General features: G+C 36.9%; 1 long non-coding RNA gene and 1 pseudogene across 1 annotated transcript; both read left to right on the forward strand.

Annotated features, from left to right (window-relative positions):
• The first annotated feature begins 10,141 nt into the window (after positions 1–10,141).
• Positions 10,142–23,773, forward strand: LOC144373359 (single-minded homolog 1-like; annotated as a pseudogene).
• Positions 23,774–23,779: 6 nt separating this feature from the next.
• LOC144373357 (uncharacterized) lies at positions 23,780–47,496 on the forward strand. The gene is made up of 4 exons (XR_013433069.1): positions 23,780–24,060; positions 40,607–40,693; positions 42,421–42,537; positions 46,998–47,496. It is a non-coding gene; the product is annotated as an uncharacterized LOC144373357 (long non-coding RNA).
• The last annotated feature ends 24,593 nt before the right edge of the window (positions 47,497–72,089 follow it).

Consider the following 72,089-nt stretch of genomic DNA (forward strand, 5'->3'; position numbering starts at 1 on the left):
CTCTCTCTCTCTCTCTCTCTCTCTCTCTCTCTCTCCTTTCTGATCATCACATGAGCTGCTTTCCTGCACCATACTCTTCTGCAAGGATGTTCAGCCTCACCTCAAAATCCCGAGGAATGGAGCCGGCTGTCTGTGGACTGAGACCTCTGAAACCATGAGCCCTCAAATAAACTCTTCCTCCTCTACATGTGTTCTGGTTGGAACTTTCAGTCACAGCAGTGAAAAAGCTGACTAAAATAGAAACAAAAGGAAAAAAGAAAAGAAATCTATGCTAACTATTAAGCTCCTTTCAGAAAGAGATGTTTCTGCTTCCTTCATTTCTATTGGGATGCTATTCCCTCCCAACCTTGGTTACTCTAATTTCAATATATTTAATTTCTTTTTACTTGGTCTTTTTTTTTTCTTTTCAGAGAATCCTTAACTGAGTGAAGATTATCCCACTATGGTTCTAAAAATGTTTCACAGCTCTCTGTTCTTCAGCCTTCCCTTTTGCCCACTTAGGAAGATATCCTATGTTCCTTTATTCACAGGAATGTGGTAGATTACAAATTCACAGAAGCTTTAATTAACTCCTTCCATGCAGAAATCACAGGACAACTGGGAACTGGGGTAAGCACTCTCTCCTAATGTGAGCACATACCACATTTAGGTTACTTCATAGACACTGAAGAACTAGTCTCACTGGTCAGGTTTCAGCTCATTCTAAAAAGTTGGAAAGGTTCTGTATAAACTACAGCATTTCTGAACATTGAAGAATGGATGGCTGGGGCTGGGGATGTGGCTCAAGCAGTAGCGCGCTCACCTGGTATGCGTGCGACCCGGGTTCGATCCTCAGCACCACATACCAACAAAGATGTTGTGTCCGCCGAGAACTGAAAAATAAATACTAAAAATTCTCTCTCTCTCTCCTCTCTCACTCTCTCTTTTAAAAAAAAGAATGGATGGCTTATAATATTATTAAATATTATGAGTCTACACTAGGTTCATACATCTCTTTATATTTTCAGTTAGTCAAAGCAGAGTGGTTTTTTAATGCACAAACTGATTGTTTAATATTTCAAAATAAACATATCCAGATATTTTAAAGCATTTTCCTCTAAACTTGATCAATTGAGTTTTAAACCATTTTGTACATGTTGATGTGAAGATTTTTGTAAAACTGGTTTCAATGCTTCCCACCTCCACATTTTCATCTCTTTCTCCCTCAAAGAAACATTCCTTTTTAATTCTTTCACTTTCTCTGGAATATGCCCTCACTAAGCAAATTTGCTATATACCTTCTGTTATTTCAGTCCCATGTTGGGGTAAAAATTTCATTTGCTGGTTATCCATCAGCCACCACACAGTTATTTCCAATGCACTATGGTAAATTCTCCTTGGCATTTTTCACACAAACTTTTAAAAAATCCTCAAAGGTAGCATCAGCAGAGCTGGAGCTAGATCGTATAGTGCTTTTGTACAAACAGGAAAATGTCACACTCTCTGCATGGGACACGGGACTGATCCAGGGCTGAATTCCAGTCTTTTTCTTTATAGTTGAGGCCCATGCTCCCTAAGTGGACCCAGAAACTATGGAAGTAGCTCAGGAATAAAAACTAGCTCAGCCTTACTTTTGTACCAAACTCCATCATAGACTTGGAGTGTTTCCAAGAGCAATCACTTGACTCACTAGTGACGATTTGCTTCTGGGTTACAGTGAAGAATTATAAAATAGTTAGATGTGAGGTTTTACAAATCTGTCCTGGTACAAATTTCTTTTGACTTTTGACAGTGGTGCCAATATGTCTTGGGAGGCCAGCAGATCATTCTTCATTAGGGCAAAACCAAATGATTTTGGATGATTTTTGTTTTTATTTAGTTTTCATCTTCCAGTTCAGTGGTCTGTGACTAGAAGCCCAACACTCACAACCTGCCATCAATGGCCTGATCCATGCTTGGTCTGGAGAGGAATGAGAACATTTGACTCTCCCTGTCAATTTGCAGTGGAACACACCTCCCAGATTTCTACATTATGTGCTACCAGCTCTGGACATTTCTCATTCAGTGTCCATCTCTATCAGGTAGTCTGAAAATCAGAAACAAAAATACTTGACAAATCACTAGCTCCATCATGCTTACAGGTGGTGACATATCTCTGCTGCTGCTGCTTATTCATAAAACTGGAGGTTAATACTTTATTTCTGAGATGTAAACTAGGGCAAACCCCACATAAAGCACCAGCATTGGACAGAATATCAGACAGACAATTTTTTTTAAGTGTTAATTTTAGTGATGAATAAAAAGTGCTAAGCATGTATGCCAGGCATTCTATAGCTTGTGTCTTTGCAGGCCTAGCCAGAATGGACTATTTTAACAGCTTCAGCTGCTTAATCTGCTGCTCACTTTCCCTGTTGGTAACGAAAGGATAATTGTAACCCTTATACTGGAAATAGCATTTTATTTAAATTATCTCACTTTCAGGCAGGTGACGGCATTGAGTGAGGGGTGGGTTGCTCACTGTTGAGTGATTGGGGCTTGAAGATTTGCTCTTTTTACTTGCTGTCTACTTGCCAACAGATCTAGACAAAGGAAGTACACATTGTCTTTTGGTTTTAAATACTATTTCTGGTTTAGATGTACAAAGAATTAGTAAAAGCCTTTTCAGAGCAGGAGGGTTTCTGAAGGGATTACTTGCTTTTGAACCTCTTTCTGCTTTTTTTTTAAATTTTTTATTTTTTTATTGGTTGTTCACAACATTACAAAGCTCTTGACATATCATATTTCATACATTAGATTGAAGTGGGTTATGAACTCCCAATTTTACCCCAAATGCGGATTGCAGAATCACGTCGGTTACACATCCACAATTTTACATAATGCCCAATTAGTAATTGTCAGACAGACAATTTTTAACTGAAATGTTGGTTATTAGGAGTCATGTGGAATCAGGAGTTGCCATGAAATCTATTGGTTTCTAAAGCAGCTCCTTCTCTGGAATAATTTCTCATTATCATGTCTTTCTGATGGGAGGAAGGCGGGAGTCAGGAGAAAGAGAAAGAGAGGGGATGCTATCTGATATCGAACTGGGTTATACTCCCAATGCTGCCAGGCTCTTAAATAAATTAGGTCTTTAAAAATTAAGAAGAGTTAATATAAAATTATAAGTGTTGGAGTAAAATACATTGTCATCAAGGTTTCTTTTTTGTGACTTTTGATTATTCAGAGAGAATACATGATGGCTTATGGTATGACATTTATCATTGAAAACAGATTATTGGCTCTCCAGGATGAAAATAAATATCAGATAAGATCTAAACTGCCATAGCTGCACATTTGCAGTACACTTGTTTTCCTCTGTTTTCTCCTATGCATCATTTTTTTAGATCCTTAACCAAAACATTATGGCTTTCCCTCCTGTGAAACTGATGCTGAGCTGAATCTATCCCCTTGTTTTATCCAAGTTATTTGTTCAAATCATGAAAAGTGATTGGCTAGCATATGTCACTACTTGAGCTGTTGTTGTGGTAAAATCCCTGTGTGTTTGTAGGTAAAACTACAGAAAAAGGTTTATCAAATGTCAATTTGGGGTGACTGAATTTCAAAGCAATCAGAATCCAGAAATTAACCACAATTTTAAAATATGTACACATAATAGAATTTATTATAATTAGTCATGAAGTCTGTTGGATAAAGACACGCTGGAACTATATTTGCATATTTTTATTCTGTGTTTTGCCTTAGAGAGTGCTAAATATTTTATATGAATAAAAGTGTTGGTAGATGACTTCTGAACTTTGAACCTGTGTTCCTAATTATCTCCATTTGTCAGGTTGATTAGAGAGCTCTGCTCCCAGGGCTTCAAGAAGCCCTCATCTCTTTTTAAAAACCATGTTCTACCTCTTCTTCCTTTTCAAGGGGCTTTAACCAATTTAGAGCCAGAGAAAGCCCCACCTTCAAATGTTCTTGCATTGACAGTTCACAAATGAGAAATTAAAATGGCTTTTAGGCTGAATCTCCCTAATAAAAGAAAAAAAATTAAAATAAACTGATGACTTTCACCCATCAAAGTAAGGGGTGGGGAGTGATAAGATGCTTCAGTCATAGAGCAAACAGTTGTCCTTCCACATTGTTGGTGGGAATGTCAGTTGGCACAATTCTCATGAAGGACAATTTAGCAATGTATATCAGAAGTACAAATCCATGTAAACTTTGGCCCAGCAACTCCCCTTTTGAGAACTCTTCTGTGGGTACATTTGTACACAGGTGAATGGCATGTATAAAGTGTTATTCATTGCAGTATTGCTTGTGATATCAATAACAGAAAACAAAACTGATGCCTTCAGTTGTAAATAGCACCACTATATCCTTAAAACAGAATGCTACATGGTGTTTAGGAAAGAAAGGATAAAGAAGATCCGTGCATATTGTCATGAGAAGTAAAAAAATAAAAACAAAAAAATAGGTGCAGAAGAGGGTATAAAATATTAATCATAGTGTTTGCTTTAAAGAAATTCTAGAAAGATATTAGGAACTTAAGTCATTGTATAGCAGCAGAGAAGAATAGTCCAAATATATATTTTATTGGTTTACATCAATTGGATTTCATGGAATAATTTGGATTTTCAGATAAAGAAAATAAATTACACAGGCCAGCTGATAAGATTATGCTGGTAACCTAATTGTCTGAATTTTTCTACCCGGTTTTTGGGTGGACAGACTTTTTAGTAGATGTACTAAGGGGCCAACCAGTTTCACACCAGATGTGGAACTTGACTCAGAGATAAATATCACAGCTTAAAAGAGGCATGAGCAGCTTCCATACCCTTTCAGGAGTAGTGCTGACTTAACCATTTTGCACTTAGCCATATTCCCTGATCCCATATAATTTTATGGGTTATGAGAATGTTTTAACTCTAATTTCTTTTATAATCAGAATAAAAATAAACATAATAATAAGTATATGATAATAAATCCAGCATGAATTGCATCCATCTTTATACCAATAGTTATAAAATATAATTTAAAATATCTTCTTATGGAGGAAGGAGCACATAAAAACATGACAGAAATTCCTAATTGCCAACAAAATTATAATGTTAAGATGTGATCTGAAGAGGAGGGAGCAGGCCTAGACCTCCCCAGCCCAATGTCAGGGCCTCTTTCTCTATGGACTATTCCCCTGCCACAATACCACACATACCTTGGACCCTTTATCCATACATATTCTTTTAAAATTAGGAAAACAAATTGGGACCAACAGAAGAACCAGTGCCTAGTTTTGTCCTGAATTCTCTGGACTTCTTTCTTGCAAAAGCCAAAACCCCCAAACCCTGGAACATTCTAATGGTGGAAAGCACTTCTCTATCATTCTGAGGCCAAACTCCCCATAGAAGTGTGGTCTGGCTGGAGTCATGGCCTACTCTCCCTGATCTTGAGGCCATGCTCTTTCCTTAGAAAACAGAAAGGAGCCACCTTCAGAGATCCCGTCACTTTTCTAGAGGAGATTTTCACTCCTGGGCCTCAATCTGTCAGCCATATCATCCCATGTCACATGCCCTAGACACTACAATATTTTTCCCTCCTAATCAAAGCAAGACTGAAATCATGTACAAGAATAGGATCCTAATTAGAATAAGTTACACTCCATGCATATATAATATGTCAAAATACACTCTACTGTTATGTATATCTAAAAAGAAAAAAAAGAAAAAATAAAATAAAATAAATAGACTTAGAAAAAGCAGACTAAAGCAATAGTTCTCTAAGTGTGCAGCAGCAGCACCTGAAAAGTCAATCACTGGGTCCCACTCTAGTTCTACTGATCTTGAACTCTATAATGGGACCCAGAAATCTATATTTTAACCAACACAACAGGAGATTTCTGTGCATACTCAAGTTTCAAATACACCACGCTAAGCACCCAGCATTTCAAGGGCAGATAATGGGTATCCTTGGCCCAGAGATAAAGATGGACATAGGGATGTGCTACCTAGACTTGAAGCACTTGATCTCTGGCCCAGGGTCCTGAGGCAACACCACAAAAGCAATTGCAGGCAGCAGCTACTTTTGGCTCTGTGCCAGGAGATTCAAACCCCTTAGTCCTGCAGTGTGGTAGTCTTGCTAAATTGCTGCAGATCCCTGCCCCCTTACTGAGCTGCAGGAGATGCACTCATGCCTCTGGATCAGTGGACCCTTACTCCCGCTCCCACCCACGTTTGTGGCTGCCTGGTGATCAGATTCGCCTTGCCTCTCATCTTACAGAATGCCAATTTGGGAGTTCAAAAGGAATTTCTGATTCCTAAATCAGATAGGCCCCCCACAGCCCATATTTAAAAGATGCCTTCCTTTCTCACCTCTGTACTAGGTAACCCTGAGGATCAGCCAGGTCTGGAAGTATATAATCTGTTTATGGATTTAAAGAATTCACCTCACCAGAATCCCTTACTCACCCTGCCTCAAGAGTGCAGGGCTAGGTGTTTGTAACATAATTTGGGGTGCACTGCCACCTGGGTCCTGAGAAGGGGACTCAGAGGTAGAAATTCTCTAGAAACCTAGTCCAAAAGGTCTCAAAGGTTGTGAAGAGTTTGTGTTAAAGACCTGAAGTTACATAGGCACCTGCCCTCTGAATCCAGCCCATTCTCAGGGATTTCAGCCTTTCCCAGGCCAATGACATTACCCAGTCCCTCTTGGCTATTAGCAGGGTCCCCCCCCATAGGCAGTTTTACCAAGATTGTAGTTTCCTCTGAAATACAGAAACAATTTAGGAATCAAAGTATCTTTCAACCTGAAGTTGTTAGTCCATGTTCATCATCAGGTTTGAATATCTCTGTTGTGTTCCTAGGTCCACAATTGCTGGCTTATGTGCACGCATCATTCTTAGTTGGTTTCTGGAAGGGGAAAAAACTGTAAAAATGGCCCTCTCTGGGAACAGAAGGCAACCCACCTGACTCTCTCTTCAGAATAAACAGTTTCAGACTTTCCTTTGTAGCTATTGCAACTTCTAATAAATGTTTTAAAGCACTCATTTTTTCAGTAACCAATTAAAGGTTATATTTTAGAATGTGGTTTGAAAATCTGGATGGATAACATTATTCAGAATATTTAGAGAAACTGTGCAGAATCCTTTCTTATATTCACCACTCTTATCTTTCAAGTTGCTTTATTTTCTCTGTGTGTGGGTGTGTGTGTGTGTGTATATTTGTGTGTGTGTGTGGTTTCTTTCTTTCTTTGGCAGAAAATATACTTTTCAAAACTTCCTGATCAAAGAAGTAATATTTCCTGTAATTTTAAGGCATTAAGAATGGCTACTTCCCCTTTATTTTGTTTCCTCTTTTCCTTTCTTTTCTGGTAGGCTTATCCCTTCTTTCTGCTTCAATATCACAACTTCACAGAGTTGTCAACATCTAAATATGGTAATAAAATGGGTCAAGGATGAGATTAACATTAACTTGTTTAGTCCCATCCCCAGTACCACAAAAACAAACCAAACCAAAGCAAACCAAAAAACCCACCTTGTATACATGGAAGAAACATGTGAGTATTTATTTCTAAAGACCTTAACGTTTTCTGGATAAAATTTCCTTTTTCCATGGTAAAGAGTGAACATTTGGATATATCATACGGAGATGTTTAAGTGGACACCTTTGAATTTTTCATCTTGATTATAAATATATCCCTCATTCTGACCTTGCTCATTGAGTAAAATCCATGTCTGTGTTTTTTGTGCATCTGTGCACATGTGATATGAGAAGATGACACTGTGTGTCTTTCTGGCAGTTTTAAAAAGAAAAGCATCAGAAATCACTCTTATTTTGATTAAAATGTTCAGATAGCTGGGAACAGAGAGTAATTACAGGAAGACAGGACGGAGGTCTATACTGGAGCAGGATCGGAATGGCAATGGGCCCAGGTCTGTGCTGCAGTGCTACAATCCAGTTTGGCAGTTTGTTTTGGGAATTCCTCTTGGCATTGACCTTTTGTTTTATAATACAAGCTACAGCATCTCTAGTCAGAGTTGGCCTGATGTCGAAAAGGTCAGGCGGCTCTTGGGGGCCCCCCTCTTTTTCTTTCTGAACACATGCAGTGCAGGAGACTTCGCAGGCACAGGCATGATTCCCAATCCGCCACAGCGAGCTCACAGCTCACCCCACCAGAGCCCTGGGCTTATGCATGTCCAGGTGTCTGGGCCACAGCTGCTAGCAGGTTCCATGAAGGCAGCATTCTAGGGAGTCCCAAAGGTGGAAGGGGCTCAGGAAACAATGTGCTGCCTTTCATCTGTTTGCCCTTCTTGGTTGGGGGAGATGTCTGTATAGATCAGGATCAGTTTCCTCACTTAATTGGGTCTCCTCCAGGGGCAGTGTAGACCACCTCTGGACCACAGGGCTAAGTTTTAATACAAAGGAGGCTACAGCCTAGATTCTGTATGATCCCTGTTGGGTGTGGGTGGCTCGCTGTGCCCATCTCTTTGCTTTCGTCTTATATTGGAAAAGAGATTGGTAGGATTAGCCTCTTAGTCTCAAGAAACTTATTTAAAATTTCCCATGCTGGAGGCAAAGGCAAACTCACAGAACACGTGGGAGGCACCTGAAGTTCTGGTTCAGGGTTCACGTCCCAGGCTGGCAAGGCGCAGATGCGTGCGGGGCTGGTGGGAGGGATTGCCAAGAGGGTGCCAAGTTGGGTCCTTGGGTCGGGTGGGGAAGTGAAAGAGTCCTTGCTCCAAACTGAGTTCAGAGATTAGAAAAGCAGGTGTTATGTCGCTGTGCTGATTCACTCTCTGGGTAAACACGGCTCACACAGTTGTATGCCAAGGATTTAGTGAGGGGCTGTTACCTCAGGGCCCTATGTTCACTTTGTTTATTAAATGACCTTTACTGGGTTCATCAACAAAAGAAATACCTTGGGGCCTTGGAGTAACCCGCTAGGCAGCCCACAACATCCGCCTTTGGTGTAAAAACTTCAAAACTGATTTTTCCCCTTTTGCTTCTGAGGAAAAAATACTACATTTCTTCCGTTTAAAACTCACCCTGCATGAAAAGGGGGGAAATGCAGGCTCTCCACACGCCCCCGCCCACCAGAGTCCCTACAGAGTACAGGTTTCAGACTCCAGAAAAGCACTTCCACACCTGCACGCTATTTGCAAAAGAGATAGGGTTTAGAGCAGCTGCAGACTTCACTGGAATCCTGTCTAGAACAATAGAAAACTGCTTCTTAACCCTAAAGTGGCTTTGCGCCCGGTGGCTCCATCTTATCCTGATATCTGTCCACACTGGCAGAAAGAGGAGAGCTAGGAAAGGTTCTTTCACGCCCTCCGAATCTCTCCCACTGGTTCCAATTGCTACCGCTACTGTAGTAGCTGACTTGACCTTATCTGATCTTTCTGGAATTTTGTGTAAAAGCGACCAGACAACATAACATCTCAATCTTCCTAACCATCTCTTGCTACTGTACACCATTTGGTGATGCGTACTGCCCAGAGTAGGTCTCCAAGTGGCTACACCCACTGGAGAAATGACTCCTCCTTCTAGATTACAGCCCACTAGCTGGTTCCAGTTTTGAAACACCCACAAAATCTGTTTGGTTCTTTCCCCCTTTTCTGACTATCCCAACCTTTGACCCCTTCTTGCCAGGTGTTGCCCAGATGTGAAAATAACACCAGAAAGCTGACATCAACTTAGAGCTTATGCCATTGAGCAGCAAGGAGATAGCAGATGTCTGTATTTTTAAACAAACACTCTTAAAGGTGTTCTGAACATCAGTAGAATGGCACACACCCCTCTCTAGAGTATTTTTTTTTTCAGCAGCAATCAGCGCCATAAATGGGAGGATAAAGATTGTCCAAGGAATGGGGTTCACAGCACTGAATACAAGAAAAGGTTGGTTCCTCGGTTGCCCTGACAGCATATGAGACTAGAAACCTCAGGATTGCCCAAATTGCCGTGGATCAGCAACTTTCCTATTGTACACTTTTTCAAAGAAGATATTTTCTGTTCTCTGTGCTGTCCTTTTACTACCAGCACTGCATTCCCTGGTGCAGACTTCAGCCTCTTCATTTAAAGTATGTCTTATGTTTTTGCCAAGTATGATATCTAATTGAAAATTGATTTTTGGTTTTGGATGAATCTGTGGAGCTCACGTTGTAAGAAGAAGGGGGGAACGAGACACAATGAAAGAGAAGTCCAAAAATGCTGCCCAGACTAGGAGGGAGAAGGAAAACAGTGAGTTTTATGAACTTGCTGAATTACTGCCTTTGCCCTCAGCTATCACCTCTCAGCTGGACAAAGCTTCCATAATCAGACTCACTCATGACCAGCTATCTCAAAATGAGAGGGGTGTTCACACAAGGTAAGTGACTTTACTGGAAGGAATTTCAAAGCAAAGGGGGTAGGAACTTGCCAGAAAATGAGCCTACCCCAATGAGGAAGATGCACCCATATTTACTACATTTGTATTCTATACAAAGGGAATTTTAGCCTACCTACTTGATTCAGTCCTCGATAAACTCAAGGTTGCTTTTCCTTTTCCTAGCTCCCTCTACTGCCCTGTTAATACTTTCTGTTCAGTCCCTCTGATGTGTCTGGTTGGGAAGCAGCCCAACAGTGCTTTTGTCAACACATCAGATACTGGGCTCAATTGAAAGTACTACTAATACAAACATGACTTTCTTTTTTATTCCACTTGTTTGAATTGTATCCAGTAGAAAGCAGGAACACTGCTAGATTCTGCATTTTTGTTAGATATGGATAGATCTACGTACATCTAACTAAATCAGATAATAATTCCTCTATATGTCTATGGTTCTGCAAGTGAGGAGGTATATTCATACAAATACATCCTGAATTGACCCAGTCTCTTGGCTTCCTATAGGAAATTTATTCTGCATTTTCAAGATATTCTCAAATTAGGAAACCAATTCTGGGACTTGCTATCTGTTGTCTTTTCTCAGATGACAGAAAGAAAGGGCAATCCAAATTAAAGGATCTCTAAACCATCATTTGTCAGCAACAACACTTGGGAGCGTTCGTTTAAAAAGCTCCTAGTGGGGGAATTGTAGACATTTTAAGTTCAATTTTGCAGACTGTATCCTTTCTGTAAAGAATATTCACGTTGGGCTTTTATTTTTTGAAACAAAACCCAACTAAAGAGTCGGCTGATATTTAAGATAATGGGTTGTTGTGAGATATCTGTCAATCACTTCTATTTGGACCTGAAATATAGCCTCTTTTCTCCTAGTGTCCATTTGCTGCTTGCCATAGGAAGAAACTCCCCCAACAGAGATTTCCACAGTGAGCAAATGAGCCACAAATCCGACGCCTTTCAAAAAAGACGCTCTTCTTTGGGAGTAAAGACAGGCATTGTATTTATTTCCTCTGGTGATGAATTCGGTGTCCTTCTGGTTTCAGAGAAATGGGAGAGAAAATAGCGTTTGGGCAGACTGCTCATTCCGGGAAGCAACGGTATTGCCTGCCAGCAGCCCCAGCCTCCAAGCCCGCCCTCTGCACCCTGGGGGTTGCAGCACACAACCTCTAAGTGCTCTCAGCACCATTACGCTGGTGCGTCAAGCTGAGTGCTCAGACACCCAACCAGGGGAGCAGGGATAGCACGGGGCGTGCACAACACCCAGCAGGCCCCAGAGGCCCGGAAAGACGGTGGCAGCTTGGCAACTGGACCCCTGCACCCTGGTCTCATTAGGTTTGCGGTGGCCCCGCGGGTGGTAGGACTGGGAGCCCAGACGGGGGCACTTGGGGGCAGTGGGGGCGTCCTGTCATCACTCAGCTCCATTAGCCAATGAACGCTGCCCCACAGGCGCATCCGGCCAATAGGAGGTGGGAAGACTGGTGAGTGGCATTGAGAAAGGGTGGGAGAAAGGGAGCCCGGGAGTGAAGTGGAAGCTAAGCGCCTTGAGCTGTAAAGAAGTTACTGAGGGGCGCTTTGGGCTTCCAATTAGGAATAATACTGGCAACAACCGAGGAGGAGGATTCTTAAACCACCTCTTTCGTCCCAAAGCCGGCATCCTCCTAGTTCCTTCACGTACCCCTCCCCCAATTAATGATCAAGGGACAGGAGCCAGGGAATGCTCTGCACCACTCTGCTAGCGGGAATCGGAGAGGCCGGCATAGTTGTTCAGTTGGACCATAGACATGAGTACAATTAAGAGGTGGGCGTCTTCGCACCCTTTGCAGCCCTTCAGGACTTAAGGTAGGTAAAGCAGAAGACACCCTAGGCCCGCCCAGCGTCGTCCCAGCTCTGAGGCTGGGGGTGCTAGGCTGGGAAGCTTCCCTCCCCTGGCGCCTGCGAAGCGGCTGCCGGTGAGTGTGCCACCTGTTAACCTGGCGCTGGGTACCCCGAGGGTTACCTCCCCTGCTGGGTCTCTTCCCTTCTGGAGCCCCGAGGGGCTTGATGAGTCAGTGCCACTTGTTGGGAAACCCTCAGACTTGAGACCCACGTTACAGAGACCCAGCTCCAGATCTGCCAAGGTCGGGCCTGAAAGGCATTGTCCGCAGAGCTGTGGAGAATTCTGATTGGCTGAAACTTACTTTCCTGGGACGTGTGCCTGGCCTGGGCGCCAGTGCAGAGACCCAAGGCTGAAGATCTTCTGAGGGTCTTCCAAAATATGTATTTTGTTTTTTGGGCAGGTTCCCAGTAGGCTGGAGAACGTGGCTGACATGGGTGAGGGAAGGCGAGCGTTATTTGCAGGGTGCTCAGTCCCGCTGCTCCTTTCTTTGTATCTTAAAAAACAAACAAAAATGACTGATCCTTGCTAGGAAAGCCGAGGGCGCCGAGGCCCCTTCACAGCAGTTTCTCGGAGTCGGGGCAAGGGTGTGATGGCGGAGCCACAGATCTCTTAGGCTCTGATGCTGTTGTCTTCACAGTGGGTGGTCGGAAAGAGTTACCTGGGATTCATGTTTTGCATAAAGGGACTCAGAGTCATCTCAGATGCAATAGGACTGAAGAGCAAACGTCGGGGATTATTATGGTAAATATTCCATTAAACAAAGATTCTTGTAAGACACTCTCAAATAATTATAAATCTGGTGACATAGCTATAGGCATAATGAGATTGTAAAATTTGTTTTTTTTTGTTCATATCAAATTCAACTATATAACCGTACAATGCAAAAAGCTATAAATTAAATGAACAAATAAAATTCCCCATACTTATTTTTAAAGGAGAAAAGTAATTAAAATATAGATCATTTCCTTTCCAATCTTCCTTGCTAAGTGTGGTTTTTCACTCAAGAGTCTATTAGCTTTTATTTGGTGGCCTGTTTCAGCTTTTAAACTTATTTTACCTGAGTAGAGAATAATAAACTAATAAAGGGGGGATGATAGAGAAAAGAGGATGGGATATGGATATTCCAAATAATTAAGAATAAAACATTAGATTTCTATGTTGAATTTGAGATTTAATAGTAAAAAAAGTAAAGTAAAAAAGAAATTCTGATAACATTATTGTGACATCATTAAAAGCACATATCTTCTGACTGATAATAGTCTTTTCTAAATAGTCTAGAAAAGGAAAGATTGAGGCATGTAGAAATATATAAATCTTACGTGCTATCAAAGCTGGAAAGACAGGATAAAAAAGAGATGTCTTGACCTTGTTTGTGTGCTAAATAGGACAAATTCAACTAAAAAGAAATACATATTAATTATCCATCTATAATACAATTTTACTGGGCATAGTGGCATGTGGAATGAACTTTGAAGGAATCAAATATGTTTTCAAGTCTATAGCTGTTCCGTCTTGGTAATATCTGCCATTTCATTGTCAAAACCTCTTTAGAAAATAAAAATAATCACAATTGAAATGAGTGAGTGTTCAGGAAAGAGAGTATGAATAAGCAAACCTCCACAGACCCTTTCTATAATATTCATCTCTAGATTGAAATCCCTAATTGTATTATATTTTTTGAAGCAGAGAACTTAAGAAAAGAAAGCGGCGCCCATTTCCCACGTGCATCGGTGATTCAAGACTGTTTTTCTTTCTGCTCAAGGAAATGATTGACCATTAAGTTTCCATGTTTATTTTCTTACAGAAGTTTTTCTCATTTAAAAGCCTTTAAGCACAGTTTATGCTCTACACTGATTTTCTCCGTTTGATTCTAGTTTTGATGTTGATTTAAAATGTGGAGTGAAGAACTAAATTTTGTGCAGATTATTTGCAAGGCAGATTTATTTGCTAGAAATTGTAGGTCTAGCCACTGGGGTGGGAGGAACACTTTTTTTCTTAAGGAGACAGATAACTACCAAAAAATAATAACCTGAAAAAATATTAAAAAAACAGGTATAAAAAGCTATGGTGATGATTTCAAATAAGGTATGATCATGTACTTGAAGCTAAAACAATACTAAGCTTACAGAGTAAAAAACCTGATTTCTACAAGAGTTGTTTTTCAGTTCTAGGGAATCCCAGTAGCTTGAAACTTTTCCTGACAAATGGTGACACAGAATACAAAGCCACGGATTGATGCTGCATTTCTCTATAGATCCAGGAATTTTTGTTTTTTAAAAAAGTTTCAGACTCTTATAATATTAATGATTTTAGTGGGTTATTCATTCCCAGTCTTTGATCCACAAAAATTTAAATTTTATGCTAGGAAGAGGAATCCCAATTATTTAGGAATGGTCCTGCTATTCTGAGGATGCTAAAAGAATGTCCACAATGAAACAAATTTTCCTCCTCAGGTCTCCCCACACAGTGGGCGACTACTGTGCCTTTGTGGCTCAGCCTAGGCTAGGGACAGCTACCATATCACAGTCTCAAGTTCATTTCACCTGTATCAAGGTCTGAAGGTCCAAGGCCAATTAAGTTGGCACAGTGAGTCCCATTCTCTCTGCAGTGGCCCAGTCACCCCATTCCCACATTTGCAGTAACATTAGTGGCTTCTCAGGCACAGCCACAGAGCGTCTCTGGCCCCTGAGCGGCAGGCAAAGGAAGGCAGGGCACACGCATTGCAGACAGAGGAGAGTCATACATTGTGGGGCCCCGAGGAGCTGGTGCAGGACAAGGCCTGGCAGGGCAGGGTCATGGATGCCCTAGGGAGCACTGTCACACAGGCCGGGTGGCTTAGAAGTGCCCCTGCACTAGAGGAGGGAGAGGGTGCATGTCCATTCCCCAGTCGACCTTTTGCCCAAGGACTGATCCAGGAGTCTATCTCAATGGGAAGTGTCCATCTCCATCTCTCTTCCCCAGAGAGTCCAGCTGCAGAGGCGCAGGAAACCCCAACACCAAGGTGGCGTGGTATCAAGGTGGCGGAGGAATTCTAGCATTTGTGTTCAGTGATGATGCCCAGGCTCTGCAGGGTACATAGGCTTTGGGATTTCCTTCCTGGTCCAGCCTTCTCCCCCTCACCCTTGGTCGCAGTTGACCCCAGGTAGCTTGGACAAATGACTTCGGACTAAACATTAGGAGTTGTGCCTTCCAGGGTCTTCCCAGCCCCAGTCTCTAGGTGGTCGTCCAAAGGAGGGACAGCTTCTGTAGTTTATGCATTTATCCCCTTCTTGCCTGAAAGGCATACCTTGATCCATCGAGTAGATAGTGGTCCCAGGAACAACTACAGGGAGCATGCATTTCTGAGGCAGTAGAGGGTGTACAGAATACAAGAAAGAACACGCTCTTTCCTTCCACCTCTTCCTGTCAGAGTGAACGCAGCAATGATGCAGGGTCTGTAATCTGTATTTTGTCAAGGGTATGAAATTCATTTGGAAGGAAAACTTCAATCCATTTATTTTTGCTGCTTGCAATAACACAGCTGGATGATGCTTTGGGCACAGCTAGACTGAGGCAGATTATTCATTCGGCAAGAATGGGCCTAAATGGTGCCTGTGGGATTAGGTCAATTTTAGTGGACCTACTTAGCCTCATTTGGTTACTAATTGGTTTCTTGTTTTATAAATCAAAATCTCATTTTCAGAAAATTACAAAACCCATGCAGTCAGTCCATCGAGGTAATCCTTGGGTCAGGGGGTATTTAAATGGAAATGGCACCTTGAACCAAGGGTAAAGCAACCTTGAAACTTACAGGGGTTTTCACGTGAAATGTGAGCTAGCCCTTTAGATCCATAATAGATACATCCCTTCTAATGCTACTTATGTAAATATGATAAACCAGACTTGAAGGAAAGAGGGGGGCCTGGGAGAAGCAAAATTTGTCTTCTAAGGTTAATGTGGCATATCTTGGAAATCTTCCAAAATAGATAATTTTTTTTTTTGTCTTCAGCCACTTTAGCTGGGGAAAATCTTTTTGTCTAAAAAAACGATTTAGTGATCACCTCCCTCACAGAGCTCCTTTTCTCCTTTGCAAAACCCTGTTCCCTCGGCCTCACCGAATTACAAGAGAATCTTTAGATCTTGTTCCCACTGTAATCCCACCGCCAAGGGAGCTGGTTTCCTCCTCATTTTAAACATACAATCAAAAGGATTTGCAAATTTTCTGCAGTAGGTCAAGTGCAGAAAGGAAATCTCAGCTTCCCCCCTCGCAACTGAAATTGGGTGCCAGAGCACGACACTGAACGCAAGAGGGAGGGGGTACATGGAGAGGGGTCTCTGGCCCACTTGGAGACTTTTGGAAAGGAGGACCCTTGATGCAGGCTTGGGGGAGTGTCCTCTGCACCCCAAAGGGCGAGTTCATCCTGGTATTATGTCAGGGAAGACGGACAGGTGAGGGTAGCCTGTTCCTTATAAAACCTTAAGCCAGACTCAACCGAGTGACGGAGATTTCCAAGGGAAACCAAAAGAGAAGGCAATGCTTTGTGAAAGCAAAAAGGTTCCTTAAAAAGGTGGTGGGGGTGGGTGGAGAGTGGATAAGTGAGGGGGAGGGAGGTCTCTGTTAACCCGTCCCTGATGGGCTGTTTATTGACCTTTAAAAGGTCTTATTTTCCCTCACAGGACATAATAATAAGGCCGTTACCCGATACCAGAAACAGTGGAGGGTGGCTGCAAGTCCTAGACCAGTGTCCCACCCCCACCCCTAACAGCCCAGCCCGGGAGATCTTCAGATCATTTGGTAGGGTAGGCGCTCCTGGAGACCAACAGAATTTCACATTGAAGACGTTTGTTGGCCATGCACAGGTTTCCAACACTTCTGGGGGCTTCAGTCGGTCTCCCCACACAAGGAAGACTTAGTGAAAAACCTGTCCAAGGAAGGGACATCATCTTTGTCCTTGGAAAAATCCACAGAGCTCTCCTAGGCACATTCCCACCCTGCTAAGTTGTTTATCTACAAATAACCGGAGAGATCTGCTGTGCCAGGTGTCCCTGACTCAGTCAGGCTAGGTGGGGATCCATAGCAACCCTAGCAGCCACCAATCAGCATGAAACAGGGAAATACCTGGGATGCCAGATGACCCTTCCAGTAGTTTATGGTGGTTGATAATATGTTGGCAAACCATGTAGTTCGGCACTCTCTGCAGGGTCCTTTTCCTTTACCCTGTTAGCCTCCACAGTCAGCTCTTTCTGACTCTTCTTCTGGGTAGCAATGTCTGAACAGAGACTTAAAAGAAAAGAAAATGTGGTGCCAGATATCAAGGAGAATAGATTGGTTTAATCATGAGGAGCAAAGTGGAAGGAGACAACACGAAAGGGGTGTTTACAGGTGACTGTGACAAGGACCTCCTGGAATGGTCCAGAGAAGGAAAGAAACCAGGGCAGTGGAGTCACTCTGGGGAGGGAAGTTGGGGTGGGCTAAAAAGACAGGAGGGGTCAGTCTGCACGGGGGATTGTCAGGAGTCCCTTTGCAGGCAGGGACCTCAGTGTTTACCAAGCGGTGGGGAAATCTTTAGATTTAGTTAGATGTTCAAACGCCCAGAAAGACCCTATTTGAGCTTAAGGGGCATTCAGTGTTACTCTTTGCCAGGATTTTGATTGCTTGCTTAGGAAGCAGCTCCTGGCCAACACCTTGAAAAAAACCTAACTCCTTGCTTTATTGTGAAAGGTTCTTCCCAGCGCCACATTTAGAGTGTTTTTGTCATCGTACATTTTAAGAATGTTCCCCTAATGAAGAAGGTCATCTAAAAAAATAAAAAGATGTCATGTTAAACCTTGTACAATGATGTAAGAATGGAAGGACTTCACTCTCTAGATGATATCATTCCACAAGCCCCGTTAGAGATATTATCTATAACAAATTCAACATAGCTCTGTCCAAGTTTCTTCTGCCTTTTTATTTCTTTATGTACACAGGTAATAGAGTAGACTATTAATTTTTAAAAAATCAACCATGAGAGTCTTGAAGGTTTGCTGTTTTAGGCATCACCATAAAAACTGGCAAAGCCTCAAAAGATCTTAACCTGGTAACAGAGGAGATAAATGGACTGTCCTTGTTAATAGGAGACGGTACCTGACAAGTAGAGAATGGAATTACTTTCTATGTCAAGAATGCAATGAAAATATTGCTAAGAAATTGTTAGCACCTCAGGGTAACCGACTTCAGGAAAGTCCCCCTGCCCCTTTTTGGAGGTGGAGGGGACAGGACTAGGGTGTGAAATGCTGGGGCTCACAAGGAAAAGGAAGATGAAGGATTAGGAAGGGATGCTGGTAAGCGTCAGACTGAAAGTCAACCGCAAGCTCAAGGATTTTTTCGAAGGTGATTAAAGTCAGATCCAGGAGAGGAGAATGTCTAGAAAGTCACGCAGCCAATCACAGAGGACGCCAGGGACCAGATGAACCTGGCCAGTTTTTTGGGGCCACTTTGCGGGCAGAGGTTCACTATGTGGGGGGACATCCTCTGCCTCTTGGTAAGGAAGATGATGAAAACTTTGGGCAATAAATGAGTGTCTCTCCTTTCCTTAAACAACCTAGTGAACCTACGCAAAAGTGATCGCTGTTGTGTAATGTTGGGGGCTTCTCTAGCGCAGAGGCCCCTTGAGGTACAGCCAGGAAAGCACTCCAGGAGAGCCTTCCTAGCTGAGACACCTGGTTCCCTCAGAGCCAGAGGTTGGCCTCTGTTCGGAACCCAGGGAGGGGACAAAATTTATTCTCTGGAATAACCTTTTCCCACTGTGCAGGTTGGGTGGAGGGTATGGGAAATATTATCAGGGGCTTCTTGCATTAATGGGTAACAAATCACAAAAAATGCAAATTGGTCCCCAACTGACACTCGGGCTGGGATTCTGATACTAAAGTTTGTTTCTATTTCTTCCCAGGGCTTGGTGAGGCAGGGGGCAACTCAAGTCGGACCAGCCCCCTGGACCACGTTGGCCACGAACTGGGCTCCCATATCCTCCAGGTAGGACACACGTCTCCCAGTGGCTCACATCCTTCCAGGTCCTGGTTTCCTGGATGGGCCTCTGCTTTCTTAAAAACTAACTAACTAAAAAGTAAAATGTAAAGATCTATTCTGGACATGGCTCTCTCAGCCTAACAGCATCTCAAAATTAGAACTAAAGCTTTTACCTAGGCGAGGATGGGCGGAGGGCGACTCTCCAGGCTGAGAGGGAGGCAAGTGGCAACCAAGGCTTGGGGTGTGGAAAACAGCCCAGCAAGGCTCCATCAGGGTGCTGAGACCAAGGCAGGGGGCATCTTTTGTCATCTCTCCGTCCACTGGCACTGGAAGCCCAGGGCCAAGCTGCCAAGATAGAGCCGCAGAACCATCTGAAATAAAGGATTTCCCAAGGAAATAACAGGAATCTGGTAGAAGTGCCCATCTGTGCTTTAACCTACATTTTGGGGTTCCAGCTGGGTCTGCAACTCATTTCATCTCTTCCTCATAGTTCCCAGACTCCCCCTGGCCCCAGGCCAGGCCAGGCTCTGGATTCCACACATACACACCCCCAGGTAATGAGTTGAACCCATGTGAGGTGCTGATTACATTGTTGTTTGCAGTGCACACGGTTTAAAATTGTCTGTTGCCGGCCTAAGTCACAGAACAAATATTTTAAATAATAAAACTCCCGATGGCATTTTTAGGTTTGACACTTGTCCCCTACCACACACCCTCTTTATTATTATTCAAGTCCACTGGAAGTGGTAGCTTGGAACCTAAGAAGTTTAAGGGAAGCCCTCAATTCTTCCTCCAGGACCCGAATGAACATAATCTCTCCGCAGGGTCCCACAGCCTTCATGTTCTACTAGTACCCATACTCTTTTCCCTCAAGAAACAAGAGATTTTAGTTGCACTGAACAAAGAAAAAAGGGTATGAGCTTTTTTTTGCTGGCCTGGCTTCCATACTTTTGAATTTATCTAGAAAAGGTGCTGTAATTCCCTTCATTTCAACACCTTTCATCAGATGTCTCTCAGCTGTCCCCCCATTTTACCATAATCCCAGCCAATCTCTTCTGGCAATATAAACAAGAAAATGAAACCCCTAGACAATCCCTCACCCCTCCTAGCTCTTACCCAATATCTCTTCTTTTTTTACCCCAAACTTCTGGTAGGATTGACTTCCATTCCTTATTTCAGTGGCTCACTCCCTTCCCCATTTGCTCCAACATCCCTGCAGTCTGTCAGCTCTTCTACCCATTAGGCTCTACAAAGGCCCCACCACATTTTGACATTAAGAATTAGATGCCCATTTTTTTATCCTCCCTCAACTTGTTCATCCTACAAAATAGGGGGCTCAGGGCTGGGGCTACAGCTCAGAGGCAAAGATTCTCATCTTTCTTCATCTCTTTTTTGATCACTCAGTTTCAGACTTGACCCATCTCCGCTGCAGCTATCTGTTCCGACCTCTTCACCCCCATTCCTTCCTTCCTTCTGTAGGTCATTTCCAAGATTAAAATAATATATCTAAGTATGTTATTTTCCTGCTTAGAAAACCTCTGTTGGAATCCTATATATCTATAAGAACAACTTCAGATTCCTCAAATTGACATTCCACATTTCAAAAATTCATTGTGGGTGTACTTTTTCAGCTCCACCTGTAGTACACCAAGCACATCACTTCAGAATACATCAGATTCATCCTCCCGCAAAGTCCCTGCCTTTGCCACATTATCCCTTCTGCCTAGGATGCTCTTCTTCCCTTCTCTAGCCCAACCTCCCTTTCCAAAGTTCTGCTCAAACATCAGCTCCTGTAAGGCATCTTTGACTCCCCTTCTCTCATCTCCTAAATCCCCCTTTCCTGTACACTTTCTAGTGCCATTGACCAGCTTAATTGTCTCTATAGATTTCAGACTCTAGGTTCGTCCATGTTGACCAGTGCAGTAGGGATCGGATCTTTCCCAAACACTGCTATTATTCTTTTCATGATCTAACAACATCCCTACAGAGCCCTTCAAGCCTGACACAGAAAACCTCTGGTTCTTTCAGTAGAACCTAATCTACTTCTGTGATTTATCTCCAGAATTTGTGCTCATGTCTATTACAAACATGTTTTCTTTGTCCCCTTTGGTAAATCCTGAGCCTATGCAACATGAGCATTGTCCACAACTTCCTCTGGATATCTTCTAGTGTGTTAAATGCTTCAGATGCTTACAAAATTGGAATGAATGAAAAAAAAAGGAGGGCCTCTTGTGACTGGTTCTATGTCCTGTTTCCCAACAGTCTCTCTCTTTTCTATCTCTCTGCATTTGTGTCTGAATGTTTCTAACTTTTGCCTTTCCCCACCCCTGCATTTCAACAGATGGCCCAGAAGCCTCTCCATTCACTCTATTTCTGCCTCCCAGACCCTGGACGGCTTCATCTTTGTGGGGGCCCCAGATGGGAAGATCATGTACATATCAGAGACAGCCTCAGTTCACCTGGGTCTTTCTCAGGTAGTGAATGGTCTACACTTCCATCCTGCAGTGTTTACAGCCAGAGTTGGAAGCAGGAGGGTGGGGCTTCCCCAATCCTTTGATGTCTGCATTTCTGGGCTAGAGACTTCTCAGCTGATGGAGGGATTCATTAAACAGATCTGGATCTTCTCATTCCTAGACTTCCCTTATCCATTAGCTTCCACCCAAAGCCCAGGCAATTGCTACTTTTTTGAGGCTTTACAATAAGCCAGATACTTATTTTTTTCTGGTAAGATACTCTTTACCAGAGCTGCTGCTACTACTACTACTACTACTACTATAAGGACTACTAGTTATTATCTCACAGATAAGGGAGCTGAGGTGTACATAGGATGCAATAGGTAGCAAGGGGAGAAATGAAATCAGAACTCAGGGCCAATTGCTGGCTCCTGTTTTCATGGCCCAACAGACCCCCCCACACACCAAGTTTTCAGCTTCTCCATGGGACATTCTATTACTGCACAGGTGATGATACTCTTGTCTTTACAAATAGAGCTGACCAGAAACAGCATTTTTGAATACATCCACCCTTCTGACCACGACAAGATGACCGCAGTGCCCACCGCCCACCCACCCTACCACCGTCACTTTGTACAGTGTAAGGCAGACACTTGTCTGCGATGCTTAAGCACATGGCGCTCAGTTTGTGGTTTTCCCCAAGTTTATCGTGGCTGGAGCCGCTCAGTCGCACGTCTCATGTCCTGATCTTCCCTCTGCTCCTCTCTCTCTCTCTCTCTCAGAGCACGAGATCGAGCGCTCCTTCTTCCTGAGGATGAAGTGTGTCTTAGCCAAGCGGAAGGCTGGCCTCACCTGCGGGACTACAAGGTAAGTGGCTGAGGTGAAAGATTGACACCCAGCAGTGGTTGGGTGTTTTGGACGGGGCGGGGACCCAAGGCATCTGCAGCGTCTGAGGGTCATTTTCACATCAGGGACAGTCCTGTGTGAGCCATATGTAGTACCTTTGTTTCAAAGAGCAGCGGGTCCAGATGCTCTATCGGTCCCCGAACTGTATGAACTACTGGAAATGAAGCTTAAAGACTGGGTCTGACTGGCCTAGTACTCCACAGCCATGGGCCTCTCAGAGATGGGTCTGAAGAATCCTGAAAACCTCTGAAGTGGTGAGGAACCCTTGGTGGATTCCTAGGAGTTTAAGCCGAGCGCCAGATTTGGACCTCCAAAGAAGTTAAGAATCAAAGCTTCAGCTCAAAGCTGTGGTTCTCAGGTTGAATGCGATTGAACATCCTAAGACCGTTAGGGTTGGTGGAGGTCTAGGCATCTTCATTTTTACAAGCTCCCAAGTGAGTTCAGTTGTACCTGCAGTCACTCTCTTGAGATACTTTAGAGTCCTCTCACTTTGGGCCCCTTCCCAGAAGGGCATGGCCCAGACAATATTTCTGGCTGAGTAGTTTCCACATGTTTCAAACCCCTCCTCATCTTTCTGGGGCTCTTCCTGAGTGGGGCTGAGTCCTTCGCCCTCCCACTCTGCCACAGGTCAGTCACTGCAGTGGCTCCCTGAAGATCGGCCAATACAGCTTGGACATGTCCCCCTTTGACGGCTGTTACCAGAATGTGGGCCTGGTGGCTGTGGGTCACTCGCTGCCTCCTAGCGCTGTCACGGAGATCAAGCTGCACAGTAACATGTTCATGTTTTGAGCCAGCCTGGACATGAAGCTCATCTTTCTGGACTCCGGGTGGGTGGGCAGGACCAAAAATGGCTGTTTCTAGTGTAATGCAACCCTTCTTAGTCAGGGACAGATTCCCCTTGATCTGAATGACCCATTCTGCAGATGAGGCAACAAACCAGGTTCTGCAACTGAGGGCGGGCACCCAGGTCTGGAACTGTGTTTGGTCGGGAGTTGAGGGCACTGGGGCACCCAGCCCACCCGAAATCCTCTCCACAGGGTGGCGGAGCTTATGGGGTATGAATCTCAGGACCTGATGGAGAAGACCTTGTGCCACCAGGTGCATGGCTGCGAAACTTTCCATCTGCGCTGCGCTTACCACCTGTGTAAGGAACACTGTGCTCTGCACCCAAACAACCTTGGTGGCTCCCCAGGGTGGTGGGGAGTGGGAACCTAAGCACATGCAAACCGACTGACGGAAACCCTCATCCTGGTAATGGCCCTGGTGGTGTGTGAGCCCCAGGGATGGCCAGCTGGCACACTGGGCCTCATCTTGTTTCTCTACCTTACACCCATCCTAGCACTGGTGAAAGGGGCGCTTCTAGTCGAAATATCTTCCATTGTTATGCTTCACCACCTGCAAACATCACTGAAGTTGTGAACAAAAACCGAGACTGACAAGAGAGCCAATCATAAGCTGTAACTCTTAGTGGGGCACCCCTCCTGGTCCTGACAACTTCACAGGTGAGGAGCTAAGCTCTGGGTGCCATCTGTGGGTGCAACCCATTGGGAAGCTGCAGCAGCATCTTTTCAATCTATTCTTATTAGAAACCATAATTCTTTCTGGTTGCTGGTGTGGCCCTTCAGTCTGATCACATGGTGGGGTGTGCACTTCCTGAGGAAAGTATGTTATGTTCTGTATAATGTTTGTGAAAGTGGAATTGCTTAGGGTTGAAGCCTTTATAAAGAGCCTTTTGTGTATGCAGTTTGGTTTTTTAGACATTGAAATTCTTGTGATTTTTAGGGGACCTCAGAATTTCTCTACTTGAGAGCGTTGACACCAGATAGTAAAAATGCTGTTTTGTCTTTGTGGTGGGTTAAGGGTGCTTTTTGGAATCCAATCAATGAGAATTGGATTCATTCCACATTGTTTTAGATTGCCAAATTAAAAATGTAGTAGTTGGAAATATTATGCTTGCATTAAAACTATTTGCTCGGTGCCCAGTTTAATAAGAAAAGTCAATTCAATAGACTTACAAAATGAATTTGGTGTAGGTGATGTTTCAGTATTCAAGAATAATAGCTTGTTATTAAGAAGACTCTCATTTTAGTAAATAGTGTTAAATGTTATTAGATTTTTGCAATAGCAAGAAAACTGTACTTCAATATAGAGTGAAAAATTTACCACTATTTGGGGTATCATGAAACAAAACCATTTATTTTATGAATGTAATTTTTCATATTATTAAAATAAACAAGAGAAAATGGCAATGCATAACTCATAACATAAGCCACTCTGAGCAATAGAAGTATTAGAGGGTGAAAAATTATGTCTACTTACCATGGAAAGGAAATGGACATTCTTTAACAAAGTGCTTTGTATGTCTGAGACATCACAAGCATTACACACACACTCAGTCCTCTGGTGGGTGCCTGTGGTTAGTCTAGTACAATGAATATCCATGTACATATCATCTAGTTTCAACAAATGTTAATGTTGGCTGTATTTATTTTGTCTCTACCTATATGTATATCTATTTTATGTTTATTTTTCCCTGCTAAATAATTCTAAAGTAAGCCAGAGACATCATGGTACTTTCTACTTACATAGCATTCTCCTGTCTAGTCACTGTATCATTTATGATGACATATTTATAGCATTCAAAATTACTGTGTGTAGAAGCTTGCAAAAAATACAGATGAGAGCTAGTTTACTGATGACATTAAAAACAATCTGCCACTAATATCCATCAAGTACTCATTGGTGTATGACCTCAATAAGTTTGATTGATATATGATATTCTGTGAGGGGACTTCTGTAGAAGGTAGTCCTAAATATTAATATATTTTAAACTAGAATTCTAATGAGAATTATAAGTAAGTACTATTTTGATATTGTACTTGGAAAGTAAGAAAGTAGATTTAGTGAGTAATTTGTAATTGTGTAATCAGACAGATTAAATATTTTAAACCACTTTTTGTTGGTAAGGAGAGCTTTTCTGCTTATTTAATCTGTTTAGATGAAACACTGCTTTAGTGGAAAATCTCACATGATGTTTTACATTTAAAGTGATTTACAGAGCATGTAGGAGGAAAAAAAAAGTTTTCCATGTTAAAATTTCTATTACTGTGCTACTAAAAGTAGAACAGATAGAAAAAAATACTTATTAGTGTTATATACCATGCTTGTTGTTTTCTAAATACCTCCTTTAAATTTGTAGAACAGGGCTGGGGATGTGGCTCAAGCAGTAGCGCACTTGCCTGGTATGTGTGCACCCCGAGTTCAATCCTCGCACCACATACAAACAAAGATGTTGTGTATGCCAAAAACTAAAAAATAAATATTTAAAAAATTCTCTCTCTCAAACAGTTAGGGCAAATGCCAGAGAAACATCCTTCCTTATATCAAAGGGAGAAAGGGCCCACATGATAATGGCCCCATATTTTTTTATTCTTGTTTTAATACTATTACATGTTCTCACAGTTAACCATTATGAAAAACGTGTTTTTCACAATTAGAATTTTTAAATGTTAGCATATTCTGTGGTTATAAAACTTTATAAACCTCTTTAAAGAAGCAAACATAAAATATGCTCGTACTGGTTTGTTCTTTAAATACATAACTGGTGTTAAATTCATTGGGGTGCTCAAATTCAAATTTGTTAGAATTTATTTAAAGGGCAATGATATTGTCATTAGTAGTAAATTTTAGGACATGCTTCTTAAGACTTGGTTAATAATTATATATAATTATCAAAATAGATTTTATTTTGCTGTTAGCAAAACCACTCTTTTATATTATAAGTGATATCAGATGAAGCACATTTTGACTTCCCAAGTTACAGCAAATATAAAATAATTTACTTTCATTCCTCAGATCCAAGGAGAACTCATTGCATAAGTTTAATAATCTTTTTGGCAATTCAAAATAACATTAATTTCTAGAACTACAAAAATATTGTACCCTAATGTATACCAACAAATTAGATTTGATTCACAATTGTGTTTAATCTTTACTATGATAATATTGAATAGCCAAGTTCTAGTTGTCATTTTCAGATGGTCTTTTATGTACCTTTATGATTACCAAAACAAATTGGAGACACATTGGTATTAATAGTAATTTTTTAAATACCAAACATTTTATTAAACTGAAGAGTTGGGATATTTAATCCCTTTTGATATTCACACTACCATTACTCAATTTAATCTTATCCTTCATATAGTCTTTATTATAATTTATTAGCAAAATAATGTATATTTATTTGGTTTAGAATTCATCTTTTATAAGCTTATAAACTTTGAATATTTTAAAAAGCATTCGCTGACTGCGTATTTCTTTCAAAGTACTATTGCCTAATTTGTTTCTTGAACACTCTGCGTGATGTTTGGTTTAGAGAAATCACACTTCTTATTTTCTAGGTGAGGAAACTGAGGCTCAGAGATGATGAGTAAGTGATGAAACCAGAACATTATAAAAATGTTTATTAGCATATAATTGTACTGTTGTATTTATGGCTATAGTGTGTTGCTTTAGTACATGTTATGAAATAATTGAATTGGGGTAATTAGCATATTTTTTACCTCAGTCATGATTTCTTTTTGCTAAGACCACTTGAATTCTTTTATTTTTTTGTTTTAAAATATTTTTAGTTATACATGGACACAATATTTTCATTTCATTTATTTTTTATGTGGTGCTGAGGCTCAAACCCAGTGCTTCACACATGCTAGGCAAGCACTCTACCACTAAATCACAACCCCAGCCCCAAAATCCTGTTTTGAAATAGGTTACATTATTCTACCCTACTGTGTAATAGAACATTGAACTCATTTCTTTTCCCTAATTATCGCTTTATGCCCATTGACTCACCTACCTTCAAATCTCTCATCCTCCTAAAGCCAGAATTAAAGGATTTTGTGTCAACTGTGGCATCCTGTCCTTCTCTGTGTATGAGAATGAGAGGTTTGTGGTTTCGGAGAGGAACAAGTCAGGGAGAGAGGAATGGATTTAAATGAATAAAGCCTGTAGTGTTCAGCTTATCCAGCTTCAAGATAAGCTTTGACCTGAATTCAAGATTTGAAAAGCTACCTCTGTGTTGCTGCTTAGTGTATACATTTCACTAGCTAAGATGTAGCAGTGATGTCTTCTCCATTATATTCAATTAAGAATATATCATTTTCAGTTGAGTGGCATGGTATAAGCTGATAATTTCAGTGACTCAGGAGGTGAGGCAGGAGGATTACATGTTCAAGGTCAGCCTTAGAAATTTGTTAGACTTTCAGCAACTTAGCAAGACCCTGTCTTAAAATTATAAATAAAAAAGAACTCTCTAGTTTTATATCAGTTGTAAAGCTCCTTTTAGTTAAATCCCCAGAAGCCAAACACACACACACACACACACACACACACACACACACACACATACACACACACGTGGATTAGTAAGAGAAGTCATCCTTTTTTGTCAGATTTGACATGATTTACCTGTTGTGGCAGTGGGGTATTTCCTAGATGGTGTGTGTGTGTGTGTGTGTGTGTGTGTGTGTGACTCTTTTCTGCCTTTGGGGGAAATGGGGAAGATTTGATGATAGCTGCCATTCTCCTCTAGGGGTTCTATTGAAGAACTGGAATGGAGAACTCTCCAGCATTCTCTGGGCTGCTGTGCCATCCTCTGGCCCCTTGGCATGGCCACTTCCTGGCTGCTTCCTTTTCCCCAGGCCATTCTGACCTCCAGTCTTTCCTTTGTTGTTGCCTTAACCTAGTGACTCACAGAACCATCCTGTTAGTTCCTAGGTGTTGGCTGCTTGGTATGTGCTCAATGACCTGCCTTCCCACCCTCTTCTGGTTTTCTTGGAGTCTAGCTTTTGGGAGAAAAGTGTTGTCTTCTTTGAGTCACATCATGGGAAGACATGGATCATTGCCTTATTTGAAGGCAGGGACTCATGCAAGTATTGTATATAGGTGGAGAAATTCAAGGAAGGCTTTACTTGAACCCCCAAAAGCATGTCTTTGTTTCCTACTTAGTCTACTCATTTGAGGAATGCTGTTATGTTTGGTTCACGGTATGTGCGTGTTTAATGGGGGAGGATATGTCTATCTTTATAATTTTAGTAAATTATATTTACTGCTATTGCTTTCCCTTTATCTGGTGCTTACCTCTCTGTTCTAATTGGTTTGTGATGTCTTTCCAGATGATTAAATGGTGATTAAAAATTCTCTGAGTTAAAGTGCTCGTATCTATGCATAAGTGCCATACAAATAAAGATTGTCTGGAGTTTAGACAAATTGGAATACCTGAATCCCTATCAATGGAGCATTAATGTTGCACCTTGCTTTAAGGAGAGACTGCCCCAACCTCAGTTCCCTTTCTCCTATCTCAGGCCATGGAGAGTGATTGTCCATGGTGATGACAGAGCTGAGAAGGATGTGTGGTGACTTCCTATTTGTAGAGGATTCATGTTTTTGCGTCTTTCTGAGCCTAGCCCATCTGTTTGCCATCTATGAATTTTGCTCAAGGAGATGATATTGCAGTGAGCTTGTGATTTTGTTGGTTGTAAAGTCCCTATATCATTCTAAGCAACCAGGCAGGGTAGCCATGGGTCTTGGCATCAGGTGGGTCTGGATGGGAATCAAAACTGTTCCATAATAACTGTGAGATCTTAAGTAGGTCATGCTACCCCTTTAACCCTTGTTTTTCCTTTTGTGAAAGTAGACACTTGTTCCCACCTTTTAGAGATTTACAGAGGACTACAAGAGATAATAGAGGAGTAGCTAGAAAAGTATTTGGCTCCAAGAGCTATTATTAGCTTTTTTGAATTTTGTGATGTCAATTAAAATGCTTTTGGAAAAAAAAGAGTAGTTCCCTCATGAATGTGAATTTTAAATCCTCACATCCAAAAAATGTAGGTTTTATTTCCTCTCTTTTCTGCAGTCTCTTGACTCCCAGCCCTCTGAGCATTGTGCTCTGTGTGTGTGGTGACTTCTGCAGTTGGATGGGCTCACCCTGTGCTTTGCTCTTATCATCATGTGCTCTAAAGGAAGCAGAGATTTCTGCTTGGAGGGAGGGTCAACCAGAATTTCCCAAGTGCCTTCTTTGTTCCAGGGATGTTGAAACTGCTTTACACAGGCTACTTTCCTAGGGAAAAAGAAGTTTCTAAGAAACAGCTTCTACCAAATCTCTAATTTAGTTGGAACCAGTGTTTTGTTGATCTTGTTAATGTTACTAAGTATAATGCAAAGTGCATAAAACATGAAACACTGGCCTTTCTTATGGTGTATGCTGAGGCCTTTTGTGTGTTCCTCATTGTTCTGCATTGCCAGCACATGGCTGTATCACCACTATTTGGCAGAATGTGGCAGGTTGCAATGATTAATTGCATAGATATGTGAAGCAGAAATCTGGACAACTCAAGACCAGTTACACTTTAGTGGGCAAAATAGAAGAGAGTCCTTGAAATACCTAAGAATACAGGGGAAAAGAAACAAGTCAGAAATGATATGGTTAGTTTACACTATTTGCTGAAGGCACATAATTCAAAGGAGCTAAAAGTGAGAGTGGAGCTGTCAGGAAAAGGATGGGATTTTGAGGATTGGATTTTTGACATAAGCAAGTTACCTGTGATCATTGTCACATATTCTTTTCCCAGTAGTCACTCTTGTAACAGTGTCACTCTGAAAATCACATGCAAATAGCGATTGTCTTGCTATTCTTGTCTAACTGAGGTTTTCTTTCCTTCATTACCTTCTTTACTCTGAACTGTTTTGTTGGAACTGAGCATGTTTCATCATAACTGGAAACTGCTTTCCCCCAAACCTTTGTCTTTCTCAAATTATTACTGATATATCTTCAACATGTTGACCTGGCTTTAGTAATAAAATATTTTTAGCACCTATGCATAAAACACAGTTTTTAAAGATTTTATGGATACCAGTATTCTAAATTGAATATTAAACACATTGAACAGTACTTCTACATGTAGGATTCTTGTATTTTAAAAATTATCTTTAGAAAGAAAGTGTAAGATACAGAGTAGGTCATCAAATAGCAGATTGGAGGCCAGGGAGGTGCAAAGTCTCTCTATGATTTGTTTAAGATTTGCAGGGCCAAAGGGCCTTCTTTGACATTATAATTCTGCTGCTGTTAGAACATGATGCAGTCTAACTTCTAGGTTTCTTTTAATTTATTTTTTTTTGGGGGGGGTGGTAGAGATCCTGAGGATTGTATCCAGGGTCTCCGACATGCTAGGTAATCACCCTACCCCCTGAATACCCACCTCTTTTTAAAAAGTGTTTTGAGACAGGGTCTCAAAAACTTGAGTTCTAGGCTGGCCTTCATCTTGCAGTCCTCCTGCTTTAGGCTTCAGACTAGTGGGGATTACAGGTGTGCTCCATGATGCCCATCTACCCCCTAGGCTTCTAAGTTGGGTGTTTCAAGTCCTAAAACACATAGGGTTGTATTAGAAGATATTTTAAAAATGTGTTATGAAATAATATATTAGTGCATATTTTTATTATGTAACATAGCATATTAGACTCTGCTGACTACTCCCAGTACTACCGCTCACTAGCTCTATGCCTGTGGGTAATTGGCTTAATTTCCTTATTCTTTTTTAATCTGCAAATTCAGGTAGAATAGAGTCTACTTCAGAGAGTCATTGTGAACTTTAAATGAGATAATGGCACTGTGATTCCCACAAAGTAGCATTGAGTAAATGTTGATTGTTATTGGTTATTTTAGTGACATTAAATCAAATAATTTTTAGTCTGCAGTAAGCACACGATAGATATGTGTTGGTATTGGGCTGAAGGAAGGAAAGCATGAGCCTTAGGGAGAGAGGTATTTATCCAAGAATAAAAAAAAAAGAAGTCATTCTGATGTGTCTGGAAGGGACTGGTAGATCCTCCTTCACTTTTTTTTAAAAAATATTTATTTTTTAGTTGTAGTTGGACACAATACCTTTATTTTATTTTATTTTATTTTTATGTGGTGCTGAGGATTGAACCCAGAGCCTTGCCCATGCTAGGTGAGCACTCTACCTTTGAGCCACAACCCCATCCCCCTCCTTCACTTTTTTAGTATGAGTGTGTCTTTAAGCATTCATAAAAGATTTATTGAGCACTATATATGATAGGTGCTGAGACAAGTTTGAGGACTATCCAAATGAATGACAGTGCCTGCAGAAAAAGGAAACAAGCATAAGTACAAATGGTGTCCTACTTGATTGCTCATAGGCTTGCAGATGACTGAGATGCTTTCATTGAGGGAAGTGCTGCCATCCACAGTTAAAAAAAAATAAGGAGAGCCCAAAGTGCCAAGGCACAACACAGGACACCCTGGGGGAATGAGCTCACAGGTGTGAAACTCACAGGTATATGAGCTATGAGACTGCTGACTAGATATGGGAGTGGGTACTGAAAGCTGTAGGAAGAGTTGGGCTCATTGGGTGGGGTGGGGTTTTTTTTTGTGTGTGTGTGTGTGTGTAGTAAGAGAGTTCATAATTGGCAGCAAAGTATCTGGCTGCAAGCTAAGGAGCCCAACAGTAACTCTCACAAGGATGTGGACCAAGGCAGTCTCTGTGATCTCATTACCTCAAGAAGAAAGAGTAGCTGTATTTGAGTTGATTTTTGTTCTGTTAGAGTGATGTTGGGCTCATTTTTTGTTTTGCTTTGAAAAGGAATTTTCAATATTTGGGGGACTGAATACTATTATGAGTCCTGGTGAATTTTAATCATTATAGATTCAAAATAGTCTTTGCAGATGTATTACATTTAAAAATTGTTGTTAATTGTTTTAGGTTTTGCAAAATTTTTATTTATTTATTTTTCTTTGTACGGGATAATTTGCAGGCATTGCTGCTCTGTCTGTGAGAAGCTGGAAGATGATCAGTAGCTCTAAGCTGAAGGAGGGTGGCAAGTTGCTTTATTAATTTTCTTGCTTAGGAAACTTAAGGAGTAAGGATTCACATCTGAGGTCCTGCTACTTTGTGCAAGAGGCTCAGTCAGTGGGGTTGAGTGACTTAGCTGATATAACACAGCTAGTGAGTGGTCCAGCAGGCATATGAACCCAGAGCCTGGACTCCAGTGCTCACCAATGTCCTCTTTGATATGCTGTCTTTACCATGGTGATATTGTTTTAGGGTGAACTATGTGAAATTGCCATTTCTGTGTATTAAAACAGAATATTTTGAAATTGCCAATATTGACAATTTCATATGATTCTTAATATTTATGAAGTAATTTTTAACTCCTTGAAGATGTGTTGCAAAAGTCCATGGAGAGTTGACTCTTTTGTTTTCTATGGGGTCTCCACAAAGTGACTCATTTTCTTCACTCTTTGGGTGGACTTGGTACCTACTCAACTGCATGCAATAATATCCTCACTCCTAGGCCCAATTCCATTTCCTCTTTACCAATTTAATATCAACAGTAATGATGTTTTCACAAAGTAGCCATCAATAAGTATGTCCCATAGAGTATTATTTTATTTAGAACATCTAATATTTTACTAGGATGGGAGCTACTGTCTTTACCAGAAGGATATTTTCCCTTTGATTTATTGCTAAATGAATAGAGCCTGTGAAAGGATCTTTTTTCCCAGAGATTTCTTGTTCAAACAGAATTTGCTGTATCCACATCAGTAAAGCTGTGCTAATTTGGGCTGCTGGCCAGATCTTGGAAATAGCCTCATTATATTGAACTGGATGTCATAATAGTACCCATTAAGGTGGGATTCTCTTGTGTTTGTACTTTTAAACTCAAGTCCCTTGCCACTTTTTGCATCTCGCTGAGAATAGCAACATTTTCTGGTAATGCAACCTTTGAGTGTGCTGTCTCTTCCAACTGTAACCATCACAAAAGTAGAATCCTGGGTTTTGAGCATTTTGGGGGTCTGTGCATTTTTGCTGCTCTCCAGACATTAATTCTATTCTCAGAGGTTATGATAACTATAGTAAGTTCTGGTGACTGGAGGGAAGAACCCATGAGATTCACTTCCTTCAACACTTGCATTAATTGATATTGTCCAAATAGGTGGCTGGGAAAGAGCTGCTTTTTTTCCAGATCTAACAAAATTCAACACAAGGTTCTTCATTTTATTTTTACAAGTCATTAAGAGACTATTAGGTTAGAACTCACAGCATTTATACTTTCTGTCAATGCTACCATCCTGGCAAGGTGAAGCATTTGTTGTGCTGTTATTGGGTAGTGAATCCCTTCAGTGTTACAGCTCAGAAATGCTAGAGGAATGCAGCCCACAAAGGGCAGGGCAGGGTGGGTGTCAACTTCATCCCTCCAGTTAGAACAATTAAAGATCATAGCAAAGTGCAGGGTAGCACTTTTTTGTGAAGGGTGTTGGAACACCAAGAGGAACTATTTAGAGACATTACATATTTTACAATATAATTTCTGTCTTTTCTGTCCACTCAATAGGACTTACTTTATAAACAAATTTTTATCATTAGAATCAGCTTAATTTCTGTTGCTATAATTAAAGAGATGGTAAGAAATGTTTTAGAGTGGAGTCCTCTCTATGGCGATTGGGGGAAGATTTGTTCATTCATTCAGCAATTATTTCCCCCGTGCCTTCTGTGTGCTGGACTTTGTGATAGGGCTACAGTGTGCCCAAGGGAGACAGAAGTCCCTGGCCTCATGGAGCATCCACTTTAGTGGGAAATATGGTACTTACAAACAAATAAACTGTCATAAAATATCAAGAAGTGATAGAAAAATAAATTAAGTAGGTCAAAGAGATGGGAGTGTTCTGGGAATGCTTCCTTAGAAACTCTTGAATGGGACCCAGCCATGGTCACACCCACAGGGAGAACATTCCAAAAACACATGTAAAGGTCCTGAGGTGGATACCATCTGGGCATGCTGAAGAATGGTCACTGTGGCTGCCACAGGGTAAGGGAGGAGGAGAGTGGAAGGAGGTGATGCAACAAGAATGGGCAGAGTCAGATCATGTTGGGTCTGGAAAAATTTGGGAAGCCAATGAACACTTTGAACAAAGGCATGGCATAATCTAATGTTTGATATGAAATATCCTCTGGCCAGTGTGGATCAGGCTTTGTGGAGGGTAGACAGTGGAGGTAGGGAGAGCAGTTAGGTCATTATTATAATTAACTAGGTGAGAGAAGATGACGGTTTGCAAGGGAGGGAGGGGAAGGGTCAGATTCAGGGAAAGGATTGGATATGCGTGGTCAGTAAAAGAGAGCCAGAGGGACCTGTATGAATAGTGGGAAAAAGCAGTTTTGCAGGCAGTGACTGCAATCAAGGTTGTGTGGTTGTATCTACTTTAAGATGCTCTTCATCCATCAGCTGGTAAATGTCACATAGTCAGTGGCACTTGGATGTTTTTAGGGTGGGAAGGTCTGGGATAGTGATTGGGAGTCATCAGTGTATGGAATGTAAAGCTAATGGAGTAAACGGAGTAATAGAAGAGAAGCAGCCTGAAGACCATGTCTTGCAGCTTTCCAATGTTTGGGATCTGCAGGAATAGAAGGTTGGGAGGGAGCAGACATTCCAGGCAGTTGCAGGGTCCAGGAGTGGGCAAGAAGTGTTTCAGTGGTCTCTGCAGTCAGGTTAAGTTCTGAAGAAAGTGTGAAGGTTGGATTTTGTCTTTGGAATGTTCCCTCTCTTTTCAGTGTGTGTTTTTTTTTAATCTTCTCTGTGATCCCTTTCACCTGAGACTATTGCAGTCCCCTTCACCTGAGACCATTGGTTTTTCTCATCCCAGATATCAACTGTTGTAATTCTCAAAGTATGGTGTCCTGACTGGCAGCCTCAGCACTACTGGGAACCTTGTTAAAAATGCAAATTGTTGGGCTCCACCCTAAACCTGCCAATGAGGTGCTCTGAGGGGCGGAAGCAACGAGTGGGTTTTTTTTTTGTTGTTGTTGTTTGTTTGTTTGTTTTTTTTAAGTTGTCAATGCACCTTTTTATTTTTTAATTTTTAGTGGTGCTGAGAATTGAACCCAGTGACTCACATATGCCAAGCAAGTGTTCTACCCAGCCACAATTCCAGCGAGTTGTCTTTTAACAAGCTTATGATGATGCTGAAATTAGGGAATCACAGCTTTAAGAGAAGCAGAAAAACTGAATCAAGAAAAAATTACAGGGGCTGGGGATGTGGCTCAGGCAATAGCGCGCTTGCCTGGCATGCGTGCGGTCCCGGGTTTGATCCTCAGCACCACATACAAAAAAAAGGTGTTGTGTCTGCACCACATACAAAAAAAGGTGTTGTGTCCGTGGAAAACTAAAAAATGAATACTAAAAATTCTCTCTCTCACTCACTCTTAAGAAAAAGAAAAAATAACAGATGAAAATACACTCTTATTTCTTTCTGGCCCAACTTTCTGAAGCCAAAGAAATGAGTACATTTTTATGTCTCAGCCAGTAGTAGACAACTATTGAGACATCTTCATGGTGGCCATGGAAGCTGCTCAAGGCCTAAAAATCATAACAATAGGAAGATATATATCCTGTTTTTTAGATGGGTTCTTCTGATATCTCTTCTAAATCGTATTATAAAAGTTCTCTGATCCCAACTACAGTCACAATGAAAATTTTGGCATTTTAGTGGGCAATCCAAAATCTCAAGCAACCATTCAGAACTTATTTTGTTTAACCACAACTATTCTACCAGGAAGTTTTAAATAATGTCTGAGGCTAAAAATAATAATAATAATAATAATAATAATAATTATTATTATTATTATTATTAATAGAACATTGTTGAGTTGTGAATTTTATTGATAAAATATATCTTAAATATATTTTACCTTTTAAATAATAGAGCTTAGTGTATATTTAGTCAGGCATTACAGTAGTAAGAGCTTAAGAAGATTAGAAATAAATAAATGCAATTAAAGAACATGTCTCTGAGATTTGATATGTCATAGATATGAATGAACTGTTTGCACAGCAACTGTAAAGAAACCATTAATGAATTACTATCTAGAAGAGGTTTAATCAAGAATAAATGTAATAGGACATATTTTAAAATATTTAAAGTAAACAAATGAAGATTTATGCATTTGAAAACATTGCATTATGCTATTATTTTTGCTGTGTGTTTTCCTGTGGAGTTCAAAGTCTGAGATTCTACTCTGCTGTGATTCACAGAAATTCCAGTGCATTGGTATTATGCAGAGCAAGGCAGAGCTTCTAATCATGTCCTGAGGGTTTACTTTGTGGGATCTCCTTACCTGAGACCCGAGGCCCTGTGGGGGAATTCAGAGACACTGTGCCCTTGAATTGGGGGTCCAAATTTCTCAGTTTTTGATGATTTAATGTTACCTAGAGTTTTTTTTTCTGTTCCTGAGACTGTGTGGAGTTCCTGCCAGAGTGGAAGGTATTTTTAGAGTTTAGAAATTAGCTTTGCTCAGGATCAGAATAACTAGGTGAGAAAGCTGTTCCTGTGAGGTTGAGCCTCAAACAAATATAAGGTGTTAGGTGATGAGATCCCCATTACTTTTCTTTCCTAGGGACTAGAAGAGTTCTAAAGGGAACTTGAAAAACATTCGGTTAATAAGTGAGAGTGAAGTGCATGTGGGGTGTGGGAAATGCACACAGAGGGTTGGGTAGGTTGGAAGGAGTGGAAGAAGATAGCAAAGAGGGGGCAGAATAAGGTGTGCATTTTGTTTACTTTTTGTTTGAGAATTTTTAAAAAGACAAACCTGATTGACATTGTATTACTTTTTCTTTTGATTGATATTATTAAGACATTTTGTGCTTTATTTTGATCTGACTTTTAAAGACCCAAATCCTCCTTACCTCTCCCAAATATAAGAAATAGAAAAACTATAAGAGCAACTTCATTTGGAACTTAGATCTGAAAGATTTGCAATATGTTGAAAACTTTAGTAGCTAAAGAGTGGTTTTCTGATCATAAAAATTAAGTTCCTTAAAGCAAAAGCTATGCCCACCCCCCCAAATTGGGACTTCATTTGAACAATGATAAATATGCCATTTTTAATTCACACAAATCTAAATTACTTTAGGAAACCACATAAAACGAGTCTTTTTCCCCTCAGTTGTAGTAATAATTTAAGTTCTATTCTCCAAAGAAGGAGACATAAAAAGCATACAGTTCATATGTAAGTCTTCAGAGACAGATAATTCTGTAAACTTTTAAAGATGAAAAATAAATCAGAAACTAGGGGAAACATACAGGTACTGAGAGAGCATTTGAACATTTGGATATTTAAGTTGTAATTATTATGCCTCAGGAGGTAGCCTGTGGGAAAGAAGATTTTGTAGTGTTTTCTCTTTTGTATTTAGTATGTGCAAAGATAAAACCCTAAAAATAAAAAAAAATTGGGGGAACCATTTCAATATGAGGTGGGGATGCCTGAAATTTGCCTCAATTAGTGTTTTTCTAAAGAAACATTATTTCTGATTATACATACATGCCTATTATAAAGAATTAAGATAATAGAGACACATAAAAAGATGAAACATGTCTTCAACTATTTGCCAGATATGTCTGCATATAACACTTTTGTTCATTGCCTGTCACTGTCCATATGTAATACATGCTAATTTAAATAGAAAACAATGTCACTTCATTATGTTTTTTTTTCTATCACTGTAATTGAAATATTTAATGAGTATATAACATTTCCTCACATGGATACATTGTAACTTAGTAATTCCTTTATTTTTAGTTCTTATTTCATTGTTTCCAATTAAAAATAGAAATTATCTGATAAGCACTGTCATATATATTTTTGATGCTTATATTTGATTATTTTCTAGGAATGTTTTAATCCTCCTAGTTGATATTCCTGGATTTAAAGTATGCCTGTTTTAAGCTGCTTTGTAAACAATCCTCTCTTACCAGTAGCATAGACAAATGCTCATTTATTTAAACTTCTTTCATTGAGATTTATTGTCACTCAGAAAACTTTGCCAATTTTAAAAGGAAAATTGCTTCTGTTAGCTGCTTTAATTCCTATAGGTTATCATACATGAGGCTAATGCTTTTAAAAACATTTCTCAGCAATTTGTTCATTGTTCACATTCTTTTTAATTTTTTGTAAGTGGAGATATTATATTCATTATTGATTTCTAAAAGTTATTTCTCTGGGGGTTAAAGCACTGTTCCTAGTGGGGCATCGCAGTGCATGCCTGTAATCCAAGCTGCTAGGGGGCTGAGGTGGGAGGATCTCAAGTTCAAAGCTAGCTTCAGCAACTTAGCAAGGCCCTAAGCAATTTATCAAGACCCTGTCCCAAAATTTAAAAAAAAAATTACAGGGGCTGGGGAAGTGGTTCAGTGGTAGAGTTCTCCTGGGTTAAATCCTTAGTACTAAACAAACAAGCAAACAAACAAACAACACTATTCCTTCTAATTCCTTCGGTATAATTGCAATAGTTCCAAATGGTTTAGGATGAAATTAATTTAGTATTTTATTATGCCCAAGTATCACATATGCTGTGCCTGAATTGCAATTTGCCAAAATATATGCATTTAATCAATGTGCATAACACTGAAATAGTAAGATAGGATTGGCTTCTTTGATTTAGGTTCTTACAGAATTTCAGGATGATTATGAATCATAATCTGAAAATTTGAAAAAACTCACATGAACTTGCTTACCTAGTAGACATCTGTCATTTGTATGGAAAGGTTTGAAAGTTTTTTGAGTTTTTGGTTTGAGATGAGTCAAAGTTTATTGAAATTAGAATCATTTTGTTAATCACTCGCAAAGTGAGCATCTGTTCTATATGAGATATTGTGTTGGGCAGTAAATAAAGGATGTTACACAAGAAGGAATTCAAGAGGAGTTTGGCAGGGTACAACTTTGACCACACTGTAAGATGGAATGTTGAACCAAATGAGTAGTAGAGACAGGGAGTGGTGGAGGAACTCAGAAGAAGGAGCAGGGAGAAATCACTGGAAGGGTAGGGACACAAATTCAGGGGCAGTTTGGTGGCAGCTCTGTATATAGCTGCATCCCAGCTTGTTTCATAAACTAGTAGGAAGGAATAACTTGATTCCCCTTATGAGCATAGAGAGCTTGGCCATGTCTTGTCAACATATTACTGATTTTCCCTTTAATTTTTGGTTGTTATTGTTTGCCAATTAATTACAGTCATGTCATTCCTTCTCGAAATCACAGTGTGGTACTAAACCTTGTGTCTAAGGCATTCCTTACCTTTTGGTGCCATCCACTGCAGAGTGTGTTGGAGGAAACTTCAAAATGGAGAAAGGCATAGACACTATTTATGTAAAAGCAAAGATTTTTTTTTGGGGGGGGCAACCTCAAATCCACTTATTGAGTATGAGACTATTACATTTTTATTCTTCACATCAGGAAAACATCAGTGCACACTTTCAACATTTTTGCTTTAAAAATCTCATCAGCTAAATGTCTTATAAAATGTTTTTAGGTTCTGATTTTCACTTAACTGCAGGGCACAATCTGCTAAACTGTCCATCACTATATAATTAGGATTCTATTTCCTACTATTTCCGATAAGGAATTCCTCATTTCCTATTCAGTCCTCATCAGCAGTGTCTTTAACAAACATATTCCTATCAGCAGATGATTTGAGTATTGTGTTTAGTGAAGTATGTTCTGAACCATGATCCTCATTTCCTACTGAAGAGTCTCTAGCAGAATTGCTAACATCCTTGTCTCTATTCATGGTCTTTTGAAACAATCTGAGTCTTTTCTATCTTGCTTTTCAATACTGCCTTGTCTCTGTCTACCACCCAATTCCAATGCTATACCCACTTTTTAAGGTGTTTGTTATCAAAATACTTCACATTCAGGTGACAAAATCTGTGTACTAATGGCATGTAAGTGACCAAAAACAATGGCTTAAAATAGCACAAGTGTATCATCATGAAGTTCCATAGGTCAGACATCTTAGGCAGGTCTCACTAATCTGAAATCAAGTTATTAGTAGAGCTTTATCCCTTTCAGGAGTGTAAAGAGGCAATTTTCCTAGCCTCTTCCAAATTAATTGGTTCTCTTTCAACATCTTCACAGAAAAATAATGCTGCTTATCTCTGTATATCCTTCTAACTCTCTAGTTTTGTCTCCCTTTCCAACTTTTCAGGACCATGATGATTGCATTGGGCATGTGCAGATAATCCAGTGTGATACCCCTGTCTCAAGTTCCTTAAATTCAAAATCCCTGTCTCAGGTAAAGTTGTATATTCATGAGTTCTTGTGTTTAGGATAGGACATAAGCATATTTAGGAGATTATTATTCTGTCTACTATAACTTCTTAAAAATGTGTCTATGTATATATAAAAACATGTATATAGATAGAGATTAACAGAAGTCTCCAGAATTAGTATATCCTGCATCATTACTCTGTTCAAAACATGATCACCCCTTTCACAGAATACTACTTTCACAGTAGACCCCCAAATAGCCTCTGTGTTACTATCCTTGTTCATCTATGCTCTATTCTCAACAAGTCAAACAAAATTAAATATTTCTCAAATGTAACATCATGTTATTTTGCTCCAAAAATTCCAATGTCTGCCTATTATAGTCAAAACTAATATCTTTAAACTGGTATATACACTGTCATTTGGCATTTTTATTCCACACCCAGATATTTATTACTTATTATTTCTACAATGGTAAGATTATCATCCTTTAATATCTTTGCCTTGAAATCCTTTGTGCATGGAACCTTCTCCTTTTTTTCGCTCTCCATATCTGAGTTTCTCACTCCCTTGCATTTTGCTAATCATCTAAATGTCATTTTCTAACAGTGATGACTTCTTTGGTCACTTTTACTTATAATAGTTCCCTTTATTACTCTTTGAGGAATATTTTTTCTTCATATCACTTACCCTCCCCTTTTTAGTATATATGTTGGTTCCTTAATTGTTTAGCTTGCATTTCCTGTCACTAAAAGTAAGTTTGTGACTATAGATATCATTTAGTATTTTGTTCAATGCTTTATCTACAACAGATTTGACAGTGTCCAGTCTATATCAGATGTTAAATAAATATTTGAGAAATAAAGGCATGAATAAATGAAGGAAGTTCAAGTTCCACTACATCGTAACAGCACTGTAACTTACTGCAGTTTGTCACTTCAGGGCAGTTTTTTATTTCATACTTTCACATAGAGTTATATCATGTCTGCTGCAATCTAGAATCTCTATACTCATATATAGTTGGAAAAAGCAAAGCATTCTACATCATCATATAATATGGTTTTCTCCCAAAGACAAATTTGCTGTAAGATACACTTCTTTAGATAATCTACATATCCATTGAGAGATTTGATTATTTGATTAGCTTCCAAAAATTTTATAAAGTATTTGCACCTGCTGCAATTGTTGTATAATTTAAATTACAAGATACATAAGAGAACAAAAATTATTTTAGTTCCTACATGACATATTTATAACAAACATAGACTGTAGCCAATAGAAAATATATATATTTATATCATTTTAAAATATCTAAACATATAGATTGATAATGTTCACAATAATTCTAGCAAAACCCAGAAAATTAAAATCCTTTTGACTGCTAAGAAAAGAAGATAAGTATCTGGTAAGAAAAATAAACACAAAACCAAAATAAAACATCTTTGTAAGTATTCGCTATAATGTTAAAAACTAGAAACAAGAAAAGAAACTGTATTTCAATGTGGGCATGATTGTTTTTATGCCAAAGATTGTAACAATCAATAAAAATTATGTGCAAATATTGCAGAATGGAATCTGTTCTATAGACACAAAAAGTAAACTAACCTTTTATTTTTCTGTAATGTATTCCTAGGTCTTTGTCAGGAGTAAGTAGTGAAATTTATCTCAATTGGTAATTTTCCTTTAAACTAGCACTTCTTAAAAATTACCAGAGCCATTTAAAAATAATGTGAAATGCAAATTCTTTTTCAGAGGTCCTGAGCTGAGGCACAAAAATCTTCATATCTATTGTGATAACAATGCTTTTTTTTGTTGATCACACTGCATAGTAAGCAAATGGAGCAATGGAGCAACAAAACATAAATATAGGTCAGTATGTGAAGCTGTAAGTTCTGCATTGACTAAGCATAGATCAAAATCATTTTAAGGAAACTGCATTTATTCTGAATATGTATATTATGTCATTATGCACTAAATGATACAGAATATCCATATTTTCATAATATTAAGATTTTATTAATATAAGTAAACTAGACATAATTCCAAGTATATGAAAAAAATGTGTGTAAGTTGTATGCTGATACCATGTATTTTTTCATATTAAGAACTTTGATTCCATAGACTTTGCTATCTGGGAGGGGGTAGTCATGGAAATAAGCCCCTATGCATACTGAAGAATGATTATATATAAATACAAAAGAAAGATGTTGTAAGATTGTAAATTAAATAAACATTATTCTTGCCTAATAAAGAAAAAGTAAAAGGTCTGAAAAGGAAATCACATGGGTTTTTGAGTTATATGGATAAATATAGATGGAATCAGCAGAGGGGACACAAGACACATGGTAGACTACCTCCAAGAGACATACCAAGTATACATCTAACCATAGATCAAGTCACTCAGAGATTGTCAGAGGCCAGCTGAGAAACTCTGAACCACCAATCAATTGAGAAAATCCTTGTCAAGTAAATAATAAAAGCTAAGGCATCCTTGGACTCAGACTGTATTCTTGTCACTGTGCCATGATGAGAATACCCAACGTTCAACTTCACCACATGGAGAGAAAAGTTTGACCTCAATTATGTACCTAATGCTAAAGTGTCCCACAATTTAAATCTTACGTTGTTAACTCTAGGCTGGAAAGAGATTAGAAACACACTAGACCACAGATAAATGTGGCAATGTTATGCAAGAATCAGAGCACACTGAGGCAGTTCATCTCCCAGGAGTACTTTAGAGATGCAATTTTAAAATGCAGCCCCTTGTTTCTTTCTGGAAGACAGTCATCATCTCTCAGTCTTTACTTGGTGGTATGGTTCTGACTAACTTGTATCTAGCAATTAAAGAGGTAGACAACTAGTATCCTGTGCCCAGCTTGGGGTAGGATGACATGCACTTCCAAACTTTCTGACTCAGCTCACCCCAGTGATAACTACAGGTCTATTAATATCCCCTGAAGGAGTTTGTCAAGGCACTGATCACTCCAATCTTACAGTTTTTAACAGGATTGTATTCTAAACTTCCTAATGCTGGAAGCACAAGAAACTGATTATACATAACTGTATCCAAATCCCAAAAAAAGTTTTTATGGGCTTGTGTGCACTTCCAGTGGTTTCATAGCTCCAGAAGGGTTTTAAAATATTTAGCTCCCCATTTTTGCCTGAAATTGGCTTATTTCATGACTTGAGTGCTCCACCTTTTATAACCACCTTTCCAAGTACTTCATCATGAACCACTTAGCTTGGCATCATAAAGGGAAAGGTGTATGATTTAATATCCCTAGATCACAGAAAAAAGACATGTTTTTAATCAGGTATGTGAACACTTCCCTGGGCTATAACCTATTGGAGTACCAGAGAAAGGGGGCAAAAATGTAGAGTTCCTATTTAATCTTTAAAGGGAACTTATAGAACATATTTCCAGTGGCTACTAACTTTTAACAAGCATGTATTTGGAAGCAAACAGAAATAACTAATAGTTGCCCTCTGGAAAATTGGGTCAGACCTTGGCATGACTTCTTTGTATTTTCTCTCAGCTCACCCCAGTGACAAAGCTGAGTCTATCAATTTTTCTGTTATACATTTGGTTCTTCAATGGATGTCACAATTTCCATACCTCTCATTCAAAGAGTTCTCTTAAAGAATAAAACTAGGAATTAATGATACTTTGTACTCTTTAGTAATAATAGACCACAGAAAACAAGGAGCATGAGAAGCAAAGAGCTAACTTTAAGTATCTACCTTCCCAGGACTAACAAACTCAGCCTGAATGTTACCTCAGAATTACCTATGGATCCTTTTGTGACTTGCTGCAGAGATAGTGAGAAACAAATGCCTCTGCTTAGTTTCATTGTGAAAAAAGAAGAAACCACAATGCATATCCAACACTCCAACCTCTCTAGTTACATCTAGAATGTCTCATTTCTACTTTTTCAGTCTTAGGAAATTAACAGGATGTGGTATATCTGAAGCTCCAGTGGGCAACCACAAAAGAGACAGCACTCTGGAAAAGAATATAGATATGATAGATAGCTTAAAATCTTTGGGTGGATAAATTAGTGAAATACATGTATATGAGGCCATTCTGACAAGATTGAGAAGTAGTTTTCTGATCTAATGCATAGAATACAACAGAGAGAGTGAAATAAAATGAAAATATGGGGGAATATATACCAAGTAAAGTATTAAAATAAATCCTAGGAACTAAGCAGAGATATTTGATTCATGAAGAATTAGAAGAAACACAAAGATACTCACTGAGGTCCGGAAAACAATGCAAGAAAAATGATGAGAATTTAAGTGAAAAGATACAAAGTACCAGATGTATCACATAATCGAGCTGAAGAATCTTATAACTGAAATTAAAAATCTCATAGAGGAGTTAAAATGATTAGATGATATGGAAGAAAATATTAGGAGACTCAAAGACAGGTCACTTAATGTCATCAATGCAATGGAGCAGTGTGACACTTTGTAAAAAATTTCTGTGAATTAAGTTATAAAACAAGGTTGGAGAATTGATGCCTCTGAAAAAGACATTAAAATTGTATTACTGGCTTTGACAGATGAAAGGAAATTACTACTAATAAGCCCTGTGAATAGGTGTGGAAATATAGGCATTTGCCAGATCAATAGCTACTTACCAGGTAGTAGGAGATGTATTAATCTGCTCAAGAAAATAAACTACATCTGCTACAACAGCTGTTATTGGAGTCATTACCTTATTATGCTAGTGAAAATTAACTGTTATTCTCCAAGATCCATCTACCTTTGGCACAGGTCAAATAGGGGAGTTAAATGGGACTGTAGTAGGAACTACCACACCTGCATCCTTCACGTTGTTGGTGGTCACACTAATCTATGTAATCCCACCAGTGATGCAATATTGTGTTTGATTTACTATTCTCCTAAGCAAAGGAAGTTCTACCAGCTTTGATTTAGCCTTTCTGGCACCTTTATAACCATCAATCCACATGTTAGAAAACCAGTATTCTAAGTATTTCTATCCTGAATGTGCATGCTGGGAGTGGGGAAACAACCACAAGATGCATTACGGGACCCAGTAAACACTCCTATTCAAGTCTTGGCTAATGTTCCATAAATCACTGACCTCTCTAAGTCCCTATTTTGAACAGAGGGTAACAGTGACATTTTGAATCTCCCAGGATCAATGTCAATTCAGAGATGGTATTGAATAGTCCCCCAAAGACTAGATCATAGCCTTTTCCCTAATTTACATTTACCCTGGTTAAAGTCCATAGGCCCCTTAGGGGAAGAATGGGAGAAAGATTAACATTTTAACTTTTTGGTACTGTAACAACGTCCTTCTTCAAAAGTAACTTGCCTTCCCTTAACTTATTCCCTTGAGACTTAAACTGACTGAAGTCTTGGCATTGGCTGAGAAACTATGATTTTCTGTTATTGCACATTTGCTCTGAAATTTTTATGCTTATATAAATGGAGTATGCACTTTAATTTTCCATCATAATGACTTCTGAAAATACCATGACTGATTATCCAAGGTCTTAGATGTACATAAGTCAGAAGATTCTAGTTATTGCTTCTACTTTGCTATGCATTATGGTATGAACCAAGTTGCCTGTAGTTGTTGAGTGCTGTCACTTGGTCTCTGATACTTTGAAATCCAATAATACTCATTGCATTTCAGTTTTCTAATTGGGTAATTTCAGCTCTCATAGTAAAAAATGACATATAAAGAAGAGCAATGAAAGAGCTCATCAAGGATACTGATTCTCCTCTCATAAATCTTTCTTAAAGTAGTAATGAATGCACATCTTCTAGACCTTTATATTGTGGAGAAGAAGGTCTTATTTGCAAAATCCAGCATTCCAGTTTCTCTGAAAATTTGAGTCCCATAATCAACAGTAAACCAAGGAATATAAGGCATTTTCAGCTCATTCACAATTACAATTTGATCCTTATTCAGACAACCCACTGAATAAATTATTAGTAAATTTTTTAGCAATTTAAACTGCTACATTAAATTCAGAATATCTGCTTAACCAGCCAATATTAATAGGTTCAGCCTAGTCTAATTTTATGTTTCTTCTACCATTATCCCACATGCTTAAAATCCATTCACACACATGTTCCTCAGACCTCTGTATACATTGTAAAACTCAGGAAGTTCCTTTGGTGTAATGCACTTCCTCATGGTTCACACTTTGTAACTCTCCTTCATGAGGCTACTTAGATTTGGGTCTAGTTATAGGTCTAGAAGTAGAAGTAGGTGGTGAATGTGGGCCCTGAGGAGTACCAGCATTGTCTGGCTGGGCAATATCATCAAGAAGGATCCTTTTTTTCCACAGGCAATGAAGAATCCATTCTTTCAGAGAGATAAAGAGATCAAAACCAGAGTATGTACTTGGGGGTGGAGATGTCACTGGCACTAAGGATTGGAAAGTCGCTTCCTCTAAAACCCAACAGAATGTAGGAATTTCCCCAGCCTATTCAGTGTCCTCTCAACTGTTCTCAAAATTACAGAATGTCCTTTTTTTCCTAGCAGTAACTTTACTTTCATTGCAGACACTGTTTATGGATAAGAGCTAAAATTGCATTGTAATTCGATCTATGAGAGGTTGGAGGTTTATGGTCAATTTTCATTGACTGAAAGAGAGAAGTTTATCCTTCAGTACACACTAAGAAGACTTTAGATTGCATACGCACACCTAGGGATGAAAAATTAAAAAATGAGTTCCTGAGCTACTTCCTTTTTTTGTTCAGTTTTGAAGTATCCAGGGAACATTATTATATTTCTTAGTTGTTCAGTGAAGAAGTATCCAGGGAACATTATTATATTCCTTAGTTTTCCAAAACTGTTAAAAATATCGTTTATAGAGTCACTAAATATTTTGACTCTCACAAGTGGCATATAATGAGTGTCAAATTCATTCACTATGTATATGGCTTTAAAGCGTTCATGACATGAACTACCAGCTTTAGGGACATTAGGTCTATTCAATGTAGACAATTAACTCCAGAAACCACAAAATCAACTAAGAAAATATCAACGTACAATTTTATTTCTCTAGAACCACTTCTAGTCCCAATAGGATATCTCCATGTAAGATTATAAAAGGGGATTTCGTAGATTTGTTTACATGTTCGGAAGGTAAAACATAATGGCAATCTGCACACTGGAGAGCTAGGGGAACCAGCAGCTGCTCGGTCTAAGGAGATGGAGCCTTGAACCAACAATGTGGTCCAAGTATGTGACTGAAGCCTAGAAACTACCTGGAGAATAACTGGTCAGAGTTCATGTTAGAAAAGTGAAGGAGTTGGAGTTTAAGTCTGCTGTCCTTTGATGATGGCTGCAGCAATCTATGCACCTATTCAAGAATCATGCTTGCCTCTGTCTGGGCTCCTTCCTTTTTTGACCCTTTGCTCCATCTTGTATCCCAGTTTATTGGACACTGTTGCCCATACCAGCACTGATCTCCCTCTTTATTTTGATGTCCCAAAAAACAATTATCTCTGGAAATGCCCTCATTGACATAACCAGGAATCTCTTAATTCTAGACATCTCTTAATTAAATAAAGTTGATATTCCAAAGTAATCATAACACATTTGTATTATCATGTATTTGTGTGTTTCTGGGTTTGTGTGTGTGTGTGTGTATGTGTGTGTGTGTGTGTGTGTGTGTGTGTGTGTGTGAGTGTGAAGCTGTTTAAAGTATTTGTGGAGAAATGCTTCTCACAAAATTACTTTTCATTCCTAAATACATTACTATGCATTTCATAAGCACATGGGATTTCTCCTACAAGAATTCATTTTTATTAAACTTAAAGTAATAAATCTATGTTTCTTAATATTTAATGTTTCTTAAACCCTCTAAACATTTCTCAAAATGTTATATATTTTAATCAAATATCCAGTTATGTGTCTTGTTACTTGATATTATATACTTTTTAATTTTTTTTAAATTTAGAAGTATGACACTTTTTACCCATTAACTTTTTGATTATATATATATATATATATATATATATATATATCTTATAAAATATTTCATTTCATAAATTTCATACAGATCAGAACCTATACCAAAAGAATTAAATTTAGCTAAAGTAATATTTCAATACCAGTAAATAATGTTAAGCAATTCATTTTGAATCACATCAGAAGACTTACAATTATTGATCCCAAGCTTGATTACATATGCAATTTGCAATTTATCTATTATGTAATAATATCACACTATGGGAATACACTGTTTATCACCATAGCATATCTAATATTTAGTGGTTATTGGTGACTTTTTTCAGAATATGTACTTGCTTAAAGTTACAAACAATTTATATGTTAATTTTATCTCTTCTCCTCATTTATTATTTGGGATTCCTCTATAAAAATAGACTTTTCTTCATCAGTTGTAATTTAACAAACATAAAATGATGAAAAGGATCTTTATACCTTTTTCTCTAATAACAGTACTCAATCTTGTATACAAATAGCATATATTTTCTTCATTAACACATTTCAAGTAATTTTATGTTCTTTTTTCCCCTAACTTGTGTTTTAGTTAGCATTTTTGGTGCTGTGACCAAAAGACCTGATAAAGGAAATGTAGAACAAAAACGTTTCAGAGGTCTCAATTCATAGAGAGCCAATTCCATTGCTCTGGACCCAAGTGAGGCAGCAGAAGGACAAAACAGATGAAAGTAACAAAGTAACTCAGAACATGGAAACAGAGAGAGAGAGAGAGAGAGAGAGAGAGAGAGAGAGAGAGAGAGAGAGAGAGAGAGAGTGCAAGCACAAGCATTCAGCTCACCAGAGATAAAATATATACCTCAAAACAAACACCTTCTGGGACCTCTTTCTGCAGTCACATCCTACCTGCCAACACTTTCCTCCCAGTTAATCTATATCAGTGGGTAAAGCCAGTTTTTTAGTTACAACTCTCATCATCTAATCACCTCTGAACTTTATTGGATTATCTATCTCACATGAGCTTTTGAGAGAGACCCCATATCTAAACAAAAAACTCCTTGCCTGCCTTTTCTAACACAAAGCAAAACAAGGTAAGCAAATAACATTTATAATATTCCTGTAGCGTAAATAAATATTCAACTAAATAGGGAAAAATGCTCTTTAAGGCTGTTGCACCAATCATTTCTACATGTCTCATGTTTCTTAAATACTATCTTGCCTGATAACACAATGTAAAGAGCAATTTTGAATAGCATGTACTTATACAGTTGATCCTACATAACTCCAGAATTGAAAAGAGTTAGAGAAAATGGTGTGTCTGTAATTAAGATGTAAAAATTTTGCTTGTCAATATTCCCTGAAAAATACAGCATAACAAGTAAATATGTAGCATTTCCATTATATTAGATGTTACAGGTAAGTTAGAGATTATTTAAAGTATAAATGAGGATTTGTTTAGGTTATACACAAATACTATCAATTTATATAAGAGAGTTGAAGATTCATGGAATTCAGTATCTACTGAGGTTCCAAGCACCAGTCCCCAGCAGGTATTGAGGGAAAACTATATATTTTTATCCAAAGTTCTATATTAGAGCATTCTTAATTTTTTTCCCTAGGGCCATTATATAACCAGTCATTTGCAGAGCTGCATTAGTACTGTATATATATATATATATATATATATATATATATATATATATATATATATATATATATCATGTGAATGGGCATACCTGGAATATTACTTCCATATTGCTAAATGCTATTGAAATCATTAAGTCCCCATTGGACCAGAAAATTGAATCAAGTTTTAGATTAACTAGTTGATATGTATTATATACCAGTGACAAATATAATTCCAAATTGTTCTTTAGTAGCAATTTGGCTTCTTGGATTTTTATTTATCCAGTGTTTGAAATCAAGTAACCCAATAATCACTATTAACATTCCAATAGTCTTTAATTTGATGATTGGCAATCTGTTTATTTCACCACCTCTAATCTTTAAACACATTTTTGGCATAAAGCATTCCAAAGTTATTTAGTACTTGACTTGCTCCACACAAATGATAGCCATCTCTTCTGACCAAAAAAAAAAGTTATTTTTAAATTGGCATATAACAATACTTTTTTAAAGTAGGTGTAGGCAATAGTAGTCCTATTCTCAACTTGTGTATCATTGTTGTCAAATTTATTAATAAAAAGAGTGGCAATACATTTTTTCCCATTTTTTGATGTTGTAAAATACATGAAAGAATCTACCAATTTAAACAATTCTAAGTATACAGTTTAATATTATTAGACACAATCATAATGTAATATAACGATTAGTGTCATCCACCTCTATACTGCTTTCAATTTTAAAAACTAAAATTTTTCTCAATTATGCAATACTTTTCTTTTTCCCCCGACTTCAGACCTAGCATCAAACATTTTGCTTTCTGTGTCTATTATTTTGTCTACTTTTATAAGTGAAATCATACAGTAAATGTCTTTTTTGTGACTCATTTCTCTTGGCATAATGTCAAGATTTACATATATTGTGTCATATGTGAGAACTGCCTTATTTTGAGATTGATTATTATCCTTTGTACATATGAATTTGTGTGTGTATATATATATATATATATATAATGCAACATATTTTAGATATGTATGTATATATACTATATATCATATTTTTATTAAAATTCATCAATTGATATTTAGCTTATCTGTATATTTTAGCTGCTGTGAATAATGCTGCTATGAACATAGATGTACTACTATTGACTTGAGAATTGCTTTCAAATATTTTGGTTATATATACTCAGAACATAATTCATAAGAATCCTACTTTTTTAGGAAGGAAATGGCATACTTTTCTCACAGTAGCTGTAACATTGCAGTTTCCTAACAGTAGTGCACAAAATGTTCCCTATTTCGATACTTGCGAAGTTTGATATAAATTTTTCTTATATTAGCATCCTGATTGCTATAAAAATATCTCACTATAGTATTGTTTTGTATTTACTGAATGACTAGTGATGTTGAACATCTATTAGTGTGCTTGTTGGCCATCTGTATACCTATATGGAGGAAATAACTGAGTCTAACATTATCCAAATATTAATCTCCTTTCAATATTCATAGGTTGAAATCTAGCCAACAAGGTGATAATATTAGGAGCTGAACAACTCAAAGTACATCAATAATGAAGGCATTAGACCAGAGACCCTACACCTACTAGAAGAAAAATTAGGCCCAAATCTCCATCCTATCTGTGTATGAACCAAATTCCTCAACAGGACTCCTAAAGCACAAGAAGCAAAATGAAGAATCAACAAATGAGATAGTATTAAAGTAAAAAGATTCTTCATAGCAAAGGAGACAGTCAAGAACATGAACAGAGAGCCTACAGAATGGGAGAAAAATTTTTTCCATCTGTACCAAAAGAAAACAAAATATAACTTAAATAACCCAATCAATAAATGGGCTAAGGAACTGAACAGGTATTTCACAAAAGAAATATGATCAGTAAACAAATATGTTTTAAAAAGTTCAACATCTCTAGAAGTTTAAAAATGCAAATTAAAACTACACTGAGAAGTGTTTGTTCAGCTCCTTGGCCCATTTATTGATTGTGTTATTTCATTATATTATTGTTAAGATTTTTTACTTTTTTATATATCCTAGAGATTAGTGCTCTATCTGATGCACAAGTGGTAAAAATCTCCCATTCTATAGGCTCTATATTCACTTCCCTGATTATTTCTTTTGCTGAGAAGAAGCTTTTTTGTTTGAATCCATCCCATTTATTAATTCTTGATTTTAATTTTGGTCTATAGGAGTCTTACTAAGAAAGTTGGGGCCTAATCCAACATGATGGATATTTGGGCCTACTTTTCCTTCTGTTAGGTGCAGGGTCTCTGATTTAATTTCTAGGTCCTTGATGTACTTTGAGCTTAGTTTTGTGCATGGTGAGAGATAGGGGCTTGATTTTATTTTGTTGCATATGAATTTCCAGTTTTCCCAGCACCATTTGTTGAAGTGGCTAACTTTTATTCAATATTTTTGGTGCCTTTGTCTAACATAAGATAACTGTAATTATGTAGGTTTGTCTCTGTGTCCTATATTCTGTACCACTGGTCTACAAATCTATTTTGGTTCCAATACCATGTCATTTTTGTTACTATTTCTCTGTAGTATAGTTTAAGGTCTGGTATGGTGATGCCACCTGCTTCACTCTTCTTGTAAAGGATGGCTTTAGCTATTATGGTTCTCTTAGTTTTACAGATCTCCAAAGATGATATACAGTCAATCAACAAATATATGAAAAAATATTCAATATCTCTAGCAATTAGAGAAATACATATCAAAATTACTCTAATATTTCATCTTACTCCAGTAAGAATGGCAGCTATTAAAAATACAAACAACAAATAAGTATTGGAGAGGATGTGTGGGGAAAGGCACATTCATACATTGCTGGTGAGACTGCAAATTGGTGCAGCCAATATGGAAAGCAGTATGGCAATTCCTTAGAAAACTGCACAATTACAACCAGAAAAGTAGATATTAGAAAAATTACCAAAATATTTCTCAAAATTTAGGTGTATTGGTGGGTCTGAAATTGGTATAGCAAAAATTTATTAGAGATTCCTTGGGATTATCCTATTATTTTTTTCTCTGTTTCCTGTATATGTTAGTGTACCAGTGTCCATGTGTGTACTTGGATGTAAATTTTATTAAGGGAAAAATTAGCTTAAGTAACCAAACTAAAATTTATTATGAATAAAGATAACAAAAAAAACTAGTAACTTGAAAGATAATCTTCCTAGTCTAAGATATTTTTAAGTAAAGGATCAGGCATGAATATTGTGTATCCATGTAGATATATGTATGTATAGAAATTTTAGTATGTAAATTTGTGTATAGAAATTTCTGTGTGAATCTACTTATAACTTCAAATACTCAACCAGATTAGAGATATTCTTGACGTATATAAATTTATTGACTTCTTTTGTTAAAATTATACAACAGTTACTAATATGGCATTATGTAAAAATGTGGATGCATAACCAATGTAATTCTGCAATCTGTATTTGGGGTAAAAATGGGAGTTCATAACCCACTTGAATCTAATGTATGAAATATGATATGTCAAGAGATTTGTAATGTTTTGAAAAATTATTTTTAAGAGCGAGCATCATTTTGATCTGATTATGTGTAGATCTGTATTAGAAATTTATTCCATTATTTTTGCTTATATTTTAACCAATATATTTTACATAATCAATAGTCCAGTTAATCATCACAATTTGATATAAATAAACCAACTGTTCATTTCTATAAAGGCTTATGTAGACACTCCAGAAAACAAATTAGTCAAGGATATCAGAGAACAATTATTGTTTTTCCCCTATTAATACTTTAATTCAATGATAGAATATTGACAATAGCCATGGGGGTATGGACAAAGTAAATAAAACAGAAACATTCTTGATGAAAAACTAGAAACATGTCATTTACCTCTTATTTCATATAGACTGATTATAGTTCATGAAAAATAAATTATGAATCCACAAACATATAGATAGTTAAAAACATAACCAGGGATAAAGTCAGTTCTTTGCCTTCATATCTCATGTACTACTTCAATTTTAATAATTCTGTACTTCAGTCTTTTGAATCTCTTGTGTCATAATCCCAAAGATCCCAATTCATTTTGGTGCCAAAAATAAATATTGGTTTTGTTCCTGCTTAAAACATCCTGAAATATGTCCTACTCATAAAAATCAAGCACACATTTACTTTGAAGTTATTTTAATAAATGCAAGTGTGTATTTATAAACATTTATTTTAAAACTCATGTTTTATTCAAATCATTAATTAAAAATTATCATTTCTGTAGTTCCTATTTTCCTGAAACTTCAAGCCACAGACATAAGTCTCATTTTTTTCAATTTTCATGATAGTAAAAAACGCTCATTGTTACTTCCTATTGGAAATTTTGTTTTATGATATTAAAATATTTTTACAAGTATTAATTTTAAAATTATAGGCTAATCAGGGACTGGATTTGTGGCTCAGTAGTAGGGCATTGTACCACATATAAATAAATAAATAAAGTTTCATCAACATCTAAAAAATAAATTTAAAAAATTATAGGCTAATCAAAAGACTATTGTACATATTTGGTAAATATTTACTACAATATCTCTTATGTAGAAAAATATTTATCATGATAAACCCTGTTTATGATAATATAAAAAAGTTAAATACATGTGAGACGCAATGGAAATTCTATTATATCCCAAACAATAAAACATGCATGCAAGCTATAATTCAACTATTTGGAGTGACTTTAGCTAATGTATAATACAGCAGAAAACATGAGAGTTAACTATTGGGAAAGAGAGGAAAAATATTAATTATTTGCAAGTGATATGATGACCTCAAAATTCCAAGAAAGTCAATGAACAAAGGATCAAAATTAATAGAAGAATTTATCAAAGTACATAGATTCAAGCTCAATATACTCATAAATATTCTTACTTCATACCAACAATAGCCAGCTAAAAATAATAGAAAAATTATCTCGCCTAAAATAACAATATTAAAACACTTCTAGCGGCTGGGGTTGTGGCTCAGCAGTAGAGTTCTCACCTAGCATGTGTGAGGCACTGCGTCCAATCCTCAGCACCACATAAAAATAAATAAATAAAGGTATTGTGTTCAACTACAACTAAAAAAAATTTTAAAACCCCAAACACATCTAATGAGAAATGCACAAAAAAACAGTTATTAAACCAAGAATAGTACTGGAAAACTATTATTTATCTGTAATAACAACATAGACTAACTGCCAAAAAAGTGATGGATAATTGTTCCAAAAATATTGCTTTAAAATGCAAATTTTAAAATTAAATCATATTTTCCCTTTGATTTAGGTGAAATATGTGATGATGTTTCTGTATTAAAATATTCTTTTCCAGCATAGTTGCTATTAAAATATTTCTCCCAATTAAAAAAAAAACCCTGACAATAAAAATTGCAATGTTCCTTGTTAGTCTTGGACCATCCCAAGGTTTATTTATAAGGAGTGATTACAGCACAATCTATGTATGTTAGGTATGCAAACAAATGACCTGTTTGTGTCTATATATGTATGTGTGCATATCACAATCCTGTATGTATTTCAACCAAAGAGAGAAAACTAGTATCAATATTAACTCATTATATCAGATGTGTCACCAATATTTACTTAATTTAAATAGGAGCTAGGCATTCAATACATAGTGAATATTTGATCAGTACAACATTTGGTCAAAAATGATAACTTTGACATTGAAGGCCAAGCAGGAAAGATATCGTACCACCTTTAGAGCATTCCTAACTGGCCAGTTTCTTTTGGATCTTTCTGAGGATGCATTTGAATAGAGGTAATATATAGCTTCTGAATAAGTCACAGTTGACAGTCATGGTCTATCTGAATGTAACTATGAAGGCTTTTATTCACTACTTTATTTATCCAATTTAAATGTAAGTATTACCTTCCATATTTTGGTGGATTGATGAAGTTGTGAGTAATACAGCCTAATGTAAAACTGAAAAACTGCAGTTTATTTGCATGTGGTATTGAAATGTAATAAGACTTTTTGTTGTATTTATATTGCTTCTTTGTTGATTTGCTTAAGTGTAAACTTTTGTCCCTTCAGAATCATACAGTACAAATGACAGAAATAAAAATCTTCTTGTAGGACATTTGGAGTTTTTAGAACACAATTTAAAGGTTAAAAAAAAGAAACAGGATATCAGACAGGTGGATCTCTCTCTCTCTCTCTCTCTCTCTCTCTCTCTCTCTCTCTCTCTCTCTCTCACACACACACACACACACACACACACACACACACACACACAAACACACACACTATGTATCTGGATAGCTGTTCCCATTGCAAAACTTGTTTCCATATTTCTAGTCTATTGCAATGGTAAATAATTTCTAATTTTTTAAACCAAAATAAATCTTGGACAATTAAGATCATCATTTAATATCCTGATGTTGAGGGCCACAGCCTAGTCAGAATGACACCTGGCATTTTGCCAGAGGGAATGGTTGAAAGGTGCCATCAGCAAGCCATTGAGATGATGATGGTTAGTTAAGCTGTGTATTCAGTTGTATATTAGACCTTTCCGGCAATAGGGCAGCTCTTGCTGCCTCGAGCACCCACTACTTTGGAGTTGAGTTGTCATGGGGTTCCCAGAGAGTTGGGGCGGGAGCCCTGTGGAGTGCTGGAAGAGTAAGCGAGGAGTGTGCCTGGAGTGCTGGTGGAGTTTGGGCAATAAAGCTTTCTGTTTGATATACAAGTGCTTTGTGGCGGCTTAGTGATTTGTGCCCAGTCAGACTGCAGCATCCTGACTTCACATTTTTGGGGAAAAATTTCACTCATAAATGCTTTTTTTGCTAGAGTATGATAGACTTGAAAAAGAAAGAAAACTAAATGAAAAACAGTCTAACATTTTCCATCATTCTTTTTTTGCCATTATTAATAGCACCAATAACTAAGCATACACATATGTGATTCCTAAAATCATTTTGCATATTTTATTCTAATTTTCAATTAAGGTGGAAATATTCCATTTAAGACAAACTGGAAATACTTTAAAGACACAGCCTTTTAAATAATTGGGTTTATTAAAAATCTAATTATTTAAAATCTCCTAATGAGTTATATAATTCTATAAATAACTTGATTATGAAATTATTTAAAATTAAATCTCAAACGGATGAACAACATGAGAAATGCACAGGTAGTATTTAAGTTTAATATTCATTTTTAGTTGCTATAAATTGATTATGAGATATGGCCTATTCATTTAAATTGAGGCATCACTTAGGAATTGAACAGTATAAATATTTAACATTTTAAATTTTCTGAAAAGTAAGAAAAAGTTGTACAGAATATTTGAGAACTTACTACTAACAAAATATTTAGTATTCTTTTATTGTCTGATTTAAATTTCATATGTATTTAGAAGTACATACTATGGTTTACTTTAATCTTGTACTATTAAATAAGGCCTTCCAAATTTCTTATATATCTGCAACGTTAATTGAAGAAAAGAAACTTTAAAATGTTTGTTTTTTACCTTCCAAAGTAAAGCTAATTTAACTCTGGATAATGGAGAATACATATAATATTCCTATCAAACTTCAATAAGCTTTTGATGGAAATTTAATTATATTAAATCTTTTTATCTAAAAAATTATTTTAGTTGCCTTGATTTAAACTAATTTACTCTAAATTGGGATACATGCTTTCTGAATTTAATCTCCAATGATTTAAAGCAAGAAAAAAATGGTTTTTAAAAAGTCTTAAGTGTGATAGAAAACAGAGCAGATTTTAGAAATAGCTAATATTATGTACTAAATGTCATAGTCAAAGTCACATATTAGATGCCATAAGACTTACCATCAAACTTGTATAACTTGAAACATCCAAGAATTTAGATCATAGAACAAGATAAATTTATACATGTAAGTCATAAGTTAGGACAAAAGCAAAGAATGAATAACAGTGGAACCCTTCAGTGGGCTCTTTTATTTTAGTTGGCTTTTTAAAGAAATCAATGAGGTGCCTTCAGGATAAAGGGAATTATACTGAAGTGGACTATTTTATTAATATTTTATAATGGAGTAAAGATTTTTTTTTAAAATAGTCACTAATCTGAAAATGAGTACAGGAGTTCCACCTTGACAAGCAGAATGTCTTAAAATAAATACTGGGGGTGTAGTAAAACTCATTAGAAAATGCATGGAAAAAAATTTCCCGTTTCACTTGACAGCTCACTCTAACATTATCAGCTTCCTCCTGGGTGTTGGAATTAATTCTGCCACAAATATATTTAGTATGTTTTAGGTCCCCTCCCCAGTAGATTCCATGCTTCATTCTTCAAGATATTGCTCTTTTTCTACATCTCATGCTGTGTAGAGAACTGAGAAGATATTGAAGGAAAACTGATTCCTTTGGATAGTAGACATAATCTGTTCAATTGTTTTTGGTACAGTTGCTTCTTTTCCCCAAGGAATTTTTCAGAGAGTTTCTTGTCTTTTTTAACCTTGCTCTAGAAAGCAAATTTGTATGAAATTTTATGTATTCTGTTTCCAGTGTGAAATGCACTAGGACTAATATTGCTGTTGTCACTCATGTTCTAAAGAGTACTTATTTCATACAAATAAGAATTATATTTCTAAAATGTTTTTAATGATCAATATTGGAAAAAAAAAACTTTTTTCAAATGTGTGAATTACATGACTTTTACATAGACTTTCTTGTTTACAATTTTGGTCAATAATGTTCCAGGGTTCTATTTTCCCCTCTGAGGTTATGTAAGCTTTTCCTTGATAGGATTTCTTATGCTTAATGAAGACAAAATAGAAACTTATGTATACAAAATAACAAAGTAGGCTTTTAGATGTTTTATCCTAAACTATAATTTGTAGGGGCTAAAGAGACTTATTTATTTCAGTTGGTGATCATGCCCTTTTTTCTTAATATCATGCCCTCTTTTTTTAATAAAGAGAAAAATATCTGTTTTTTTTTTGAGAATGCCTTTCTTTCCATTTCAAAAACTTTGGAGAAATAATAATTTTATGGAATATTTAGACAATGACTGTGATATATTCAATTACTTGTTGCTTTTACTAGACCACATTGAAACAGCTGTATCATTTCTCTCTGCTGGATGATTGAATAACAGATTGCTGCTTTCCTAGCAAGATGGAATACAAGTTCCGCTTATTTAATTAAGATGATCTTTTGGGGCTGCAGTTATGGCTCAGTGTTAGAGCACTTACATAGCATGTGTGAGGCACTGGGTTTGATTCTCAGCACAACATATAAATAAATTAATAAAATAAAGGTCCATCAATATCTAAAAAAGTATTTTTAAAAAAAGATTGTCTTTTAAAAGTTTAACAGGCTGTGTACAGAACATTTTCTTGTTGCCAGTGTGCCTCCCATGTTGCACATTACTAACCAAATGCATTTTCAGCAGTGTTCTCTTCTGTGCACAGTATTTTATCACAAGACATATGGAGCACATTACAAAGAAGATTTGGAAATTATCCTTATCACTACAGAAAACAAGCTTTAAAATTAAATATCATCCCACAACACAGGTTACCAAATTCCTTTTTTATACACAATGCTAAATTTTTCATTGCTTTATGAATTAGTAAACTTTTATTTATCATAAGAATAAATAGGACAATGCAAGTTCTAATTTCAAGTAACTTTCTCTGATATTTTCTTTGTATGATTAGTGACTAATTTATATATTTTAAATTTATTTGATAAAGATCTATTGAAAACAATCAAGTTGACTCCATGTTAAAATTTCAGAAAATACTATAATTCTAGCCTACAATGAGTTATTCTGTTTCATTTTAAAATTTAGTTAGTTAATATTTTATTTTCAACTTAAAATTACTTTAATTAGATCTTGATAATCAAGGTCTAAGTCCTATTAATTGTTTCTCTCTTTTGTAATCATTTTTCTTTCTGGTGCCTATATTTCTCATTTTAAAATAAATATATTAAATAGAATATCTTAAATGCACTTTCATACTATAAACTTTGATTTATAAATGAGATTATAAACTGTACTAAGCTCATAATTAACATTTTTTTCTTTGCTCTCTCAAAGATTATTTCAAAGATTTTGAAGACTTATACAAGACTGTTTCTTTTCAAGTCCCTGCAGAATCCAAAATTACTAAATGCTGATTGACTTAAAAACTAATTTTGTATATATAAAATCACACACTAATATTAGTTGTTGAGAGACCCTTTTAATAATTTATATATATTCAGTGCTGAGAATTGAATCCAGTGCCTCACATATACCAGGCAAATGCTTTACCAATGAGCAACATTCCCAACCCTAAAAGTTGATTTTGAAGCTGTTCATCCCTTCATAGAGCAGATATGTATAATAACTTCTGGCCATCTTCATAGAGGAATTTTTTGCAGAGAAATCAACTTTAGTTGTGTGTTCTATAGAATGGGACCCAGAACTTTGGCCTAGATTTACACACACACACACACACACACACACACACACACACACACACACACATAAACATCCCCCCATAATTTACATATCATCCTTTTATGTAAACTATAACAACACTTTTTCAGTACCCATTCCAGTACCATGCAGTGTTCTGGGGGTAGGAAAATAAGCATTGAAAGGTCAGCCACATTTTACTCTCTTTGAGATTCTTTGGAAGTATGCATACGTGGATGAGGGTGGGAGTGGGACTAGACAATAAGTAATTGAGCAACTAAGCAGGGAAAATGCAACAATGAAGGGGGGGTGAACAACTTAAGAGACAGGGTAATTGTCAGAGTACTTTGCATCTGGTAGTCTGTGTAGTAAACTCTGAAAATGTGGTCTTGATCATACTTATCGAAACTGGAAATGTCACAGCTCCTGAAACACAGATGGTACAGTTATCAAGAAAAGACCATGTCAAAAACATCTTGGCTTTCTATTGCTGATGAGTTGCAGAAGTTCCTTCCCAATCTGACTAACCATTAGAAATTATAGTGCGTCAGAACCACAGGTAGTGAGGATAGAACCATGGACTATGTACTTTTAAAATTTTCAGAAAATGAATTGATAGGCAATCATATTTGGACATCCCATCAGTGTTGAATGATATTTGACTTTATAACATGACACTACCTGTCATCCTAATCTGCTGTGTACAGTAATCCTACATGTCCTCTGCACCAAAACACACACTAATGATGTCAACAGGTACTACCCACATATCTCCACCAGGCAGTAGAATGAATGTTCTTTTGATTGTCTGTCTTCTCAGCAAAAATATTCTCCTCATTTTTCTTTTCTTCCCCTGTTGTTTGCTCTCCCTTCTACTACCTCAATATTACCCTGGTTGAATCTCATTGTCTGTCCCAAGTCCAGATAACTTTAATCCTCTTGTCATGTCTTTAATAGTGGCACAGGAGTTCAAATTCCTTTATGCTCCTGTAGCATTATTGGTATGTTTTAATTGCAATATTTCTCTTCTATTATTTTAATTCTAGCCTTTGTTTAAAATAAGATTTAGTAACTCTAATTAAACAGTCAAGTTAATAAAATTAGAGAACATAGAAGTGGATCACAGATATTTTCTCTGGGTATTCAGTTAGAATACCAAACTCAAAGATTGAAAATAATTGAAAAAGTTCTAGAACAACACGATTATTTATTATACTCACTTAAACTTATGTTAGACCTCAGTCATAACTACATTTATTTTTTCTAAATTGTTTTCACCCATCAGTTTTATTATTGGCCCTGAGTAAACAACAATAGCATTACTACTAAATGTTTAAAAAGGAAAATGGTGAATATAAATATGATGTATTTGTTGATTTGTTTTAATTCACTTTTTCATATCATCTTTTTTATTAATTGAACAGAGTGTCTCCTAAGAAGCTTCATGGGATCCCTAAAGTCACTTATTCACCCTACATTAAATTGCAGAATATTGTTCTCTAGTATAAAAGTAGCTACTTTCTATTATTTATCTTCAAGGTAACAGGCCTATAATTTACACAATCCTACCACTAGAATTTTGCTGCAATAGTTCATCATAAAGTTGTTGCAGTGCCTTCAGAAAACCAACCTCTCAAAAAGTTTAATGTTACAGCTAGGTTTTTATCACAACCCAGTTAAGCTGAATTGCCTATATTGGTTATTGATTATTAAAGCTATTGATACTGTTTTTAAGGTAAGTAAGCAAATACTCTGGAAATTTCCTTAATTAGTTTGACCTAGTGATATATTTTTGCATAATATGTCATTCATCCTATGACATCAAATACTTGTCTTTTCTGTGTCATGTTTTCTCTCATTTCCTTGAGATATTGCAGTGCTATAGGAAAATATTATTTCTTTCTCATAAGTTTTCATTAGTACTATTTGCATATTTAAGATGAAGTATTTATCATTTGATATAATTAGTATGTAAGAAAGCTCAAGAACCATTTTTTTAGATGCTGTTTACATCTTTTAATTAGAATGCGAGGTTACATATATTCTTAAATTTTTTCTCTGATGGCATTTATGTGGTTGAATTTTCTCCTAAGAGCAGTGTATACCTGAATTTTACTGTAGTAATTTTTTTAAAATAATTTTTTTAGTTGTAGATGAACACAATACCTTTATTTTGTTTTATTTTTATGTGGTGCCAGGGATCAAACCCATGCCTCATGCATGCTAGGCAAGCACTCTACAACTGAGTCACAACCCCAGCCCACTGTAATAAATAATTTTTTAAAATGCCACAGCTTTTAGGAAAGTGGGAAGTTTTATTGGTGTTAACTGAAACTATTTAGAATTAATGTATATCTAATTTAATGTGTTAATGTGTATGTATTTGTTAATGTTCTGAGAGAGATGTGTTCTAAAGTCACACTTTCCAAGCATTGACTTTGATTTTTAATGTGAATTATTAGAATCCTACTTCAGTTTTATTATGCTAGCTTTGATAGAAACTTTTATTTCATGTCTTCTTGGAAGTTTCTAGAATACATTCATAAGTCTCTGCTTTCATGAAGAACATGTAAAGAGAAGGAGTCCCTGAATGATTTTTCTCAGAGAAATGGGAATAGTGTGACATTTTGCAGCAGGAGGGGTCATTTTAATTTATTTTAGGAAGCTATTGTTACCTCTACAGAAGCAACATTACTACCCAATCACCAGAGAATCTTTCTTTTGTTTTCCTTGTGCAAATATGTCAATCAATCTCCTTTTGAATTTTCTATCACTTTTAGGTGTTTGTATCAATAGATTATTTTTTATCTAGGCAAACCATCTTCTGCCTTGTAGACTGCATTATTCTCCATTGCCTTTTATTTTTGAAGTACTTATTTACATGATTTCTTTCTCAAAAAATTTTAGTTACTATAATTTTCATTAAAGTTAGAAGTAAATAAGGTACACGTGGGCCATCTCTGAGCATAAGGCAATGTAATTTTCATCGTCAGGGACTATTTATTTAGTCATGTTTACCACTAAATTTTTTCTTGAGGATTATGTATATTCTTTTTTTTATTTTTAATTTTTCTTTCCTTTTTCTTCTTTTTCTGAGGAGTGGAATTGGAAGTGGGAGAGTTAATTCAGATTGGTTTATTCTCAAAGTAAATCACTGAAGCTCAAGAAAAAAAGATATTTTATTTGCTTTTATAGATAAATTTTTAATTAGATTTTAAAGAATTATTTTTATGGATATATATTGAGTGTATGTGTGTGTGAGTGTGTGTGTGTGTGTGTTGTGGTTTGAACCTGGGGCACTTAACCACTGAGCCACATCCCTTTCCTATTTTGAATTTTATTTAGAAACAGTTTCTCACTTAATTGCTTTGTGCCCCACTGTTGCTGAGGCTGGCTTTGAACTCCCTATCTTCCTGCCTCAGCTTCCCAAAAAGGGATTACAGGCTCGTGCCACTGTTCCTGACTCAATTATAATATTGTTTTTAATTTCAGTTTAACTAGTGAAATCTTAGTAAAATATCTACTTATACATTGACTGAAATAAGTCTACTTATACACTGACTACCTCTCTAAACTAAAAATAGGTTAATATTTATTAACCTGTCCACTAATCCCAACTTTCATCTATTTATCCTGTCTCCCCTCAAGGCTCAGGAAATGCACACTACTGAAGTTGGAGGAACTAGGAGAGGACCACAAAAATGGTATCCTCCAGAACACAATCCTGGAACTTTATAAGGTATAGAAACTGTCCATGTCATTTGGAGTGTTCCATATGTTGGGTTAGACCTGGAGGCTAAATTTTAACAGGGAAAGAAAAGTAAGAATTCAGAAATCTAAGGAAATACAATATAATTCCAGTGGAACATTTAGTCAAAAAACACATTAAAAATGATATTCCTCAAAAGTTTCTAATGAACTGAATGATCTCTTCATCATATTTATAATCTCTTGTACACACATCCTGATATAATGGTTCAGGAACCATTTGTTCAATAATCTCATTTTATAATTACAGGTATTTAAAATGTTTGTCCAACACCTATAAGATACAGGATACATACTTCAAGTAAGTGGTGTCTTTTTTTTTTTTTTAGTTTCTTTGGTTAGCTGGACTTATTTTTTTGTAACCAGCATTTGTTGAAAGATCTCTTCATTTGGAGACAGATATTAACTTAGAATACCATATAATTTTCTGAAGATTGTTTGCTGGTAATGAATTAGTCACTTTCATGTAAGCTGGACTCAAGCCAGTGATTTGGAGTAATAGTAACTTTGTCTCATCAATCTCATGAACCATTTAGTCCTAATTCCAAAAGCAGTTTTAAGTCTATTTCTAGATGTGTATTCTATTTTGATATTATGTCAATCAAACATGCTCTCAAAGGAAAGCTGAGTGAATGGTTCAATTATGGTCGGTGATGTCTTTCCCCTCTATTTCAGGACCAGTGCTTCTAAATTACTGTGGGCAAAACTTGAATATTCCCTGGGGGGGGGGAGAATAATGGAAGAGGAAGAAAAAGAGATTTGCTACTCTAGATTTAGAGTTCAGTATTTTAGTTTTAATCCTTATTCCCTTGACTACATATGTGGAATCATTGTATTATTTATTTGTGACTTACCTACAATTTAGGACAATGTATTTTTTTTGTGCATCAAAAAATTTGTTTCTGATAAAAACGTAATTTTTTTGTTAAAAATCTCACATACTTTTGCAGAATATACATCATGTAATTATAAAAAACAATACATTAAATAACAATAATCAACATGAAATTTTTGTGCAAGCATGAGTTAAATATGAGGTGTTTTCTCTTTTTGCTGTTTTAAGCTTTCTATTAAACATAAAATGTTTCCTTTGGTAATAATTTTTTAATGAAAGAACTAAAAAATAAATCCTGAATTAAAATATTTAATTGTCATAGCTATTTACAATTTTCACTCTGTATGTTTTATCTACAGATAGGAGCTATACTAAGGAAATAGATATCAATGATACTTCTCACAAAATCCTCCTCTCTAAAAGCCAGGAATCAGTTGATGTGGTTCTCCTGAACCTGATGACAGCTGCTGTAACCTCAGCTGCGGGTTGCTATTTCTTCCCAGAAATTTTTTTTTATCTGTATTTTCTCCCAAATTTAACAGTTTCATACTTGTTGATAACAGTATTCTCATACCTTCACATTCCAGTGTTTTTCCTTTAAACTTCTCAAAATTATTGTATTTCCATTTTTGCAATAAGCATTTTTTCTAAAAGTATTTTACAGACATAAATGCTCACAAAATATTAAATAGTAACATATTAACTATCTTTTAAATTATGCATCCTATATTATTTCATCACCTGGTACTCTTTTCCCTCCTCTCCCTACTAAACAATATCATTTATTTAGAAATGTGGTGATTATGTGATCTAAAATCATTGATTTTTCAACATAAGCCTAAAAGCTTGAATGTGAAATGTGAACAAACTAGAGAAAATCAGTGTGAAATTCTCTTGGATTCATTCAACACAACTTCCAAAATGTGTAGCATGGCTATACTTCAAATCAAATTGTTCTCATGGAAATATTAAATTCAATTCCTCTAGGTTGTCTAGGACCTTTCCTTAAAATATCATTGAATGCAAAAATTAGTTTTATTTCTTATCTTCTAAACACCTTACCATAAGAAAAAGCAAAGGGCTGGGGATGTGGCTCAAGCGGTAGCGTACTCGCCTGGCATGCATGTGGCCCAGGTTCAATCCTCAGCACCACATACAAACAAAGATGTTGTGTCTGCCGAGAATTAAAAAATAAATATTGAAAACAAATTCTCTCTCTCTCTCTCTCTCTCTCTCTCTCTCTCTCTAAAAGAAGCAAAGTTTACTTTACTATTTTAATAGAGTCAGTTTTCAAATAAACATTACTTCTATGCCACCAAAAAAAAAAAAATCTTTATTTTTTTCTCACTCTATTTTGACCTATAAAATGAAGCAAAGTTAAGGGGAAAATACAGGAAGTATACTGTTCCCTCTAATTGATACTAAATGCCCAAGATAAATAGTCCCAAGGTGTGGTTTATAAAGAAAATATAATTTAATTCATAAAGTTTTAAATAGGTTTATAAATCACAGCATGAGATATGGTTTTAAAAACAGATTGTATTAGATTGTTCTCAGATTCCTAGATGGAATGAGCATGCACCTGACTTAATATAAAAATCTTACTTACTAATTAACACTTTCATAGTTTTTTCATTTTCAGTTTTCAGGAGAAAAACTTTTTTGTTTTTGGATGCCTGCTACAATTTGTGATAGCATCATAGCATGATGATTACTTGGATTAGAGCCATAGTATATTGGGGTCTAATCTTCACCCTTCGGCTAAACAAGTTACTTAAGATCTCTGTGTCTCAGTAATGAGTGTAAAATAGAGAAAATATTAGTATCATCCTCATAAAGTTTTTACTTAAAAATATATTTAAGGCACTTAAAATGTATTATAGAGTCAGTAGCATAAACTCCCTAAAAGAAATCTTATATAATTAACACTTACAAAATACTTTTTAAAAGCTTTTGGTGATGAAAGTTATTCATTATGTATTATTATAATTTTAAAAAAATAAAATATTATATCAGAATGAGAAAAGAAGGAGGAAAGTAAGGGATGGAGGTAAGAAATAAGAGAAATAAAATTGGAAAGTGAAAAATTCAGAAAAGATATTTGTATCAGGACAAGTTCTTATAAAATGTAGTTATAGGCATGTGATTTTGGGTCAAAAAATTTCTTTTAAAATTAATTTTATATATGATAAAAGGATAGAAAACTCTAATAATAAATTACCTACCAGTAGTGCCCCCAATCTTTATTCTTCAATATTGTAAAATCTGTGCTCCATTCTTTTGTCTTAATAACTATGACCTCAAGGATCCATCAGAATATTTTCCATGAATTACCATATAGATAGTTCTGAGTTTATTTTTTGTGGTAAATCTAAAATCATGGACTCATGAGATTTTGAGATCTTTGAATAATGGTGTTATGTATTATAAGAAGGAAGCGTGATTAATTTTGCCAAAACAAATAACAGAAATTTTAAAGCTCAGTGTGAATTGCACTTAGAGTATCATAATTTAACTGAAAATAAAAGCAATAGAATTGAACTTGTGTATGATTGTTGTGAAAGCTGTTAATATCTAATAATTTTTGTGGGCTACGACATTTTTAATTAGAAACCATTGATCTGTCAGTAAGATTACTATTTGTTTTTGGTTTTTTTAAATCATTATATCAAAGGACATGGAATTATATTTTCTTTTATATAATAGCATGCATATAAATAAAATAAAGTGATATGATAGTAATAAAGTTAAATTCTTAGCATCATCTTCAAAGGAAAATATATCAGAATTTATAAGAAGTAAACTTCACCCAAATTTGATAATCTTTTAATATTTGGTGATGATTTTTGAATAGTCAAATTAATGATTATGGAAAATATATGTTCTTAAAAATTATGAAGAAAATGGTGTAAATGTAAATCTACCTTTATACAACTATAAGATTTTCCCTAAAGCAATGAACAATTTATAACTCCAAAATGACGTATCTTTGAAAGATTAATCTATTTTTTGTCCTTTAGTGAGCTAATAGCTTTCACTTATTAAATATTCCCTTATGCAAAATTACTGCTTTTACCATCCCATCTCCTATTTTAAAAGCCCTACTTCACAGTTATTAGGAGATATCTAAGTGAAAAATAAGCTCAGTGAATGGCTGTTCAATTAGGGTGTAAAATCTTTTTAAGTACCATTTCAAAATGTCAGACTATGTACTTGATAAAACTTAGAGGAGGTCATGTGCCAAAGAATTACTCATAATGATTTAATTCATTCATTTAATAGATTATAGTTTCCACTCTTCTATTGATGCACTGTGCATTTATGTGTTTAACTCCCATTAACGCTAATGGTACCTTTACACATAAAGCAGAAATATCTTTAAAAGAAATAGTGTCCTTTTTAATCTGTTAACTATCTACTCCCTTTACTCTCCAGACCTATGTACAATTTTGGATTGAAATAAAAAATTTGAAAATTGTACAATAAGGACGTTTGAATTATTGATAGATTTACTTTAGAGAGATATCTTTAGCACTTAAAATCTTCTAAGTGTGATTGTCTTACAAACTCAGAAATGTATTTCTTTTCTGAATGTCATTATTTAGAATCAAATTTACATGTTGCTTAATGAATCATCATAGAACATTCATACAAATCCTATTTGTATAAATAGTGTTACCTTAATATCTTGACAGCCCCTCTCAATGTAGACGCTAAATTGTACAAGAGATACTTGATACATATTTAAATTTCATAAAATTCATACTTGAAAAAGTTTCACTTGTCCAATATATCACAAACTTTAGTTTTAAAATTTTTTGAATAACTGAATTTACTACTAAAATAATGCCCTCTAGTACCTGTATCCAAATACGACAAAAGTGTTCTGTTTAAAAATTAAAATTTCTTTAACAATTGATTTTTTGAATTCTTATCCAGTGTTTCCTCCACTTCACTCAATTTATTTGTTGTGAGAGTTTTAAACCTTTGGAGGCATTTTATTGTGTTGCTCTTTTCCTATTGTGTTTCTGTGTTGAAATTTGCCCTTCTATTGTGAAGGATATCTCTACCACAGTTAAGTGAATGCCTTTTTGGTGAACTACTTTCTCTTTATTATGTGTCATGAGCTAGGAGTGCATCTCAGCCTCATAACACCTGCTCAACATAATAACAGTGCTATGATCTGTCTGTAACCCTGCTTAGATAGGAGATAGTAATTTACCACGTCAGAAAAAATTATAAAACTATACAGCTATACAAGCCATAAAATTTTATATAAAATATTGTTCATGAATCCACTAGTCTAAAAGTGGAAAAGGATAGCAATATTCTGAAATAGTCTGAAAAACAAGATATTAAAGAGTGTCAATTTATATTGAAAGTTAATAGGACATAGAAAGAAACAACTAAAAAATAACCAACCAATAAACCAATAAATCAAAGAAGGGGAAAAGACACAGGTAGGGAATACAAGAAAAGAGGGGAAAAAAGACAAAAGTGTAGAAAGTATAAAAAGGGGCATGAATAAAAAGGTTAGAAAATACAAATTCTGTTAACCCATTCAAAATAAAAAAATACATAAAATTGGATGAAAGTATACATTATCAAATAATAGTGGGAATGTATCAAATCAACACAAAAGAATACCAGTGAAATTTTAAAAAAATAACAACTAATACTAGAGAGAATTATATTATTTCTTGCTAAACTCTATGATGTGGAGAAATTCTTTTCTTTTGGGGGCTTCCAGGTTTGGATTCCATCAGGATTTTGGAGGCATTAGTTTTTGCGAGATAAATGCATATGCCTCCAACCCAGCCCCACATGACTACAGCTACCATCCAGTTGGTTCATCAAAGTAGGATGGACTTCTAGGTTATATCTCTTATAACATTATTAGATTATAACCTTCTTAGGTTATACCTCTAATCATTTCACCTCCAGCTTTAACTCGGGAGCTTTGGGGGAACACCTCATATGCAATTTATAATATTCTATCCCTGGTCCCCAAAACCTCATTGCCTTCTCATAATGAGAAATGCATTCAGACTACTCCAAGAGTACCCATAGTCTTAAAACAGTATTGCCCCCAAATCCAAGTCCACCATCTCCTTTGAGAATTAAAGCAAACTCTTTACTGTGACTCCTTACTAAAATCAATAGCAGGCTACATATATTCAATATGTAGTAGCACAGGATAAAATTTTCCTTTTCAAAATGGAGAGATAGAAACAAAGAAAGAAGGGATAGGACCAAAGAAAGATATAAATCTAACCAGGCAAAAATTTCCTGTACCTCCACTCCCAGCATCTGGGCACATGGTAATGAGAAGTTCTCTTCAAAGGGATTGGCAGTCCCATTCTTTGGATCTACTGGAGAGATTATTCATGGCCTCTTTCTTATTAGCATACCTCTCGCCACAGCCAGCAGATTACCTGGGCAGATGGTACACATTAGTGGCATTTCTTAATTCCTGGAGTCTACACTTTAGGTTTGATTCCACCTTCACATCTTCACACATCACCAATTCAGGGAAAGCCCACAGGGATTCTGACCTTGCTACTCTTCACCTAGCCCTCCAGGCCTTCCTTTAAATCTTGGTGGAAGCCTCCATGACCCTCTATTACCAGCATCTTGCATTACTAAAGAACAAGCACCTTGTGCACAATGTCAGGGTCTTCTGCCAGCTTAAGCAGTAACTAGTTACCCTGGTACCAGAGCTGCAGTGACCTCTGATCTGCCTGGGTGACTGCATATGGTGAACCAAATTCTGGGCAAACAACTTCTAGATCATGCTGTATAAAAAGGATTCCCCTGTGGTTTCTTCTAAAAGGAACAGTTACTGTTACATCTTTGAACCTGAGATGAATTCTTTAGCAGATGTAATCTTTTCAACAACCACACCTTCCTTGGCTATACTTTTATATGCACTTTTCTAGCCAAACTGCAAATTTTTAAAATCCTTCAGCTTTGTTTTATGCTCCCAATTATCACAGTAAATATGGCTAAAACCCTAATAGCAATATCCATGCTACAGCCTGAATGCTGTTATCTTGAAATTTCCTCTTCCAGATTAATTATTCCATCACCTGTTTTCCTGTAAAGTCTCAAGAGGTGGGTAAATATATATACACATTTTTTCCAGAATATATAACACAAATGCCCTTTAGTCCAATTCCCAAAAGAATTCTCATTTTCTGATATAATCTCATGAGCACAGTCTTCGATGTCTGTAATCCTATCAGTATCCTGCTCTTCTGAGTTCCCACAGAATTACCTATTTATCTCCACTTACAATATATTCTCATGTTTCTCCAGTCTGCATCTCCAAACTTTTGCAAAGTGCTCCCACAAACCACTTTTGAAAGTGTCTGAAGTTATAGTTAGATTAATCACAGTGACAATCCCACTTCTCAGTACCAAAGCTGCATTATCCAGCTTTTCATTGTTGTGATCAAAAGACTTGACAAGAACCACCTAGAGAATGACATTTTTATTTTGGCACCCAGTTTTGGAGGTTCAGTTCATGGGCTGTTGATTCCATTGCTCTGGGCCTGAGATGAGGCAAGTGTCATGGCAGAAGGGCATAGCAGATGAGCACTGATTTTCTCATGGCAGTTAGGAAGGAGAGAGAATGAGGTGGAAGGGGCCCACAGAGAAGATGAACCTTTCCAAGACATACTCCCAGAGGCCCTCCTCTTCCAGTCTGACAGAACATACCTACTATTACTATCCGGTTCACCATTCAAAGTAAGACTGATTAGGTCACAGCTGTCAGAATCTAGTCATCTTACTTCTGAATATTTCT

This window comes from Ictidomys tridecemlineatus, unplaced genomic scaffold (assembly GCF_052094955.1).
Source record: "Ictidomys tridecemlineatus isolate mIctTri1 unplaced genomic scaffold, mIctTri1.hap1 Scaffold_365, whole genome shotgun sequence".
Lineage (NCBI taxonomy): Eukaryota > Metazoa > Chordata > Mammalia > Rodentia > Sciuridae > Ictidomys > Ictidomys tridecemlineatus.